The sequence below is a fragment of the Pleurodeles waltl genome, chromosome 4_2 (genome assembly GCF_031143425.1).
Source record: "Pleurodeles waltl isolate 20211129_DDA chromosome 4_2, aPleWal1.hap1.20221129, whole genome shotgun sequence".
Lineage (NCBI taxonomy): Eukaryota > Metazoa > Chordata > Amphibia > Caudata > Salamandridae > Pleurodeles > Pleurodeles waltl.
Window position 1 is genome coordinate 322,671,691 of NC_090443.1, and position 72,089 is coordinate 322,743,779.

General features: G+C 46.3%; 1 protein-coding gene and 2 non-coding genes across 3 annotated transcripts; all 3 read left to right on the forward strand.

The window, feature by feature from the left end:
- The first annotated feature begins 21,969 nt into the window (after nucleotides 1-21,969).
- Nucleotides 21,970-37,597, forward strand: RPL3 (ribosomal protein L3). The gene is made up of 10 exons (XM_069231299.1): nucleotides 21,970-22,140; nucleotides 23,795-23,987; nucleotides 26,765-26,933; nucleotides 33,348-33,483; nucleotides 34,042-34,228; nucleotides 34,850-35,010; nucleotides 36,190-36,291; nucleotides 36,847-36,942; nucleotides 37,062-37,181; nucleotides 37,486-37,597. The coding sequence occupies exons 1-10, from the start codon at nucleotides 21,985-21,987 to the stop codon at nucleotides 37,528-37,530; spliced, it is 1,365 nt and encodes a 454-aa protein (XP_069087400.1). The 5' UTR covers nucleotides 21,970-21,984; the 3' UTR covers nucleotides 37,531-37,597.
- On the forward strand, nucleotides 34,259-34,351 carry LOC138294416 (small nucleolar RNA U83B). Its single transcript, XR_011203425.1, has one exon. It is a non-coding gene; the product is annotated as a small nucleolar RNA U83B (small nucleolar RNA).
- LOC138294417 (small nucleolar RNA U83B) lies at nucleotides 36,615-36,708 on the forward strand. Its single transcript, XR_011203426.1, has one exon. It is a non-coding gene; the product is annotated as a small nucleolar RNA U83B (small nucleolar RNA).
- Nucleotides 37,598-72,089: the final 34,492 nt, after the last annotated feature.

A 72,089-nucleotide genomic window follows, 5' to 3' on the forward strand; every position in this document is an offset into this window, starting at 1 on the left:
TAGGAGCAACAGTTGTAGTGCTCAGGGGTTCCGTTCCAGTGGCTGCAGCAAGGGCCCACCGTCCCCAAGTTGGTCAGAAGAAAAGTTGGACCCAGAACCACCACTTGTGTTGCAAATCCTTTCGATGTCCATGGGACAGCAAAATCCAGAAGCCAGTCGTTGTTGTCTTAAGGTGCCTGCGGATGCAGGGCAGTGACTCCATCACTCCAAGGGAGATTCCTTCTTGCTTCTTGGTGCAAACAGAGTCCTTGTGCCCCTGGAGGATGCACAGCCATGGATGTTGCAGAAATCTTGCAGGAACTTGAGAAACAAAGTTGCATTAGGAGCCCTCCAAACTGGATAGTCTTGTTGCAGTTCCAAAAGCAGACCAGCTGCAGTTCCGGAGGCCAGGAGCAGAAGATGTCTTGCAGAGAGTTCCTTGTAGAGTCTTGCTCGATGAATCTGAGGGTCTACCCACGGAGGAGCCCTTAAGTGACCCTAAAAGGAGGTTGGTCACTATCTGCAATTACCTACCTATCAGAGGGGGTCAAGGACGTCATCTACCTGGCCTAACCAGTCAGATGCTCCCAGGGGCCTCTGAACATCTTATTTCCAAGATGGCAGAATCAACTGGCCACCTAGCAGAGCTCTATGCACCTCACTAGGGGAGGAGCTGGACAGGGTGGTGGTCAATCCCCTTTCCTTTGTGTGGTTTTGCACAAAGCGGGAACCGGGAGTTCCTGATCTGGTGCAAATCAGTTTATGCAAGGAGGGCATCAAATGTGCCCTTCAAAGCAGTCTGGTGGACCTGGGAGGCCATCCCACCCCAGAAGCACCTAGTTCTAAAGGAGAGGAGGTCACAACTCCCTACTATAGGAAACCCTTTGTTCTGCTTTCCCCTGCTCATGTTAGACTGAGCAGCAGAACAGTTTCTATGGGTCTGCAGCAGCGCAGGCTTGCAGGCAGACCCTGCAAGGCTGTACGGCAGATCTGGGGATCCTTTAAGGAACCCCCAGAGTATATGGTATCATGCAACTGACACTGGAATCAGTGTAGTTGCATTATTCCAACATGTTTGACACCAAACATGCCTAGTTTCGGAGAAGGTATTTTGTAGTTGGACTACTCATGTTGACCAGTGTCCACTGCATATCTTAAAATAGCTTCCCCACACTTACAAAGCCCCAGTAATATAGTCTGGGGTTTGTAGGGGCACCTCTGCTCATGCAGGGGTGCCCTCACACTGAGTACCATGCATCCTATCCTTGGGCTCAAGGGCATACCATATGGGTGACATACAGTGTTCAGGTGCATTGACTGCGATATAAGGCAAACCTTCTATCTAGAGTGAAAGGTGCCTGCACCATTTGATGCAGGCTGTATTGGCAGGCCTGCAGACACAGTGTGCATGGGCTTCCATGGGTGTCATGATACATGCTGCAGCCCATGGAAGACCCATGGTGTACCCATGCCCTGGGTACCTTAGTACCATATCTTAGGGACTTACATGGGTGCACCAGTATGCCACTTGTGGGGTGTAAATGTTATCAAACGGACAAATTTAGAGGAGAGAGCACAGACACGGGGGTCCTGGTTAGCAGGATCCCAGTGTACTACAGTCTAAACACACTGACAGCAGACAAAAAGTGGGGGTAACTATGCCAGAAAGGTGCTACTTTCGTACACTACACCCCACAGTAGATGCTGTATCTTAACAAATAGTTTAATGACAATGTCTTTCATGAAAAAAGTATTTTCAGCGAGTTTCTGGAACCACTCAGAGCTGTCCAAGTTAGGAGATCCATGTAATGAAAACGTTTTTCTCAACCTAAGGCGAGGTGTAGGGAATGAACATCCCTCACCCTCACCCTCACCCTCATAAGACATGTCTTCTCAAATGGAACAAAACTCACCTGTTCTGAATCCCTTGCTCGCCATCTGCTCTGAGACAGAAACGAGTTTTGAAATACTTTTTAACTAGCTGCACGCTTCTAAGCTTTCTCGCTGTTGTCTGTGCCTGTACGCTCCAAAGTGATGGTTTTGGGCATTAAAGAGAGGCATGGCAAAGCACAGCAGTGGTTGAGAAGTCAAGGCTGCCTCGCCTGTGTCTTTCGGACGACTGCGGGGGCTCAACAATAGGTCCCTCCTGCAGCCGCCAAACAATAAGGCAATGGGGGCCAGAATCACACGGGTTGCAGCCTATCCGGTGGTACTCTGTTATTTATTATTTAAGTTTCACTTTCACCACTTAAGTCAAGGTTTGCCTATTAGACTCAGAGGTCACGACCTGTGACTCAAACACTGAGGCCGCCAGCACTGTCATTAATGTTGATTTGTGTCTGAGTGAGACAATGCATTTTTCATTTTTCAAAGGCATCAGGCTGCAGAGCAAGCCTATTTTGTTCAATTTTAGCCATGGAAGTCTGTTTTGGTATTAATGCAGCTGAGTTCTGGTGTTAGGGTGACTCCTCGCGGGTGGTCCCATGGGTCCTGTGATGCGTGACTAATACATTTTAGTGCGCTGATGCGCACAACATTAATAAATTGCATTAGTCTAGCCCCTGATGCGTGGTACTTGGCAGGGATGTAGTCCTGTTATTCCCATTATAAAAACTACTATACTGGTCCCAGAATTCTAAGAAAATACCTGGCATGGATAAGTTACTCACGCTTGGAACTGGAGAACTTGAAAGCTCAGTCTAATGTGGTACCATATTTTCGCTACAGAAAAGCCCAATGATTGTTTTGTCAATGCATGTTCTTCTTTTTTGTTTCAGACAGCAGAGAGAAATGCCTTATAATGAAATAAAAAGCAAGCAATGAACCAATTGATTTCTTAAAACCACGCCATTTCTCTTTTTGTGATCGTTCCAAGAGAACCATTATCCCAACTGTTGTGTTATTCACTCATGGGTTAGAAACACTCACAGACTGCAAATGTAGAATCCTTGTTCATTTAGTTTGGGTAATTCAGGAAATATATCTGCATGTTTATATTCCTCTGAATTTTTCATTCATACTGTGTTTAACGAAAGACCTCTGCATAGTTCTTCCAGTTACCTTGAAATAATCCACGGATTAATATTCAGTGATCACTTTATCTTTGTAAGTCCATCCATACTTCGTTTGAATGTTCAAGATAATGATGGACCAGCAGATAACCGTAAACAAGTTATCAACAGGGTGCTTGCCAATAGTGTGATTCAGCTAATTCTATGTCAGGACCAGAGGGACAGATTACGCTTTTCTTTCTGTGCTTTAATTTTCACAGCAGCCAATCAAAACAAAAGTTTGAAAACACTACATATCCCATGAACATGCTAACATCACATGACCAACCATAGAGCCCAGCCCTATATACAATGGGAGAGATATAGGCCCTCATTACAACCTCGGTGTCTTTCCGAAAGACCACCGAGGCTGCGGACGCCAGAATACCGCCATTGCTGGCGGTATGTCTGGCTCTCTATTACGACTTTTCCACTGGGCCCGCGGACGGTAACAGTTTTACCGTCTGCTGGCCCAGCGGAAAAGTCACATCACCATTGCTGCCGGCTCAGTAGCCCGAAATTCGGGCAGTGAAATGCGCAATGGGGCTATACCTGGGAGACCCTGCACTGCCCATGCCAAGAGCATGGGCAGTGCAGGGGCCCCCAGGGGCACCCTGAGTCCCCTTACCACCAGCCTTTCCATGGCCATGGACAGGGTGGTGGATTACGACCGCCAGGACCGCCATGGCGGTATACCGCCGGTCCCGGTGGTGTGACCGCGGCAGAACCACCATGGTCAAAATAAGGTGACTAGTACCGCCAGCCTATTGGCGGTACTAACGCCACTATAGCCCTGTTGGTCACCGACTGCCAGGGTTATAAGGGAAACGCCGTGAACGACGACTCCATAACAACGAAGTCGTGGACAACGAAAGTGGAACAACGCTTTCCTTAACCACAACTTTGTTGTTTTGTGCCTTAACCACACATGTGCTGAACAACGCACATACGTGGTTAAGGCACAGAACAAGGGAGTCAGCTGAGGAAGATGACGCAATGAGTCAGGTAAGTGGGGCGGGGGTGGGGCGTTAGGGTTTTAGTTTTAGGGGTGGGGGTGGGGGTATTTTTAGTTTTGGGCCGGGGGTTGGAGTTTTAGTTTTAGGGGCAGGGGTTGGGGGTCGGGGTATTTTTTGTTTTAGGGGCGGGGTGGGGGTGGGGGGTTAGGGTTTTAGTTTTAGGGGCAGGGTGGGGGTCAGGTATTTTTAGTTTTAGGGGTGGGGTGGGGGTTGGGGTTTTAGTTTTAGGGGCGGGGTGGGAGTGGGGGGGTCTGGTATTTTTAGTAGTGGGGTGAGGTGGGGGTTGGGTTTTAGCTTTAGGGGAGGAGCGTTGGGTGGTTTAGGTTTAGGGTGGGGAAGGGAGAGGAGGGGTATTTTTAGTTTTAGGGGCGATGGTAGGGGGGGTCAGGGTATTTTTAGTTTTAGGGGTGGGGGTTGGGGGGTTTAGGTTTGGGGAGGGTTACTTTTAGTTTAGGGGCGGGGTGGGGGGTCGGGTATTTTTAGTATTTGGAGGTAGGTGGTCAGGGTGGTTTAGGTTTTTAGGGGTGGGGGATTGGGGTGGTTTAGGTTTTAGGGGTGGGGGTTGGGGTGGTTTTAGGGGCGGGTGAGGGGTTGCAGTAATTTTAGGGGTGGGGGTTGGGGTGGTTTTAGGTTTTAGGGGTGGGTTAGGGGGTCGGGTAATTTTAGGAGCGCGGTGGGGGGGTTGGAGGCGGGGTGGGGTGGGGTTTTCGGGGTACTTTTAGGGGTGGGGTGTTGGGGTGGTTTTATGTTTTAGGGGTGGAGTTTGGGTAGTTTAGGTTTTAGGGATGGGGTGGGGGTTGGGGTTGTTTTAGAGGTGGGGGTTGGAGTGGTTTTAGGGGAGGGTTGGGGGTCAGGTAATTTTAGGGGTGGGGTGGGGCGGTTGGGGGGGTTTAGATTTTAGGGGTGGGGTGGGGGGCTCGGGTAGTTTTAGGGGAAGGGGTGGTTTTAGGTTTAAGGGGTGGGGGTTGGGGTACTTTAGGGTTCAGGTATGTGGTGGGGGTTAGGGTTGTTTTAGGGGCAGGGTGGGGGTCGTGGTAATTTTAGGGATGAGGTTGGGGTAGTTTTAGGGGCAAGGGTGGGGGGTTGGCGCGGTTTTAAGGGAGGGGGTGGAGGGGTCGCGGTAATTTTTAGGGGTGAGGGGCCAGGAGGGACGCATGCTGGAACCATGCATGCCTATCACTAATGCCTTTACCAGGAATGCCTTTACAACGAAAAATCGTTGTTAAGGCATTCGTGGTAAAGGCATTAGTGGTAACAACGCGGTCCTTGTTCCGACCTTGTTGTTCAGGCATGCGTTGTTCCAGCATGCGTTGTTCCGACATACATTCAGGTTATAATGAGGGCCATAGTGCCTCCTCTTTCTTTGCTGCTCCACAGCCAGTTGAGTGACATTTCTCCAGTAATGATTTATTATAATGTTGTTTGTGTAGATGCTTACTTTGCAATGCCTCCTTGATCACATAACTGATTACGTTTTTGCGGTGTATTAAAGTGTGTTACCGCTTCTTTTTTCCCAGTTGTGTCTAATGTTGAAGGTGTGGTATATTCACTCTGTTCTCACGCTTGGTGAACCGTGCGTCTCCTTGTGAGTATCGGGAGCATGTTATTCTCACTGCAAGGCACTCACCCGCCCCACGTGTTAAACTTGTTGAGAGGGAGTTGTGGAGTGAGGCAGCATGGTGCGTAGTCGCGCTGTCCTCTTTCTTTTGCCACCGATTGGAGCTTCACACGCATGCGCATTTTATGTCAAGAACGGAGGCTCGTATTATGCTTCTCTATCTTGCCTTATTTTTAACAGCAGCAGTCAAGAAACTACAACTCCCATGGGGCTTGAAAACAGGAAAGCCAATGGGAGGTCAATAAGTAAAACTATGCACCAATCACAATGTCAGGGCATACGTGACCACTAAGCTTGACTGTGACCAGCCCTCTTTCTTGCTGCACGCAGTCAAGATAAGTGGCGTTATTTATATCTCTCTTGTTTTGCTAATATTTACTTAATGTTTTATGTAATTGTTTTGCGCTAACTATACCGCTAGCCTGGTGTTTCTTTCCTTATGCGGACTAAAAGTGTTGTGTCTATCGAGAACGCTCCATCGCGTTGCTTTCACCCCCCGGGGATCAGGAACACCGCTTGCTTCCCTGAGCCCGCACGCCGCCTGAGGCAACTTCTGCCTTCCTCCCCAATGTACTAACGGCGGCACTTCTCACTGTTTCTTTTCCTCGCGCGTGTTCGCTGCTCAGGCGATCTCGGTTTATTGTTATAAGCCGCGTCGCATCGCTACCTCGTTCCTCTGCCTCCTCAAATTCCTGTCTATCGGGCGGACACGCCTTGTGGGCGTGTACTTAAAATCCTCCACAGCATTTCCTTGTTTGCCTAACCCCTTCAGTAAGGGGATTTAGCTAGCTTTGCACTGTTTTTTGCTTCCTTTTGCCTGTTCTGTGCAAAATAATGGATCGTCAGGATTCTTCTTCTTTACCTGATGCCAACGAATTTGGAGCCTTCATTAATGAGGCTGTGGCCAAGGCTGTTTTAGCCTCTATGACTAAGATGTCAACGAATTTTAAGACCACTGTCCAGAACATGGTCTACAAATCCTTCCTGGCCCATTCTGCAGGGGATAGCAGAAAAAGAAAATTAAAGGATTTGTATATACAAAAAACGTCCAATGGCGCTTTTCTGACTGGTGAAGCTTCTTCACCCATGGCTGAGGACGAGTTTCCTCCCAGGCCTCCTTCTCAGGAGGGGAATTCCAAAGTTTTTTCTGGTAAATGTAAATCCAAGACAAAACATTCTGTCTCTGCGCCAAAACAGATTGTGATTTCTCACATTTCAGATACCGATGATGATATCGGCGATGCAGATGAGGCGGATGACGTCTCGGATATTTGGGGTTCGCAATCTCAGGCTTCCCCTACAAAAATGCCTAAATTGGACGTTTGGGGTCAGTTTTTTGCCCAAACTGTCCTCGATGCGGATGGTAACCCCATGTTTGATCCTTCACTCCTTCACCACCCTAATTCCACAGAGTGGTCCCCATCATCCCACGTGGGCAAATACATTGCTTCCAGATTGAGGGTTCCTCTGACGAGAGCCAAATTGAGGTCGGAGTGTCCCAGACCGTAACTTTTTTCTCATATCACAGCAACTCCATCCATTGATGAATCACTTCTGACCTTTTTCTCCAAATTTGGCAAAGACCCTCGTAAGGGGGTAGACAAGGCCTGGTCAAATTGCCAGGATAAACTCCTGGATTTAGTGGGGCCCTTGGCCCGTATCTTAGACTTGGCAGAATCTGTGAAAATGGATGAGGCAGAAATTGATCCTGCAGAACTTTCTTTATAGACTCAGGGAGCCTTTTGTCTTCTAGGCAATGCGAATGCCTCCATTATTCATGAAAGGAGAAAAGGATTGCTCCTAAAGCTAGACCCCAAATTGTCGAATCTGGCAACCATGGACCCCGGTATTAAGGCTGATGGTCGCCTTTTCGGCAATTCTTTCATTAAAGACCTAGGAAAATTTGTTTCCACGTTTGCCTCTATTGACAAGGCGCAACAAAACATTAAAAAGGTCTTCAACCAGTGTGTTTTTGCCAGGGCCGGTACAGGCAGGAGCCGCTCTACCGGCTGGTCCTTCCAGGGAAACAGAGGCTCCTCTTACGCCTCACACTCCGCCTATGGAACTCAATCATACAAACCCCAGTTCTATCCCCAACGAGGCAGAGGCTACAGGGGCCGTGGTCAACGTGGATTCCGGTCCCACAACAACCAAGGTAAGCCCTGTTTCTGGCCTTCCTCCAATCGGGGGTCGACTTCGTTATTTCACCCAAAAGTGGCGCACCCTAACTTCAGATCCTTGGGTTCTCGACACAATTCTTGGTTATCAAAAAGAATTCTATTCAAATCCTTCCAAAATTTACCTTCCCCCTCCTCCACTTTTCTCCATGGAGATGTCTACCCTCATTTCAGAAGAAGTAGCATCTCTTCTTTCAAATCGAGCCATTCAAAAATCTCCCCTAGATCCCTCCGGCTTTCTCAGTTCTCTCTTTCTGGTTCAGAAGAAAAACAAAAAGTTCAGACCCATTATAAATCTCAGAGAATTCAACCAGTTTGTTGTTTACCGACATTTGAAAATGGAGACCATTATACATCTAAGGGACATTCTTCTTCCCTTCGATTTCATGGTTCGTCTGGACCTTCAAGATGCTTATCTGTCAGTCCCCATTTATCCAAATCACAGAAAGTATCTTCAGTTCCAATGGCTAGGTCAGACGTATCAGTTCTCTTCCCTTGCATTCGGCCTGTCTTCAGCACCTTTGTGTTTCACCAAGTTAATGAAACCGGTCACGGCTCATCTCAGATCTTTGGGCATCAGACTGTTAATTTATCTGGACGACATTCTCATATTACATCAAGATCGTTCTACTCTTCTATTGCAGTTACAAATAACTTGTTCCCTTCTTTCCCAACTAGGTTTTCTTCTCAACGAAGCAAAGTCAAATACTCTCCCATCTCAAAGGATAGACTTCTTAGGGTTCGAGATAGATTCCTCTTCCTCTACTCTCCATCTCTCAACAAAAGGTGCATACCATAAAGACGGAAATTCAAAAAACTCTCAGCAGATCTCATGTTTCTCTCAGAGCTCTGGCCAGGGTAGTGGGTCTTCTGTCTGCTTCGATCCAAGCCATTTTTCCCAGCCCGCTACATTACCGGGCTCTTCAGCGGCTAAAAATCCGTCATCTCAGAAGAGGACTTTCCTATTCGGAAATGGTTGCTCTCGATCACAAATCTCGTCTAGAACTCCAATGGTGGATAGACCATTTAGATGCCTGGAACGGCGGGCTATTTTTCCATCAGCCCCCGATCTTGTGTTAGAGTTCGATGCAAGCCTGACGGGTTGGGGCTCCCGCTGTGGTACAATCTCGACTCGGGGTACATGGTCACTAGAGGAGTCCACATTGCACATCAATTATTTAGAGATGCTTGCGGGGTCCTTTGCAATCAAAAGTCTGGCAAAGGACAGGGTGCAGTGTATCATCCTCCTCCGCATGGACAATGTTTCGGCTGTCCGTTACATATACCATCTAGGAGGAGCCAGATCGAAACCATTAGCAGACCTCGCAAAAAGCCTATGGGAGTTCTGCCTTCTCAACGAGATATCCCTTTCAGCAGAATATCTTCCAGGGTCTCTCAACCAAACGGCGGACTGGCACTCGCGCTTCCTCAAAGATTACAGCGATTGGAAGCTTCATCCCTCAGTTTTCCGTTCTATTCTTCACAAATGGGGTCCTTTGGTTATAGACCTTTTCGCTTCCTGACTCAATTCTCAGTTACCCCTCTTTTTCAGTTGGTGTCCAGACCCCTCAGCATTAGCCTTGAACGCTTTTCTTCAGGACTGGTCCAAAACGATCAACTATGCATTTCCTCCTTTCATAATGATCACCAGGGTCTTGGCCCAGATCAGACGCCAGGGGGCAACAGCTGGGCTGGTGGTCCCCTTCTGGCAATCACAAATTTGGTTTCCCTCTCTCTTAGAATTGACAATCGACTTCCCCTTTCTTCTCCCCTTGTTCCCTTCTCTTCTTCTGGACCCTCTAGGGAACCCTCATCCCCTTATCATCAACAAATCTCTCCAGCTTTCTGCGTGGAAGGTGTTGGGACTTCCCGACCTCCCATCCCCATTTCGGAAGAAGCTGCGGACATCATCAGCAAGGCCTGGGCCCCAGGTACCAGGAAGGCATATAGTTCCGCCTGGTCTCTTTGGTCTAGCTGGTGTGTGGGAAGGGACCTCGATCCAGTTTCAACAGATATAAACTATGTTATTAATTTCCTGGCCGCACAGGCTGGTACAGGTAAGTCATACAGGACGATCAACCTATATAGGTCAGCAATTTCCATGCACCATGCTTACATCAATGGGAAACCCGTGGGGGAAAACCCTCTACTCTGCCGCTTGTTAAAGGGAGTAAAATGTTCTTGTCCTCCTTTACCCAAATACTCAAAACTATGGGATGTCAATGTAGTGTTAAAGTTGTTTTTATCTTGGCAAGATAATTCTGAGTTGTCTTTGAAAATGCTTTCTGCCAAACTCACTATGTTACTTTGTTTAGTTTCCATCAAACGGTTATCTGACGTTAAAGCTCTGGATGTTTCCTCTAGACAGTTCGCCCCTACGGAGGTCTTATTCTCTATTAACAAACGTACCAAAACTAATTTGCATACAGTTTTTTATCCATATTTCCCCAATAAACCTAAGTTATGCATTGGACAATGTCTTAAATGTTACGAAGAACGCACGGCCAATCTCAGAACGTCTTCCTTTTCCCAGTTACTTATTTCTTTCCGCAAACCCCATAAGCCTGTTTCTTCGGCAACTCTTGCCAGATGGGTTCGCTGGGTAATGTCATTGGCGGGTATAGATACCTCTGTTTTTGGGGCTCATTCCACTAGAGGTGCTATGGCCTTTAAAGCTTTCTGGGTTGGTTCCAGTTTGGAAGACATTCTGAGATCGGCCGATTGGTCTAATGATAATGTTTTCAGAACATTCTATTGTAAACCTGTACATACTGCAACTTCTGTGGTGATTAATATGCTTTAAAAAAGCATAATACGAGCCTCCGTTCTTGACATAACATGCAGATTTTCCTAGTAAGTTATGACGGAAAGTCTTAATTTTATTAAAGGCACCGAGGCGAGTATTATCCCGCCTCAAGTAGGACAATCTCCTGATTTTGTCTTCTTTTCTCTCCCTCACAGCAACACCTACAACATCTCAACCATCTACCTGATCGGACCTTAGTTCTGCCGATTCCAGATGCTCCTTCTGGATATCCAGCTTCGTTCCAGCGGAGTCTCCCGACCATTCTTCGGCTTTCTCCTCGTTTCCTCTTTTGCCTGAACTTTATCCAAGAGCTTTGTTCATTAATTTTGTCAGTTGTAATTGTTCTCACAATTTTTCCGTTGTTTTCGCACGTTGATTAACTTCTCGCATCAAGAAAGAGGGCTGGTCGCAGTCAAGCTTAGTGGTGACGTATACCTGACATTGTGATTGGTGCATTAGTTTTACTTATTGACCTCCCATTGGCTTTCCTGTTTTCAAGCCCCATGGGAGTTGTAGTTTCTTGACTGCTGCTGTTAAAAATAAAGCAAGATAGAGAAGCATAATACTCACCTCCGTGGCTTTAATAAAATTAAGACTTTCCGTCATAACTTACTAGGAAAATCTACATTATACATGCTTTCTGCACGATTTTAGGTAGTGCTGCAGAATACGTCGGCGACGCATGCGTCGTCTCAGCCCAGAGCTGCTCACCCCGTCTACACCCTGTTTCCAGTACTTTCAGGAGTATACTAATTTTACCAAGGCTTTGCCTTTCTTTGTGGGCAAATCTCCATCCATGTTTTACTGAATTTAGTTGCTTGCCCTGGGGGATTTTGGTAGTAGTTCCTCCCTCTTCCCTTGGAAGTGTTAATCTGCTTGCTGCCGTGTTATTCCCACCTAGTACTCCCAGATTTGATACCTCTGTATCCTTTCCTCTTCAATCATAGCTGAATGTGAGGATGAATCAGGGGAAGGTTACTATTTGAACAAGTTTTTGTCTATGCAGTAGACGCTAGGGTACGCCACACTGTAAATGTTGCCTTGGCCAAGGCAACACAAACAATTAAACAACACCTGTTTGGTTTTGCTGAACAACAGGGCTAGATTCCTGCCTCAACACCTCACAGTGAGGAATCTTCCACCCCTCAGGACCCTTCAGATTCTAACACTGATACAGATCCTCATGTGGCTCTTTTGAAAAATTGGTGCGATCCCTTACTAAAGAGCATGACTATAATGCACCTCCTCCTAACCCCAAAAGCAGTACGCGAGGGGATTCTGATTCTTCCTCCTCCTAGGAGCCAGCTTAAGACGAGGATCATGTCCCTCGCAAACGCCAGAAGAAATCTCACTATATTCAGGTGATCCCCCAACTTCCTAAAGTCCTCACATTCGATCCTGAGGATATTATTTATCCTACGCCAACCCTATAGACCTCTCCAACTGAGGTGTCAGAAAAGGTCCAAGCCCATACACGACAGGGCTTTGAAAAAGAAGGTAGATCTTGGCTATTGTCTGAATGCCCCAGGCTGGATTTCCCTACTAAGGTCATGGAGACCCCTGAGATTTACCCTACACTGGTCACCTCCACTAAAAACAATTCTAAAGACCCTAAGAACGGCATTGATTGTACTTGGCAGGGATGCCAGGATAATCTATTGGACGTCTCTGATCCTCTCACAAAAATACTGTAGCTGAGCTTCCAGGCCAAGGAATCTGAGGCCCCCATCGATCCCAACATCCTAGTGGATTGGGCCCAACACTCTTTGTATTTCTTGGGAAACACTAACTATGCTATTTCCAGTGAAAGACGATGTTCTATCCTCATTAATATGGACCTCAAGCTGACCGATCTTGCCACTTCAGAGTCGGGCCCCATGGCGCAAGGTCTACTGTTTAGTACTTCCTTCCTTAAGTAACTGTCCACATTTGCAGCAACATATATGAATCTAGATAAAGCTCAGGGCTCCATCAGGAAGGTTCTTCGCCCAATTTTTGGCAGGGTCGAATGCTTTTGAGGACATGCCTTCAGCCGCACCTTTCACAAACGTCCTCAAAGAGGATACTATCAACAGTATAGAAGAGATTATCAGAATTTCTCCTCTTCCTCCATCTTCTACCCTTCTCAAGCAAGGGCAGGCCGCAACCGATTCTGGAGAGGAAAACCTAGAGGCTCCCAAATCTCTTATCAGGACTCCAGTACTACAGGTGAGCCTAATTCCTATATCAGATGTGATTTTGGGGGGAAGAACCAAATTGTCCCCACAAGATGTATTTTTCCCTACAAGATCAGGAATTAATCTCTCCAGAGGTGGCCCATCACCTGGTCAAAGGTGCCATAGAATAAACTCATCCTCATCCTCGCAGATTCCTCAGCCCTATTTTCCTAGTGGAGAAGAAAGGTGGTGGATCCCATTTGGTCCCCAATCTGAATGACTTAAACTGATGGATCACCTACTGCCATTTCAAGATAGAGGGCATCCATTTGTTACTGGACATCTTACGAGAAAAGGACTAAATGGTCCGAATAGATCCAAAAGATACCAATTTGACCATTCCTATATTTCCTCCTCATCGATGTTTTCTGCAATTTCTTCGGCAGGATGTTGCTTCGAGTACAAGGTCCTGCCCTTCGGCCTATCATCGCCCCTTGGTGCTTCATGGAAGTGATGTGCCCAATAGCAGAGTCTCTTCCGGCCAGAGGTGTTCACCTGACTATTTATCTTGACAATATCATCATAATGGCGCAGTTCTCCCTACTGCTCCTTAATCACTTGGAATGGGCAATCTCGCTCCTTCAGGAATTGGGATTCATTGTGAACAGTCAGAAGTCCATGCTAGCTCCTTCCCAACAAATCGAGTTTCTGAGTTTTCAGGTGGATTACGTCTTGACCCAATTAATTCTTCCTCCTCTCAAGATCTGCAACATCAAAAAGGAAATAAGATTGATGTTGCGCAAACAGACTGTATCTTTGAGATGAATAGCCCGCGTGGTGGGCATGCTTTCTTCCTCGATACAGGCCATCCTCCTGGGGCCTCTTCATTATTGGTCCCTTCAACGTCTAAAGATCTCACATCTCCAGGAGGACCTCAGTTATTCAGACCTGATTCCCCATCTACAGAATCAAGCACACAGATCCACTGGTGGTTGGAGCATATGGATGCCTGGAATGGCAGAGCGATCTTTGGATCATCTCCTGAGATCGTGATCTAGTCTGGTGCCAGCCGCTGGTGCTTGGGAGCCTGATGTTGCCACATATCCACGGGAGGACAATAGTCCAGAGCAGAGCTGGACCTTCATATCAATTGCTTGGAACTTTTGGCAGGCTCCTTTGCAATACGGAGCCTCTCCCCAGAAAAGACAGATTGTGGCATCCTCCTTCGGATGGACAACATCTCCTCAGTGAGTTATCTCAACAGGCTGGGCGGAACGAGATCCCGCATTCTGGTGGAGATTGCCAAAGATTTCCCTCTTCAGCGGTTTGTTCTCTGATTCTCCATTTTTTGGCCTCCCTGGCTTCTTCTAGCATGGGCGATAGATCAGTGAATAATTTCAGGTCGGCCATATCGGCTGGTCATTTATCTATTGAAGGTAAGCCTGTGGGCGTGCTCCCTATTGTGTGCAGGCTCTTAAGAGGTATACGCTTGAATAATCCCCTGCTCACAAAATGTTCTTCCCTATAGGTCGACAATATAGTTTTATGTTTTTTGGAATCTTGACCTGTGAATAAATATTTTTCTAGGAAACAGCTTTCGGCAAAACTTCCCATGCATCCGTGTCTAGTCTCTTGTAATCGGTCTTCCGATGTATGGCTCTAGACTTGGGAGGAGGGAGAGTATTTTCTCCTGAAGGAGTCACTTTTTACATCTCTTGTTGCATCAAAGGTCATTCTAGGATGGTTTTGTACCTTAGTTTTCTGGAAAAATGCAAACTATGTGTGGTTCAGTGTTTAAAAGTGTTGTTCTGACATGGGTGGTCAGTTGTTGATTTTGTTGCAAAAACCTTTTTGTCCAGTCTCATCAGCTACTCTGGCTAAATTGATGCAATGGCTTCTGAATGAAGCAGGTGTTGATACTTCCAGATTTGATGCTCACTCTGCCGGGGCGCCATGGCATCTAAATCATTTTCATTGGGTTCTCCTCTTGAGGACATTTTTAATAGCGACTGATTGGTCATCTGAATCCACATTTAGTTATTTATCATAAACCTGTTGTGGATATTGCATCAGTTGTGGTGGCTGGGCTTAAACTAGCATAATCTGAGCCTCCGGTCCTGATGTAGAATAAACGATTTTCAAGCATTTGTGTAATCAAGTTTTCTGTTCTATTAAGGACATGGAGGTGAGGATTACCCCACCCTGTTATCCGTTATTTCTTTCATTCATTAATAGTGATTGCTCTGATTCTTTAGTCAATAGTTTCTGTTGGGAATTATGCAATATGTGATGTTTATTCACTTTGTTGATGTCATAAATGAGTGTTTCCTTTACTTCCCTCCCTAATGTTTATGTGGATGTTTTGACACGTTACCAGATCAGTGTTTACTGCTTTGGTATTATATCTTCCTTAGGAAATGATAACAAGTGAACCTGTTTTTTTCCTTCTGGTGTGATCTGAGGATCCTCGTCCTTTACCTCATCGTACGTCTCTGAGTTGGTCCAGCCTGTGTTGGTGTTCTGGCTCTATGCTGCGTTCCTGTTGGGGTTTGAGTTTTGTCCTTCTGGTTTGGTTCTGTTGTTACAGGATTTAAAGACTATTTAACTGTTTTAAGACTTATGCAAAGAAAGAGGAGGCATTATGTCTCTCCCAGATTATATAGTCTGGGCTTTACGTTTGGTCATGTGATGTTAACATGTTCATGGGATATGTTGTGTTTTCAAATTTTTCTTTTGATTGGCTGCTCTGAAAATGAAAGAATAGAAAGGGAAGCATAATCCTTGCCTCCGTGTCCGAAATAGAATTAAAAATTATTGGTGCAAATGTTAGAAAATGTTTCACTCGTCGCCACATTGTTGTGTTAATCACTCCTGGGATAGAAACTTACACACACTGCAAAAGTAGTATTCCTTGTTTATTTAGTCCGGGTTACGCAGGAAACATGTGCACTCAGCGCTGCTGCCTCAGCCTCTCTCTGCTCTAATGCCAGGCAGTAGAACTATACTATGTGTTATGTGTGTGTTCACAGCGCGTTCCTGCGAACGCTAGTGTCTGAACATTCGGGAGTTGACAGTTTAACCTGGTCTCTCCGGAGTGGCTGGACGCTAGGTCGCGCTGGTAATAAAGTTGTGGTTCAAGCTTGTCTATGCCTGGACTTCGTAGCTTTCATTCACCACAGTTTGGCGACGAGAGTTTTGCGCGACCTAGGTCAGCCCTGGATTCTATTTCTGCTGTTCTTTTTGTTCCGGTTGTTGGTAGCGGCTGGTCGTGAGGATCCTGTTTTGCCCGGCGGCGAATTTCAGCAGCGGTGTCTCAACGAAGCAACTTGAAGTTGGGAGAACACGGATTTGGGGCTATTCTGGCCATACTTTCGACTGTTTCTGGTTGCTGATTACTGTGAGTGGGCTGGTTACTGCGCTCCTACTGCAATTCTTATTTATTGGCTGGCAAGTGTGTCAGCGTCTCCTAGGCAACCAGGAGCGCTTCGCACATCGACCAGCAGCCTTTCAGAGTGTGTTTGTATCTCCGTGGCAAATTTTAGACGCTCTGCATATTGGCCGGTGATGCGACAGCGACGTGAAATCTGAGACGTTCTTTACTATGTTGAGCCTTAGCGTCAACTTGGCAACAAACAGGGAAATCCTTTGATTTATTCAGGAACACGGGTTGGAGGAAAGGAGCTTGCACTACAGAGGAAGTGACTTAATATACTGTGCATTTGGAGGGCTCTATTGTAACTATTTGGTGTTAATTTTTTTTTACAGGACCCATGGCTACCCAGGCTAATATTTCTCCGCCACCATTATTTATTCCACTTCCAGGTGTTCCAACTCTTCCTTGGGAAGATTGGATAGAAATGTTGGAGAATTATATTATAGCGTTGGATGGACAAGGTTTTTCTTCTCTAAGGAAGAAAGCTATTCTTTTAAGTACTTTGGGATGTGAGGGTCAAAGGATTTTTAAATATCTCCCTCCTTCCATGGGACCAAATGGACAGCCTATGGATGACGTTTTTAAAGAAGCCATTAAACGGTTGGAGAATAGGTTTGCTGAGGAAACCAATTTGGTACTAGCTAGGTATAAATTTTATACGCAACCCCAGGATTTTCATGAGTCTATTGACGATTTTGTGTCCAGGCTGAGGGAATTATCAGTCAAATGTAGGTTTGGTACTATGACAGATGAACTGATACGTGATCAACTTATCGTTCAGTGCCGTGATAAAAAAATTCAGGAGAGGTTGTGGGCGGCAAAGGATCCTACCTTGCAAGAAGCAATTGACCTTGCGAAAGTTATTGAAGAATCGAGGCGTTGTATAAAAGAAATGGAAAGGAAAGAGAAAACTGGAGAAGTTATGGTTTTATCAAGCGAGTCTACTGGATCTCAACAGGAACTTGGAACTGTACCAAAGAAAGGGGGGGGTACTAAAAGCAAAGGAAAGGAGTGTTTTCGGTGTGGCAGTACTTTACACTTGGGGGATTCCAAGAAATGTTTTGCTATCAATAAGGAATGTCGCAAATGTGGTCGCAGGGGGCATTATGCTCGTGTGTGCAGGGAAGGTAACCGATTTGTTAAGGAGTTGAAACCGAGCATAAATATTGTGGAAGACTGCTGTGAATCAATTTGTGAGGACAGGATATTAGCAATTGAGGATGGAAGGATTCCGAGTGTGTGTGTGAGTGACCGTAGATGCTCTAGACCAATGGCTCAATTCTATATTGAGGGTGTCCAGGTGAATCTCATGGTGGATTCTGGTTCTTTGTACACCATAATTCCTGAGAGTCTCTTTAGACGTTGGTGGGCGAAGGAAGAATTGTTGCCAAAAGATATATCCCCTGGTGGGTATCAAGGTGTGGAAATTCAACTGCTGGGATATATGTTAAAAGTAATTCAATTCAAGGATAGAAAGGTTATTGGGAAAATCTATGTGGCAGTTGAAGGTCCACCCATCCTAGGTTGGATGCATCAATTTGATCTCAACATAGTTATCAGTCCCAGGACATCCAATCAGGTTTTGTTGATAGATAACATACAGTTGGATGATATTTTTAAGGGGGCTGGTAATGTTTTTAAGAAATAGTTGGGATGTTTAAAAGGTTATGTACATAAGATTGTGTTGAAGGATGATGCTTACCCAATTCAACACAAGGTTCGTAAAATACCATTTGTTGTCAGGGATGAATTCAAGAAAGTAATAAGCAACATGTTGGAAGAGGGTATCATCGAACCAGTGGAGGTTTCTCCATGGGTTTCTCCAGTTGTTATTACACGGAAGTCAGATGGCAAAGTGAGGTTGTGTGTGGATTTGAGGTCGGTCAACCAGAATATTGTGGTGGATGTCTATCCTTTGCCAAATATTAATGAGCTGTTAACCTCGGTTAAGGATGGTAGGTTTTTCTCAAAATTAGATTTGAGAAGTGCCTATCATCAGATTAGGCTTCATTCTGAATCCAAACATATTACTGCGTTTATCACTCCAGAAGGTACTTTTCAATTTACCCGCATGCCTTTTGGTTTGGCATCTGCGGCAAGTGTGTTTCAACGAATGATGGCTAAATTGTTTGGGGATGTTAAAGGAGTATTATTTTTCCAGGATGATGTGCTAGTGATGGGTGAAACAGTTGGTGAACACAACATTACACTCCGAAAAGTTGTCAAGATTATTGATGAGGCTGGTCTGAGCTTGAATAAAGAAAAGTGCACCTTTCTGGTAGAAGAAATTGACTACCTAGGGTACTCGATTTCGAATGGGAGTATCAAGCCAAAGAAAAGCTTATTAGAAGCTATTAAGTTGGCACCAGCTCCGACTGATAAGGAACAGTTGAGGTCCTTTTTGGGTCTTGTGGAATATTACTCTAAATTTGTGGATAAGTTTGCAAGCAAAACTGAGGATCTTCGGAAATTGTTGAGGAAGGGAAGTAAGTTTTGTTGGTCTGATGAGCAGGCGTTGTGTTTTAATGGGATTAAAGAAGAAATTTGTGGAGCTGGTATCTTTACAGCTTTTGATATTAATATGCGCTCTATTTTGACTGTGGATGCCAGTAGCACAGGGTTGGGAGCAGTGTTGTCACAAATGCATGGTAAGTGCGAAAAAACTGTGGCGTTTGCGTCTCGAACTTTGACCCTGACAGAACGTAACTATTCTGTTATTGAACGTGAGGCCTTGGCGGCTGTCTGGGGAACGGAGTACTTTAGAACATATTTGTGGGGATTGGAGTTTACTCTAAGGAGTGATCACAAACCACTGTTAAGGATACTGTCTGCTGGTGGTGTGGGAAAAGGGTCAGCGAGGTTGGCCAGACTTTCTGCTAGGTTACAAGAATATTTGTATCGTGTGGAGTATGTCCAAGGTTGGAAAAATGTGCAGGCGGATTGCCTGTCTAGGTTGTCTATTGATTGGGAGAGAGTTGATTCTCAATCGATAAGGTGTTGTGATACTGATGATGCTGTGGCCTCCATTGGTGATGTGGTAGAGTGGGGTTTAAGTACATTCACATTGGAAGAATGGAAGCATGAGATGGCTGAGGATGATTGTCTGAAATGTGTTTTTAAGTTAGTTTCTTTAGGGGCTAGAAGAGGGAGTTCTCTTCCATTGTCTGTGAGGCCATTTTTGGATGTGTTAGACGAATTGTCGTGTTGTGGGGAGAGTGTGTTGATGCGGGGTGAGCGTTTTATTCCACCAGTTGGGTTGAGGTTTAAATTATTTGCCCTGGCTCATGAGGGTCACTTGGGTCAGGGAATGACAAGTAGGAGATTGAAGGAGTTTTTTTGGTGGCCAGGCTTAGATGGTCAGGTTAAGTGTTGGGTGGAGCACTGTAGGCTGTGTAAGGAGAGTGAAAAAAGATTGAAAGTTGGTGTGGGCAGGGTGGAAGGGCATATTGAAGATCCAGGGAAACCTTGGCACACAATTTGTTTGGATTTTATTGGTCCACTATTGGAACTTCCGCTTCAAATGCGTTTCGCAGTGGTGGTGATAGATGTGCACTCAAGGTGGTTAGTGGTTAAATTTGTACGTGATATCACCACGACCACAACCATAAAGGTTTTGGAGGATATTTTTATGGAGGAAGGTATTCCCACGGTTCTTATCACAGACAATGGCACTCAATTGACTTCAATTGAGATGTGTTTATTTTTGAAGAATTGTGGAGTGCGTCATACCAGGACGTCCCTATATTATCCACAGGGTAATGGAATAGTTGAAAGAATCAACAGGTTAATCAAGGGTACCATACAACTAGCTCTGGCTAATCATTGTTGTGTGCGGAAAATGATAATTGATGTTGTACGAGCTTATCGTTCCACGATTCATAAGGCTACTGGTAGCTCTCCTTTTCGAGTGATGAGGGGACGATCGGTGGGGACTAAATTGATTCCTTCTTGGCTTCAAGAGTGGGTTGCATCTGGTGGATGCGAGACTTGTGTACCCCCTCAGCTCGAGCATGGATTGAGGGTTGGAGATTGGGTCAAAGTCAAGTCTGGTAGACTGAAGGGGGGTGTTTCTAAATTTAGGGGCCCGTTTTGTGTGAGGAAGGTGGGAAAATTTCATGTTGAGATCGAAGGAGGAGAGAAGTGGAATGTGAGGAATGTGGCCCTGTATCAGAGGGGTGGTGAGTGTGATACAAGTCGGGTGGAGGAGGAATGTTCTAGCTCTTTCTTCTGGGGAGGAGAGGGAGTGTCTACTTCTGGTGTAAGGCATGGTTCTGGTCATGAAGCTGAGGAGTGTGAGTCACAAGGTACCAGTGCAAATCAAGAGAGGGAGAATCAAACAAATGTTGCTGTTCGTGAACAACCGATGAGGACTCGGAAATGTCCTAATTATTTGAAGGACTATATAATGATGTAACAACTGGTTTGCCTTAGATGTTCTCTGTTTTCTTATGTGTTCTCTTTTTATGATTATAATATAAGTATTCTTTGCATCCTTTATTAGTTATTTAATGTGAAGGGAAGAGGATAATGTTATGTGTGTGTTCACAGCGCGTTCCTGCGAACGCTAGTGTCTGAACATTCGGGAGTTGACAGTTTAACCTGGTCTCTCCAGAGTGGCTGGACGCTAGGTTGCTCTGGTAATAAAGTTGTGGTTCAAGCTTGTCTATGCCTGGACTTCGTAGCTTTCATTCACCACACTATGTCATGATCCCTGGCATTCCATGCCACCTGTATACGCTTAGTAAAATACAACACGTGTATAACACAACAACATAAAGAAAATGCCAAAGACATCACAGTTTAACACAATTTCTACTGAACGAAAAACACTTTATTTTGGGGTAAAATATGAAAGGGTTAATATTTGAAGACTACTAAGAGATATCTCCAGCAGCAAAGGGTTTCGTTCCAGTATGTAGGCTAGCGGCAGCGCTACAGTACCATATTCTCCTTGCTTACTTCTCCCTATGAAAAAGACACGCATTTGCAAGGAAAAAAAAAATCCAAGATGGACTCCATTTGATGTCCTTTTTATGAGCAAGCGCAAAGCGCTGTGATCCCTGCAGTAATCTCTCTTTGGGCTTCTAACCAGTCCATGTCACCTGAGTCACTTTCATTGGTTTGTGGGCTTGCCTTTTAAAATCCACTTGCTTTCATTTGCGAAAGGCATGCATATGTTATGCCTTTTCTGGTGTCTAGCCCACCTAAACAGTACTGGTAAACTACTAAAAACATTGGAGGCTCCATGTTTTCAGCATGATTTTCGGACTACTTTATCCTTTTATTTTCTATGCAGCGAGATCACGCTGGGGTTTACATAGGTCATAAAGCTCTGTTTTTCCGTTTTCAATTTCAGCGCGATCGCGTTGCATTTTACATAGCGCGATCGAGCTTCATTTTTTTCTTTTAATTTGTGTGGCAAGAAACGTCGGTTATGAGTTTACAACGCTAATAGCTCTAACTCGAGCAAACGCAAGACCCGTTGCATTGCAAATTGTTAGTCTTTTCTCCGTTTCTATATATGCATAACGCAGCTCCAGTAGTTGCACCCATTTTACAGTGCTACCATTCAAGATGATTTACATAAAAAATTTTTTTTTTTTTTTTTTACAAGAGTGCCATTCAAGCAGATACTTCATTTATATTTCACGGCAGTAAACCGCGCACTTTTTAAGCAAACGGACAATGTTCACCGAAAGCTGCCGCTGCCCCCATAAACGTTTCTGTATTTTCTATTATTAGACAGTTTATGCGTGTCAAGCCTCGTTCTCGCCACAGCCTGCTACTTTCTACATTTGATAGGCCAGGAGCTGACCGTGTGCCACGCCTTTACGTCGGCTATATAAATATCTCGCCAGTTACGTTGCTTCCTTCTTTTCACGCAGTAGGCCCGTTGTTCAATATGGTGAGTTTCGATGTAGGCTTGTACGGGCCCATTGTCACCATCGTCTGTTTATCGGCACCATCCTGTTCGGAAGGGTTCTTCCCGTAGTACCCTGCGAGGCTGGTGGTTCTGCTGTGTTAATTGCTGCCTTTATTTTTCCCATGGAGGAACGTAGTCTGATAAAATGGCGTTTGCCATACCCCGCGGATTCTTAACGGCTGTTAATTTAGGATTCAGCCCACTGCTGAATTTAGTGATTGCCTTTTCTGCGTGTTTGTGTTCTTGTCCCGCGACGGACTTCTATTTGTTACTTATGTTGAAATGCCTAAAACACGCTTTTAGATTCGAAGCCTACGCCGTGTTTACTGCTCTGGTGCCTAACATTGGTGCTACATGCTCAGTATAGTGAATGATTTCGCAGCCGAATATATTATTTGTTACGCTGAGGCTTTTTTGTATGGTGCCACCGAACTTTATTGATAGACTTGCTAAACTAAAAGACTGGTGGCAAGAGACTTACTTTTAAATATGTAGGTTTTATCACTTACGTACGGTGTCCAGAAACGTAGGTCATTGATTGAAAAGCCGTTAAATAATGAGATCTAAAAGACAAATGTGTATTAGTGTTTCAGTGTTTGCTAGTTTAAGCAACCAAATAAATAGTGTGGTAATATATTCTTTAAAACACCCACATCGTAGTGGAAAGACATACTCCCTGTAGTCATTTATGAAAACCTATTGTTTTTAAGTGTTGTCGGTTTTTAGTTTGTTACGACCTAATCAAGTGTTCCTCATTAAATTCTGCGTTTGTTTTTTTCTGCTCTCCTGAAGCAAATTGTTCGGGTTAAGGGAGTAACTCGTATGGTGCATATTTAGTTTATTTTTTTGTTTGAGTCGTTTAAGCACAGGTTTTAAAACTAGCTCTGAAAAGATTAGTCGGCCTGTCTTCAATATGTCAATGTATGTATACTTCAAGTACTCGTTACGTACGCCAATTAACTTTATTTTTTCTCACAATAAAATAAGCTACTCCGTGTCTTCTCACGGGGGTGAAAATAGCAAAATAAGAGCTTTCTGGGTTGAATGCGTAAAAAGGTTAACAAAAATGAATGTGACAAGCTGCACATGATAAAGTATAATTTTTATTTGGGAAACTGTTTATCTTGCATTCAGCTAGAAGCACGTCCTCAAAATCTGGCGGCGATACTTGGTGGTACCAATATTTATCTAAACAAAAAGATGTTGGTGCAGGTGCATTTAAATCTGCATGTTTTTTACATTTTTGATGGGTTTTAATTATTACGCCCAATCAATATTGGTTGTGGGTTTTTTTTGGGAAAATGTCAAAACTTCTCACCAATGGCCCAGGGAAACACTTGGTCTTGGATTTTATAATTGTAGTTTCTGATCTAGTGTTCCAAGTGCATACATTAGACGGGAGTATTGGGCACATGAGGGTTGTGCATCAACTGCTGTGAGGGCAGGTAGCCCATTAATGTTGTCTGCTGCTTACATTTGGGGGCGAAAGAAGGTGTTCAAGTTTGCGGTTACTGCTTTTGGAGGGCGGCTTCTTTGGAGAGCTTATTTCCTTTATGAGATATTAGTCTGCTAATTAATGTAATGTGGGAATTATACTGTGTACGTTTTGGCATAGTTCTTTTCTTTCTGGTTGCAGTCTCATCGAAAGTTCTCCGCCCCCAGGCACGGGTCCCTGGGATTCCTGCCCCGCAAGCGCTGCAGGCGTCACCGTGGCAAGGTGAAGAGTTTCCCCAAGGATGACCCCAGCAAGCCAGTCCACCTGACTGCCTTCCTAGGCTACAAGGCTGGCATGACCCACATTGTACGTGAGGTGGACCGTCCAGGCTCAAGTGAGTATCATCTAAACATCTCCTGGCATTGGTGTGACTTAAACAGGAAATATGCCATATGCCTGCCCACATGCTTGACACCCAATTTGCCGGGTGACGGCATCTTTTTTTATTTTCCCTCCATTTTTAACTATTTGTACCAGTGGCCGAGCGAGCTGGGTAGAGGAATGACGTTTCCCAACTTCAATTGAGCAAAACTGTTGATGTAATTTTAATTAAAAAAAAATGCTGAACAATTAGGTTCCTGTGAGTTAAATGGGAGATGTTTTCTCTCGTGCGGTGACAGGCGGCAGCAGTCAGCTCCCACTCTACCTGATAGAAATATATATTTGAGCATTTTGTTTACCAGCAAATCCAAGAGCGGATTTGGATTCAGTTCAGACTTTAATTGATGGAATAAGATTTTTTGCACATTTAACTTGATCCCCATACATATTTGTTTAGTCTGACCCATATTCAGTGTATTTTCATCAGTGCTACTTAGCATTATGAATGCATATCACTATTAACTCCGTTCAAATCAGTGTCTGTCCGATTACACCCACAGACTGCTGAAGTGAACTCCTTAACCAACTGAGTTTTCCTACCCGTAAATAAAATTGCGCAAATTTAGTTTGAACTTTTCATTGTGTATTCTATATGCAGTTACCTACATGTGAAATGCCAACCAAAAAGCTGGAGCATATTTAGTTAATTTCAGCAATTACTAATTGTCCCTTCACTATCTGACCCCTACCTACACTGTTTTAAGTATCAGTTCCCATACTTTTCATTAATTAATTCATCCACTGAATTGGATTACTCTATATTGTTCAGGCCTCAAATCATAATGTTACTAGACCTGCAGGTTGATTAACTTAAATATCTACCTGACATAACTAATCTACTTTACCCATAAACTGTGATCCTAGGCAAATATTAGTTTAGTCTCCTTTCTCTATTCTTGCACAAGTGCGCCTTCAAATGTGAGCTCAGCATTTCTGCCGTACAAAGAAACGTGTTTGATTAAATAGACTATATGTGTAATCTGTCCCACATGTAGGGGACACATGATCAATGACTTATCTTAGTTTACTAATAGCATTGGGGCAGGAGTGCTTCAGGGTTTATTAAATGTCACTTATGAAATATATTACTAAATCATGATGTGGTAGCTGTCTTTGAATACAGAGCAAAATGTGAGAAGATGAGAACAAGATTTTAAAGGCTCTCTATTGCGCCTTCACTTGATGACTGAACAGAACACCAAGAGGCCAGTAGGTCCTAAAAATAGCTCACCCTGATGAAATGACTCCCTAGGTGTGTAGGTCTTTGTGGCTTGCCTGTTAAAATAAGACCTTTTTATGTCGAGCCTAGGTAGCGTGCAAGGAATATGGGGGTAAAACAGAAATCCTCAAAGCGCGTCTCCTGGCACAGTGGGATACCCATAACTCAGCCAGTGTGCTCCAACAATAGGACCACCACTAAACCGTTCAGCACTCTGTCTAGGTCGTCCAAAATAGTAACCTTCCGACCATGCAAAGTATCTTTAAGCACTCGTGGCTGGATCTTAATTTGGCTGCTGGGAGTAGTTTGTTCTTTAGGACCTTGTTTGTGATATTTCAGTATGTCTGAAAATGTGTAATGCACTTGCCTCTGTAGAGGCTAAATACATGGTTATACACTGCATTAAGTTCTGGCATTGTTTTCACATGGTTTTGTTCTTTAGGGGTGACTATGATTACAAAACCATGTTTATTAGTTATTTTTATAGTGGTGCCCTCTTGGGGCTGTTCAAAGCATTTGTTAAAGATACGATATTCGCGGCACTCTGAATTGCACCATAATGCTTTGATGGGGAATTCATTATACAACATTTTTTGCCTGTAACGCGCCACGATCTGCTTTCTGGGGTAAGTCCTCATTGGGTCTCCCCCACTAGGTTGGGGGTACCCCAAAAATGATATAAAGTATAGTGGCCATATTTTCATTTTTTCTCTGCAGATAGAGGAAAAGGGTAAATGGAAGCGATTTAGTTATATGCAGGGCAACTGGACTTCTGTGGCAGTGATGGCCAAATTATTCAGCAGTTGACCAATTTAAGTGCGAGAAGTTTTGTTTTACGGCGCCAATTTGTCTGAACTCCAGCAAATGCGAGACCTATTCCATTGCAAATGATTGTTCTCTTTAGCACGAGTTGCCTTCATTTGCTGCATGGTTGTCACTAAGGGGGTAATAACAAACGGCCCACAAGTCAAAAGGTCAAGGACCACGGTTCTACATGAAAACCTTTTACCTACCTCTCCCAAAAAAGAATTTACACGCAGTGTGCACACACTTTGTGTTGATGATGCGGGACGAACTTAATTTTGTGTAGTGTTAAGACTTGCTTTCTAATGTATAATCTTTAACAGGCTGTGATTTTTGCATATTTAGTTTTCCAAAAGATTCAGGCGTCCTTAGGCGGCATGATATTTTTTCTGACGCATGGAAATAGGCAGTGCCCACGTTATAGTCGCTAGGGTTGTAATTTTGGCAGCATTGAATGGCAGGGGTCCGGCGTGCACAGGTGACGGCTGAATGACGAGAACTCCGACGGGCGGTCAGAATGTCGCCTCTGGCGGTCGCTGCTGAATGTCGTGTTCTGACATCACCTAGAGGTCGGTGCACCCTTCACCAGAACTATTTGTGCGCTCTGGGGTCGGTGAAGGGGTAGCTGGCTGTCACCTAATCTGGTGCTGTGCTGCGACAGTGTACAGGATATTTCTTACCTAACATGACACTTTTTTTTTTCTTAGAGGTGAACAAGAAGGAAGTGGTGGAAGCAGTTACTGTAGTGGAGACACCACCCATGGTCATAGTTGGAATCGTTGGCTACGTCCAGACCCCACGAGGCCTACGCGCTCTAAAGACCGTCTTTGCCGAGCACATCAGCGATGAATGCAAGAGGCGCTTCTACAAGAACTGGTGAGATTCCATGCTAGATGGAGTGGTAATGTTAAACTGGATTGAGGGTGTTGATATAAAATGGGGTTTGTGCACTGTAGACGAGGAATAAGCTGTTTGCTGTGTAGAGGTACTTTTCATAAATGTTACTATAGGCATAGTTAGCATTTACTTGCCATAAGCTCTACAACCTCTCCCCGCCAACTATTCATTAGAAAATAGTATGTTCGATGGCATCTGTCGCTGTAGATACGCATGTTCTGCAATAGCTCGCCATCTGGTGTTGGGCCGGAGTGTTACAAGTTGTTTTTCTTCGAAGAAGTCTTTCGAGTCACGGGACCGAGTGACTCCTCCTTTTGTCTCCATTGCGCATGGGCGTCGACTCCATCCTCGATTGTTTTTTTTTTCCGCCATCGGGTTCGGACGTGTTCCTGTCGCTCCGAGTTTCGGAACAGAAAAAATAGTTAATTTCAGAAGATTTTCGTCGGTATTGTTGCGTTCGGGATCGGCATACTTACATTCAACACCGCATCGAAGATCGAAGAGCTCCGGTGCCCTTCGGGGTAATTTTTCGATCCTCCGTCGGGGCCTGGTCGGCCCGACCGCGTGCTGAAGAACGCCGATGGAACGGACCCCGTTCCGTTTCTGCCCCAAATGCCACAATAAATACCCCTACACAGACCAACACTTGGTCTGCAACCTGTGCCTGTCACCTGAGCACAGCGAAGACACCTGCGAGGCCTGTCGTGCGTTCCGGTCCCGAAAAACACTCCGAGACCGTCGAGCCAGAAGACTTCAAATGGCGTCCGCACCGACAGCCCGATGGGAGTTCGAGGAACAGGAAGAGGAAGGTACCTTCTCGATCCAAGACTCAGACTCCGAAGGATTCGACGATACACAAACCGTGAGTAAGACGTCGAAAACCACACAAAGAAACATTTACAAGGCCCAGGGGACGCCACTGCCACCAGGCCATGGCTCAACCCATAAAATCGGTGACCGACCGTCGGCACCGAAAAAGGCCCAAACAGTGCCGAGATCGTCCGACTCCGGTCGAGACACCGGCACGCAGCCTTCTCGGGACCGAGAAAGTGCTGGAGACAAGCCTCGACACCGAGATGCCGGTGTGGACACGGCTCGACGCAGAGACAGCGGCACCGAAACAGATCGACGCCGAGAGGTTTCGGCCCCGAAAAGGAAAAAAGTCACCTCGGAGCCAAAAAAACACGCAGACAAAGTTTCGACGCCGAAACAAACTGCAAGCGACCCAGCTTCAGGCTCTTATACAGAAGAGCACTCGCTAACCTCCCAAATGCAGAAGCATAGGTTTGAGGAAGAGCTACAAGCAACTGATGCGGACCATACGCAAAAGCGTATCTTCATTCAGCAGGGGACAGGAAAAATAAGCACCCTTCCCCCCATTAGGAGAAAGAGAAGGTTGGAGTTCCAGACGGAACAAGCACCACAACCAAAAGTGGTGAAAAGAGTTACACCACCACCCTCTCCTCCGCCCGTGATTAACGTTTCACCAGCACAAACGCCATCACACTCCCCAGCTCACACCACCATGAGCCAGGGTGACCAAGACCAGGACGCATGGGACCTATACGACGCCCCAGTGTCAGATAACAGCCCAGAGGCATACCCTACAAAACCATCTCCACCAGAAGACAGCACCGCGTGTACTCAGGTGGTGGCTAGAGCAGCACAATTTCACAACGTAAGCCTCCACTCAGAACAGGTCGAGGATGATTTCCTGTTCAACACACTCTCCTCCACCCACAGCTCCTACCAAAGCCTGCCTATGCTCCCTGGTATGCTCCGGCACGCAAAAGACATATTTAAGGACCCGGTCAAAAGTAGGGCAATCACACCAAGGGTGGAAAAAAAGTATAAGCCGCCTCCTACAGACCCGGCTTTCATCACAACACAGCTGCCACCAGACTCTGTTGTTGTAGGAGCAGCTAGGAAAAGGGCCAACTCTCACACATCTGGAGATGCACCACCCCCAGATAAAGAAAGCCGCAAGTTTGATGCAGCTGGTAAAAGAGTCGCAGCACAAGCTGCAAACCAGTGGCGCATCGCGAACTCCCAGGCACTACTTGCGCGCTATGACAGGGCCCACTGGGACGAGATGCAACATCTCATTGAACATCTGCCCAAAGACTTCCAAAATAGGGCAAAACAAGTGGTTGAGGAGGGACAGGCCATCTCCAACAACCAGATCCGCTCCTCCATGGACGCTGCAGATACAGCTGCACGGACAATTAATACATCTGTAACTATCAGAAGGCATGCATGGCTCCGAACGTCTGGATTTAAACCAGAGATTCAACAAGCAGTTCTCAATATGCCTTTTAATGAAAAAGAACTGTTCGGTCCAGAAGTGGACACAGCGATTGAGAAACTCAAAAAAGATACGGACACTGCCAAAGCCATGGGCGCACTCTACTCCCCGCAGAGCAGAGGGAATTACAGCTCATTCCGTAAAACGCCCTTTCGAGGGGGGTTTCGGGGTCAAAGCACACAAGCCAGCACCTCACAAGCCACACCGTCCAGTTACCAAGGACAGTATAGAGGAGGTTTTCGGGGACAATATAGAGGAGGGCAATTCCCTAGAAATAGAGGAAGATTCCAAAGCCCCAAAACCCCTACTACTAAACAGTGACTCACATGTCACTCACCCCCTCCACACAACACCAGTGGGGGGACGAATAGGTCATTATTACAGAGCATGGGAGAAAATCACTACAGACACTTGGGTTCTAGCAATTATCCAACATGGTTACTGCATAGAATTTCTACAGTTCCCTCCAAACATACCACCAAAAGCACAATTTAACAACACACCATTCCAATCTCCTAGAGATAGAAGTGCAGGCACTATTGCAAAAGAATGCAATCGAATTAGTGCCAAACACACAAATAAACACAGGAGTTTACTCACTGTACTTTCTGATACCAAAGAAGGACAAAACACTGAGACCAATCCTAGACCTCAGAGTAGTCAACACTTTCATCAAATCAGACCACTTCCACATGGTCACACTACAAGAAGTATTGCCATTGCTAAAGCTGCACGACTACATGGCAACCTTAGACCTCAAGGATGCTTATTTCCATATACCAATTCACCCATCGCACAGGAAATACATAAGGTTTGTATTCAAAGGAATACATTACCAATTCAAGGTACTGCCTTTCGGATTAACAACCGCACCAAGAGTCTTTACCAAATGTCTAGCGGTAGTCGCTGCACACATCAGAAGGCAGCAAATACATGTGTTCCCATATCTAGACGACTGGCTAATCAAGGCCTATTCGTTAATACAGTGCTCAAATCACACAAATCATATCATACAAACCCTCTTCAAACTAGGGTTCACCGTCAATTTCACAAAATCCAAGATTCGGCCACGCAAGGTACAACAATACCTGGGAGCCATAATAGACACATCAAAAGGAGTAGCCACTCCAAGTCCACAAAGAATTCAAAATTTCAACACCATCATACAACGCATGTATCCAACACAAAGGATACAAGCAAAGATGGTATTACAACTCCTAGGCATGATGTCATCATGCATAGCCATTGTCCCAAACGCAAGACTGCACATGAGGCCCTTACAACAATGCCTAGCATCACAGTGGTCTCAAGCACAGGGTCACCTTCTAGATCTGGTGTTAATAGACCGCCAAACTTACCTCTCGCTTCTGTGGTGGAACAACATAAATTTAAACAAGGGGCGGCCTTTTCAAGACCCAGTGCCACAATACGTAATAACAACAGATGCTTCCATGACAGGGTGGGGAGCACACCTCGATCAACACAGCATACAAGGACAATGGAACGTACATCAAACAAAACTGCATATCAATCACCTAGAACTTCTTGCAGTTTTTCAAGCACTAAAAGCTTTCCAACCAATAATATTTCACAAATACATTCTCGTCAAAACAGACAACATGACGACAATGTATTATCTAAACAAGCAGGGAGGGACGCACTCCACGCAGTTAAGCATGTTAGCACAAAAAATTTGGCATTGGGCAATTCACAACCAAATTCGCCTAATTGCACAGTTTATACCAGGGATACAAAATCAACTCGCAGACAATCTCTCTCGAGATCACCAACAGGTCCACGAATGGGAAATTCACCCCCAAATACTGAACACTTATTTCAAACTCTGGGGAACACCTCAGATAGACTTGTTTGCGACAAGGGAGAACGCAAAATGCCAAAACTTCGCATCCAGATACCCACACAAACAATCCCAAGGCAATGCCCTATGGATGAACTGGTCAGGGATATTTGCTTACGCTTTTCCTCCTCTCCCTCTCCTTCCTTACCTGGTAAACAAACTCAGTCAAAGCAAACTCAAACTCATATTGATAGCACCAACTTGGGCAAGGCAACCCTGGTACACAACGCTGCTAGACCTATCAGTGGTACCCTGCATCAAATTGCCCAACAGGCCAGATCTGTTGACACAGCACAACCAAAAGATCAGACACCCAGATCCAGCATCGCTGAATCTAGCAATCTGGCTCCTGAAATCCTAGAATTCGGGCACTTACAACTTACCCAAGAATGTATGGAAGTCATAAAACAAGCAAGAAGGCCATCCACCAGGCACTGCTATGCAAGTAAATGGAAGAGGTTTGTTTGCTACTGCCATATTAATCAAATACAACCATTACACACAACTCCAGAACATGTAGTGGGTTACTTGCTTCACTTACAAAAATCTAACCTAGCTTTCTCTTCCATTAAGATTCACCTTGCAGCAATATCTGCATACCTGCAAACTACCTATTCAACTTCCCTATATAAAATACCAGTCATTAAAGCATTCATGGAGGGCCTTAGGAGAATTATACCACCAAGAACACTACCTGTTCCTTCATGGAACCTAAATGTTGTCCTAACTAGACTTATGGGTCCACCTTTTGAACCCATGCACTCCTGCGACATACAGTTCCTAACCTGGAAGGTGGCATTTCTCATCGCCATTACTTCCCTGAGAAGAGTAAGCGAGATTCAGGCGTTTACTATACAGGAACCTTTTATACAACTACACAAAAATAAAGTCGTCCTAAGGACCAATCCTAAATTTTTGCCAAAGGTTATTTCACCGTTCCATCTAAATCAAACAGTGGAACTTCCGGTGTTCTTTCCACAGCCAGATACCGTAGCTGAAAGGGCACTACATACATTAGATGTCAAAAGAGCATTAATGTATTACATTGACAGAACAAAGAACATCAGAAAGACTAAACAACTCTTTATTGCATTTCAAAAACCTCATGCAGGAAACCCAATTTCAAAACAAGGTATAGCCAGATGGATAGTTAAATGCATCCAAATCTGCTACCTTAAAGCTAAACGACAGCTGCCCATTACACCAAAAGCACACTCAACCAGAAAGAAAGGTGCTACCATGGCCTTTCTAGGAAACATCCCAATGCAAGAAATATGTAAGGCAGCCACATGGTCTACGCCTCACACATTCACCAAGCACTACTGTGTAGACGTGTTATCCGCACAACAAGCCACAGTAGGTCAAGCTGTATTAAGGACATTATTTCAGACTACTTCCACTCCTACAGGCTGATCCACCGCTTTTGGGGAAATAACTGCTTACTAGTCTATTGCAGAACATGCGTATCTACAGCGACAGATGCCATCGAACTGAAAATGTCACTTACCCAGTGTACATCTGTTCGTGGCATCAGTCGCAGTAGATTCGCATGTGCCCACCCGCCTCCCCGGGAGCCTGTAGCAGTTTGGAAGTTACCTTCAATTATTTATATATGTATCATCTCAACCTTAAATAAGTGCATACTTAGTCACTCCATTGCATGGGCACTATTACTACAATTCAACTCCTACCTCACCCTCTGCGGGGAAAAACAATCGAGGATGGAGTCGACGCCCATGCGCAATGGAGACAAAAGGAGGAGTCACTCGGTCCCGTGACTCGAAAGACTTCTTCGAAGAAAAACAACTTGTAACACTCCGGCCCAACACCAGATGGCGAGCTATTGCAGAACATGCGAATCTACTGCGACTGATGCCACGAACAGATGTACACTGGGTAAGTGACATTTTCATTCCTTACCGTTTAGACCAAGTGGTGGCATTTTAGCCGACGACCGTTACTTATCCCTTGCCATGTTCCACACTAGGACGTAGGGTGGGTTGATGTTGCCATTGGTTTGATTGCACTTGATTTATGTCTCTGGAATTATGGCAGCTCCGCTCAGCGCTGGCCGCCATGGTCTGTGCCTGATGAGCTCCGAGCTCCGCTTGCCAGCGGAAAAGTTCCTTGGAAGCTGGTAATGAGCCGAAGCCCTAAGCTGGCAGACAACTCCTTCCGCTCGCTGTTGCGATGAAGGGTTGTGCCAATACTGTTGCTCTGCTCCCAAAAGGTACAAGTCCAAGAAGAAGGCGTTTACCAAGTACTGCAAGAAGTGGCAGGACGATGAGGGCAAGAAGCAGCTGGAAAAGGACTTCACCAGCATGAAGAAGTACTGCCAGGTCATCCGGGTGCTCGCCCACACACAGGTAAGTTGTGCCCGCTGCCCAGTTTGAACTAGCATCACATTGTTTCTGTTGACTTAAAGCTCTGCCACCCTGCTTTTAAATAACGGGACTGGATTCGCATATCATAGTCCTTTTGCGCTCATAAATAGCGAGGCAGGCCTCCCTATCCTATTACCTTGACGCTCCGTTCTAATACTTCGGAGTATTTGCCTACTATAGGATTAATCCTGCTCAGTTTCTACCGCTAGCGAGGCGGAGATGTGAACATCAGCGCGATAGGTAACCGATTTAGAATGATGAGAAAATATCGACGGGCGGACATAAGACCTCGCCTCTGGCGGTCGTTGCTGAATGTCGATTGCTGACTGTTTGGTTACCTCTCACAAAGAAACGTTTTCTCTTAATTGTTTTTTCTTTATTACAAACTTCAATAAGATAACGTCTGCTGAAGATCTGAGGAGTAGTTTGCTGCCTTTTGAGGACATTAGTGATTGGATGTGGGTTTATACCCTTGGAGTTAGGCAAGAGAAAGCATGATCCGACAAACCTGTTGACCTTTATCCTATATCTTTTCCACAGATGCGCCTGCTCCCTCTGCGCCAGAAGAAGTCTCACCTCATGGAAATCCAGGTGAACGGTGGCACTGTCCCCGAGAAGGTGGACTGGGCCCGGGAAAAGCTGGAGCAGCAGGTGGCCGTGGGTGGAGTCTTCGGACAGGATGAGATGATTGACGTCATCGGAGTCACTAAGGGCCATGGTTACAAAGGTGAGACTGGTTCAGAGCCGCATCCCATGGGGCGTTCTGTGATGAAGCCATGGAATACACGCTGGGCACAGCGTCCGACTCTGATGAGGAACTGTTCCATGCTGCCTTCCTTCTGAGAACACCCTTGGCTTGCACAGACTACTCCCAATGAACGGCCCAAATGCTGAATGCGCTTTGACAGCTGCCTGGGCAGACAACTAGTTTTCTTATTGAGAGGGTAGTAGCTGGGAGTGTCCATACCTTTGTAACTACAGCTTTGACGCAAATGTGGGTGGTGCGCCTTCTCGGTCTGGTTGCTTTGTGCAGTGAAGTAGATGCTGTTTGGTGGCAGTGTTGTACAGTGGGTCTCCCTTGAAGACTAGGACTCTTATTGTAAGGGAGTTGGGTGCAATGTTGGGATTGGGGTTACTACTTTGAAATGCAGTGATATATTTGAATATGTACGTTGTGCAGTTCTATTGCCGCTGGTTGGATCTAGCCGAGGAGTAAACCTTAACTTTTTTTTGTCTAGAACCAACTCCCGACTGTAGCGTTGAGGGACCCCAGGGGTAAAGCAGGACATGTCGGTCGTTCTCTTGGGGAAATTAACTTGTCTTGTTTACTTTTTGCTTATGATCTCAGGTGTTACCAGCAGATGGCACACCAAGAAGCTGCCCCGCAAGACCCACAGAGGTCTGCGAAAGGTAGCCTGTATCGGAGCCTGGCATCCAGCCCGTGTGGCTTTCTCTGTGGCACGTGCTGGTCAGAAAGGCTATCATCATCGCACAGAAGTCAACAAGAAGGTATGTATTACTCCCGAGGTACCTGTGTGTACCAGTTTCCTTAGGAGTTAACTCTAAGGGGTAGCGAAAGCATAACAATACTCCACTCCAGTGGCATTGAGAGAAGCACCACTAAGTCCATCCGGGCGTTCAGCCTTTCATCGCACTATCAGTATTTTGACCGATTCATGTGTCGATACCCAGCCATCCTTTCGCTTCTGGAAATCCGTCCTTTCACTGATAAGTCCACCCTTATCCTAAACCTCTCCTGCTAGACCTATTTACTTTCACTTTGCCACGTTTCTTGATTCTCTACTGCTTTAGAATATCTTGGTCCACTGTTCTCCAGCACTCGGACCTGCCTGGTATTCATCAACAGCGTTATTTTTTTTACCGGTGAGCGCAAAGCACTCAGTTCCCGTGTTATCTCTTTGGGCTTCAAATCACGTCCATGTCACGTCAGTCTTTCATTGGTTCGTGGACTTGCCTTTTAAACTCATTAGTGGAAGGCATGCATACGTAGTTCCTTTTCTTGTGGTTAGCCCTCGAGCGCAGCGACCAAGCACTGAACCTAGAGGTTCGCTGTTTTCCGTCTGGTTACTGGGCTACTCACTGCAGATGGGCGAGCGTTTTGCATGACATCGAACCTGTTACATAGTTAGTTGCACTTTTCCGATAGTTTTCACTACCAGTGAACTTTTATTTCCCGGTCTGCTTTGCACTGATGGCTGCTGTCAGCTCGCTTATGGGAAACTTTTACTTTTCAGTTTATATGGCAAGTAGAGTCCCGTTGTGTGAAACTGTTTTTCATTTTCAATTTGTGGCAAGAAAAGTCCGGCTAGGAGTCTACAGTTCTAATTGCACGAGCTCAAGCGAACGCGAGACCGTTTGCATTGCAAATGCTTGTTTTTTAGTTTCTTTCTATAGAAATATCCCCACTGTAGCCCCTGAAAGGGAGACTAGGCGTTCACATTTCAACTGGAATATGCCACTCCCCAGTGTTAAGGATGAAGTGTTGCTTCTGCTGGTCTCTTCTCTAGAAGGCCGTTTTTTCTTTTCCTTAACAGCCACATGAAGATGGGGTGTGATTCCTTTTTGCCAAAGTTATTATATTCTTGTGGTGGCCTTCTTGCTGTATACCAGAGTGGGGCATCTTCATTTGTTAAAATGCTGTTGACCTTGCTCTCACCTTTCTTTCAGATCTACAAGATTGGTCAGGGCTACCACACCAAGGATGGCAAAGTGATCAAGAACAACGCGTCTACCGACTACGACCTGTCAGACAAGAGCATCAACCCCCTGGTGAGTGAGCACAAAACAGCTTGGTGATTACCCGTTTTCTTAGGCCTTGCATACCTCGGTGTCTTAATGTGCGCCCCCCCCCCCCCCCCCGGTGTTACCGTGTAAAGGCCCAATCCTGGCGGTGCTGTGAAACTGAAGTAATGGCCAAATTCGTTTGAACATGCCTGCTCGGAATATGTAGCAGGTGTCTTCATTCCTTTCTCCTTTGTGATGGGGCCCAGCTTCACCCACTTGGCAGTTAGCCAGGCATGACTGCAGAAAGAAATTTAACTCCGCAATGATACATAGCCCCGTTGTCTTGGTGGCATTTCTGTGCCTAACCATGCCTTCTGTGATGAAGCAGTGGAACGCGCACTGGGCACAGTGCCTGATCTCACATGATGAGAGCTTCCATGCTGCCTTCCTTCTGAGAAGAATCCCACCCCAATGCTGTCAGATTCACCATGTGTCGTGTCCTTGGTACCGATTGGGCTTTAGCTGGTGTTTGCTGGAGTGCTGTGATGTGCTTAGTGGTGGTTCTTACAAAACACGGATTGTCTTGCTATCTCCACACAGGGTGGCTTCGTGCACTACGGAGAGGTGACAAATGACTTTGTTATGCTGAAAGGCTGTGTTATTGGGACCAAAAAGCGAGTGTTAACACTGCGAAAGGTGAGTACAGTTTTTTTGGGGGGGAGTGAACCAGGGAAATAAGCTGCCGCTTACTGTCTTTAAGCCATCAATACTTTTTTTTTCTGCTTTGCACTACTAACTTTCTTGTCCACCCGCAGTCCCTCCTGGTACAGAGCAGCCGGCGTGCCTTGGAGAAGATCGATCTCAAGTTCATCGACACCACCTCCAAGTTTGGTCATGGTCGTTTCCAGACTGTGGAGGAAAAGAAAGCTTTTATGGTAAGGAACTGGTATTTGTGATACAATTCAGAAAGGCTGGGCAGCAGAGAAGTGACTAGGCGTTTAACATTTGTTCTCAGAAGTTAGGGGTCCGAAGAAGGTGGTTGGGTGCCTTCAGTCTAAACTAGTTAAAAATACAGGGTGCAAAGTTTTGCCATTCAGTTGCCCAAGGCTGTTTGACAATGAAGCGGTGGCTTTTGCTTCATGGTTTAGGATGAAGTAAGCAATTTGTTCCAATACGTTTGCTTCTCTGGCAGGCCTGGGGCCTTACCCTTCACATTGTAATCCAATGTCTTCTTTACAGGGACCACTGAAGAAGGACCGCATCGCCAAAGAGGAGACTGCATAAGTCGGACATTCTGGACCAGCAGTTGTAGCTCTGCAATATGGCTGTTAATAAAACATATATATTTTGACTATTGTAGTTGAGTTATTGGTGTGTTTGACTCTAAAGTACACTGTTAATCAGATGAGTTATCTGTTGGATTTGTCATTGCCTTTATCACACAGCCTTGTTCAGTGTTGGCATTTTCCACAAGGCAGTTAATGACATCCACTGTACCTAGCTGCCAAGGTCTGAAATCTGATTAGGATTTTGTATAAAGCTTTAGTTTGCTTCATGCTTGAGAAAGGAAGGTCTAGGCTTGCTGTGACTGCACCAGGTGTTGCACTGAGCTGTGATTGTGCTGTTTTCGGGTTGCATGTATTCTGCTTGTGCCACAGAGAATTTGCGTCAGTGCAAGAGTGGAGGAGGGGGAACCAAAGGAGAGGACCAAGCATACTTCTGTGTGGTATAACCTTAAGCAGAGTGTAAGGAAATGCAGTTTTTTTTTTTCGATTGTCATCCCTAGGTCTTTTACTGATTCTCCTGTTTTTTGACGGTGCAACAGGTCTGCTAACCAGAGTGCCCTAAGCATGTATGCTAAACTGGCATAGGCCAACTTCACTGAGTCAGTTCTATATGGTATCTAAGGCATGTTGGCTGTCATCCCAGGTAAAAGTGGCCCCCCAGTCTGCTATTGTAGACTGGAAGAGCAGTTAAAAACTGCTAGCCTTGCTTTGCCAGTTGAACTAATGGCAAAGCCAGACATCACGTGTGCAAGTCACCTCTATGGCAGGCCACCACTCAAAGGTGGGGTGCAACACCTTTCATGAGCAGAACATGTATTTATATACTGGCAGTAAATATGTGATCCTTTTTAAAATGTGAAAGGATGTGGTGTTCATTTGCAAGTACATAGTTACACAGACACCCCCCCCCAAATCTGTGTTAATTCTGGAGTGGTGCAACCAAAGTTGTCACTCCAGGGTATACAACATCTTAACACATTAAGCTGGACTTGTTAAGTCCAATAACGTAACCTGTTGTGTGCAGCTTTTGTGCCCTCCAGTTTCTCAAGGAGCCTATGCCAGAGAAGTTGGCGCCTCTCCACAGGAGGGCGGAAACCAGGCAAGGAGACAATACAGGCCTTAACTGGGTAGGTGTTGCCCTTCAGGAAGCTGCACAGGTGTTGTCCCCAAAGGTGAGCTTCAAAGGAGAAGCTGCTTCTGGAGGGCAAACTATTAGCACTTGAGAGATGAGATGCTCCATTGTCTAGATGGGCAGGTATTGGGGGGGGAAACCAGTTGTGCCAAACAGGTTTTCCAGGGGCATGTTGCTGCATGGTAGCCACACCTGCTGGATTGTGCTAGGGAACTCTGGGCCACTGGAGTGATGCCCCTTTTGGAGGGGGCAAAATGGTGAATTCTAGCATTGCAGTCACATTCCAGAAACAGGTTATCCTGTTAGCCCATTCGCTACAAACCTCATCCTTCCCCTGGTATAGAGTTGACTAACTAGGAACAGGACTACCCTGCTGCACCAGCATGGACTGCACCTACTGAACCTGGTGGCTAGCAAACATATGACTATGCCTGCTGTGTCCTGACAAGCACAGGGTGAAAGGTTGAAAAGCATAGCGAGACAAGCTGCTTAAAGTTGCACCAGAGTTAGCTGTGCCAGTCAGAGTGCAGCTTGGTCGCCCAGAGGCAGTTAACACCAAGGGAAGGGTTTATCCGTGACCACAATACATGGCAATTGGTAGCCCAGTGGGAACTGGACGTCTGCAGGGCACTGAGGAACAGGAGGTCAACCCTGTGACCAGTACTGCCTCATCCCCCTAGTGGACTGAATATTGGCTACAGGAAGACCCTGCTGAATATCATCCACAGCATTCTCTTATGTTTCCCTTGCATTAGGATCACTAGGAATCTATTGCGGCTGGGATCAAGTACCTGGAGACACCTTCACCACAATATAACTAGCACAGCTTGTTGGGGGGGGGAAATGTGTAATTTAATTTGCCAATGCCTGTCTGCAGTTAAGTGCTTTGTTTTACTATATCTTGTAAATCATCTCGAACCCTCAGGTTGATCTTTATCAATGTGGTGTATGGATAGCTTTTTGGTAATTTGCCATTTCGAGAGTTGTCAGTCTTCAGTTTTGGCACGGTTTAAGCACTTTACACTTCATGTAAGCTTTGCTAAGAGCTACAGCTACCCAGTGTTAAGCTGACTTTGGCAAAAAAAAACACTACCCCAACTAAGATTCACAGGTAAATATCTTGATCTTAGGCCAAGCCTAGTCCACAATATCTTGCTTTGGAGCTTTCTTTAAAGGTTGTTCCCAACCATCCTTAAGAGCAAGGGGACCCCTAACAGGGTGACCAAGTAAAGGAGTGCAAAGGGTCTGTAGTCTACTTCTTAGAGTACCACCCTGTAGGCGAAAAGGAGTCATGGCAAGAGGACGTCCCATCTACTGAGTTTATCAGTCTCATGATCATACCTTTTAGAGTTTCATTAAACCTCTCAACCAAGCCATTAGTTTGTGGACAGGCTGGTGAACTTTTAGGTAACACCACACTACTTCCTCATTGCTTTGAGGTATGCAGACATGAAGTTACTATCTGTCTGACACCACTTCCTTCGGGAAACCCACCCTGGAAAAGATTCCCACAAGGGCTTTTGCCACTGCACGTGCTGTAGTGGTCCTGAAGGGGATAGCTTGTGGCATGGTCCTCCACAAGGATAAACCTTATTCAGCCCCGAAAGAGACTGTCAATGACTGACCCTCTGGTTTGGCACTGAAAAAAGGCCACACCTCTGACAAATTTATCAAGGGCTCCATTTCAGACTCCAGCAAAAAAATAATAATTTCGGAGTTGAAAATTAGACTGTTTCGGAGCCGAGACCATCCTCATTGTTTTCAATACCGAAAAACATCAAACTTCCGAACCGAAAGACAGGTCTTACAGAGGAGTAAGTCTTTCAAAAAGACTACGAGAGCCATAAAACCTCTGAGGAAGAGTCTGAAATTGAACCAGTCCTGCAAATTATGGATGAGACCAATCTAGGATACACGTCCATAAAGAAACAGGGAGAATTACAGCACCTCCTCTAAAGACAAAGCAAAAGCTGGCATTCCAAGGGGAATTGGACACTGCACAGCCACCAGCTAAAGTGCCAGAGCAAAAAGAGAAGCCAGCACCTCCTCCGGCTTCTAATTCTTTGGGCACACCCACCTCTCACACCAGCGCATTCTCCAACACATTCTTTTGATTCTCCACAAGACACTGTTGATCCATGGGACCTTTATGACCCTGATCACATCCCAGACACCTACCCCTTTAACCCATCTCCATCTGAATATACTACACTATCCAATCGGTTTATAGCCAGGGCTGCAGCATATCATGGGGTAACAATGCACACAGAACCATTGGAGGAAGACTTTGTTTAATACGTTATCATCAACACATTCAAGGTACCAATGCTACCAGGCATGGTAAAGTACGCAGACCAAATTTTTAATGAGCCTGTGAAAGCCAGGATAATCACACCGAGAATAGGAAAAATTTATAAGCCTGCACCTTCTGATCCCGATTACATCACCCATCAGGTGCCTCCTGATTCAGTAGTGGTTAGTGCTGCACGAAAAAGGGCAAATAGCCAGGCTTCAGGCGATGCACCCCCTCCTGATGATGAGAGCAGAAAATTTGACACTGCAGGAAAGAGTTGCGTCCCAAGCAGCAAACCAATGGAAGATAGCTAATTCCCAAGCACTACTAGCCCGTTACGATAGAGCCCATTGGGATGAGAGGCAGGACATCATACAGCACTTTCCAAAAGAGGGCACTACAGGTAGTAGAGGAAGGACAAGCTATCAGTAACGAACAGATAAGGTCTGCCCTTGATATGGCTGGACACAATAGAAAAATTATGAAAAGACTCAGATACAGCCAAAGCAATGGGTGCTCTCTATTCTACACCATATAGGGAGTCATTTTGTAAGCCTCGGTTTCGAGGAGGTTTTAGACCACAATCCTCAGGCATCAACCTCCCAAGCAAAACCAACTTATCAAACCCAGTACCAGCGAGGTAGGTTTAGAGGCACATATAGAGGACCATACTCTAGAAATCAAGGTAAATTCCCAAACCTCTAAACAACCAGCAAGACGGTGACTTTACTCACTTTTCCACGCCACACATCTGTGGGGGGGAAGACTACAACAGTTCCACACACATTGGGAAAATATCACCACAGACAACTTATCAGTTATCCACAATGGCTATTGCCTAGAATTGATGAACACTCCAACTATTCCACCAAGGTATCACAAATTAACCCCAGAACATACAGTTCTGTTACAAGAGGTTCAATCTCTACTACTCAAACAAGCAATAGAATTAGTTACACAGTCTCAACTAGGAACAGTAGTTTACTCCGTGTACTTTCTAATTCCCAAAAAAGATGGCACCCTCAGGCCAATATTGCCATGTGCAATGGAACCAAGAGGAGGAGTCACTCAATCCCGTGACTCTAAAAGACTTCTTTGAAGACAAACAACTTGTAACATTCTGAACTCAACACTAGATGTCGGAATCGATATGCCTGGCATGTGAACCTGCAGCACAACATGCCACGAACAGATGTACACTGGGTAAGTGACATTTTCCATATATATGTTCAATGGCATGTGTAGCTGCAGATACACATGCTATGCATATCCCTTCCGAAATCTAGTGTTGGGTTCAGAGTGTTCCAAGTTTTTCTTCGAAGTCTTTTCAGAGTCATGGGATCGAGTGGCTCCTCTCTGTTCAATTGCACAAGAGCATTGACTCCATTGTTAGATTTTCTTTCCGCGGTTGGGTTCGGACGTGTTTCCTCTCGCTCCGAGATTTCGATTCGGGAAAACATTTTTATTCGTGGGTATTGTTTCGATCACGATTTCCATCTAGCTTTGAACCTGTAGTACCATCGGAACCTTCTTTTTTGCCCTTCTGGGTGTGTGCACACAACTCGGGCCTACCGCGTGGAAAGCATGATGATCTGACTCCATTCTGATTCTGCCCTCTGTGCCACGCGAAGTACCCCTATACAGACCAGCAATTGCTTTGAAATTTTGCCTTTCTCCAGACCATCTGGAGGAAAATTGTGAGGCCTGTCGATCATTTCGTTCAAAGAAGACCCTCAGATACTCGAAATGGCGTCAAAAAGCAGTGAACATCTTGACGTCGCTTAGGAAGAGCAGGCACAAACAGCAGTCTCCATCTGAGACACACTCCGAACAGGAATCTAAGGACGACAGACCCATCACAGCTGCAAAAAAGACATTTAAAGGCCTTGGGTACACCACTGCCGGAAGGCCATGGTTCGGCCGGAAAAAAAAGTCTGCGCCAAAAAAGCCACTCCTCCGTCTACTTCAGAGTCGAGTAAATCTGTCAAAGGCTCCGTTTCAGACTCCAGTTAAAAAAAAAAAAAGCACATTTTTCAGAATCGAAAATTTGGCAGTTTGCTTCGGAGCCAAGACCTTCCACTACCTTTTCGGGCCCAGAAAAACAACGAACTTCGGAGCCGGAAAAAAACTCCTATTCATAGGAACAAGGACTTAAAAAAAAAAAAAATGGAGAGAATCACAGAAAACCTCTGAGAAAGAGGCTGACATTGAGCCCATTTCATATCTCATGGATGAGAGACAATCCATAATACACATCCATAAAGAGACAGGAGGAATTGCCACTGCGCCTCCTTTAAAAAACGAAAGCTAAGCTGGATTTCCAAGAGGAACTGGACTGTACAGCCAGCAGCAAAGGTGCAAAAACAAAAGGAGAAGCCAATACCTCTTCATACTTTTCCTCCTCATTCTCAACAATTATCTGTCTCACTACACAACCGCCCACCACCAATGCCTTCTCCAACACATTTGTTAAATTCACAGGGAGATACAGCAGACCCATGGGAACTTTATGACCCTGATCCCATCCCAGATAATGACCCAGATACTTACCCAGCAAAACCTTCTCCACCAGAAGATACCACTGCATACAACCAAGTCATATCCAGGGCAGCAGCTTACCATGGGGTAACCATGCATTCAGAGCTATTGGAAGATTTCTTGTTTAATACACTATCTTCTACACATTCCAAGTACCAGTGTCTTCCAATGTTACCAGGCATGGTTAAACATGCAGACCAAATTTTTAGCAAGCCTGTAAAATCTAGGATTATCACACCTAGAATCAATTTTATATATATACCCCCAGATTACATTACCCCCCTCCAGACTCAGTGGTAGTCAGTGCAGCAAGAAAGAGGGCAAATAGCCAGTCCTCAGGAGATGCACCTCCTCCTGATGAGAGCATACAATTTGACGCAGCAGGGAAGAGTTGCTACACAGGCAGCAAATCAGTGGACAATTGCAAATTCTCAGGCACGTCTAGCCCGCTATGATAGGGCCTATTGGGATGAAATGCAGGATATTATACAGCATCTCCCAAAAGAGCACCAGAAGAGGGCACAGAAAGTAGTAGAAGAGTGGCAAGCGATTAAATAAAATCAAATAAGATCTGCCCCTGATGCTGCTGATACCGCTGCAAGGAGCGTAAACACTGCCATCACAATCCGAAGACATGCATGGCTGCGCTCCTCTGGTTTTAAACTAGAAATTCAACAGGCTGTACTTAACATGCCTTTTGGTAAAAAACACCTCTTTGGTCCAGAAGTGGACACCACTATTGAAAAACTGAGAAGGACTCTGATACTGCGAAAGCAATGGGTGCTTTGTACACCACCCCTTATAGAGGTTCATTTCGCAGGCCACAGTTTTGAGGAGGTTTTAAACCACAATCCTCAGAGGCTTCCACCTCCCAAACAAAGCAACCACAACAAACCCAGTATCAACGAGGTGGGTTTAGAGGATCCTATAGAGGTCAATACTTTAGAAATAGAGGTAAATTCCAAACCCCTAAACAAACAGCACAACCTAAACAGTGACTTCCTTCCATTCCACACATCTCCTGTGTGTGTGTGGGGGGGGGGGGGGGAGGAGACTAGAGCAGTTCCACTCTCACTGGCAAAATATCACCACAGACAACTGCATATTATCAATTATCCGCAATGGCTATTGCCTAAAATTGATATCAACCCCTCCAAACATTCTGCCAAGATTTCACAAGTTGTCCCCCGAACATACCATTCTGTTACAAGAGGTACAATCTCTACTGTTCAAACAACTTGCACATGGTAACTCTGCAAGATTTTATTCCACTACTACAAAAACAAGACTTTATGATTGCTCTAGACCTCAAGGATGCATATTTCCATATACCCATCCACCTCGCTCACAAAATACCTCAGGTGTGTCATAGCAGGAAAACACTACCAGTTCAAAGTGTTGCCATTTGGCATAACAGCTCCAAGGGTGTTCACAAAGTGTTTAGCAGTAGTAGCGGCATACTTGAGAAGACAACACATCCATGTCTTTCCATATCTAGACGATTGGCTAATAAAATCAAGCAATCTTACACAATGCTAAAACATACTTGTTATGTGATAGAAACTCTGCACACACTAGGGTTTTCTATAAAAAAAAAAAAGTCACACCTTCAACCGTACCTAGTTGCTATCCTAAATACTCAACTACCTCTAGCGTATCCAAATAACAAATGATACAAGCCTTCCAAAATGTAATACCACTCATACAGCCAAATCAACAATACCCTGTAAGATTTGCCATGAAAATGCTAGGAATGATGGCGTCTTGCATTGCAATAGTCCCACATGCAAGATTAAACATGAGGCCCTTACAACAGTGCCTTGCACAACAGTGGTGCCAAGCAAACGGTCAACTTCAAGATCTAGTGTTGATGGACCGCCAAACACAAATGTCCCTTCAATGGTGGAATCGCAGCAATTTAATGAAGTAGCAGTCGTTTCAAGGCCCTGTTCCTCAGTCCATAATTACAACAGATGCATCAATGATCGGTTGGGGGAGCTCACCTAAACAATCACGACATTCAAGGGCAATGGGATGTCAAACAGAAACAGCTACACATAAACCATGTAGAGTTATTAGCTGTGTTCCTTGCCCTCACAGCTTTCAACCACTTCTCAAACAGAAGAATGCTCTGATAAAAACAGACAACCATGTATTATCTCAACAAGCAGAGAGGGACACATTCATCTCAACTGTCCTTTCCAGCCCTAACAATTTGGAAATGTGCAATTCACAATCAAATTAATCTATTTACACAGTACATTCCAGGGATAGACAATCAGTTGGCAGATCTCCTCAGCAGAAATCGCCAACAGACACACAAATGGGAGATTCACCCTTAAGTACTTCAAAAATACTTTCAAAAGTAGGGGACACCAGACATAGATCTATTTGCAACAAGCAAATACAAAATGCCAAAACTTCGCGTCCAGACCCCCACATCCCCTATCCAAGGGCAATGCTCTATGGATCAATTGGTCAAGGATATTTGCTTAGGCTTTTCCCCCTCTCCCACTCCTTCCATTTCTGGTCAACAAGTTGCGTTAAACTTCGCTCAACATGATACTCATAGCACCAACGTGGGCACGTCAGCCATGGTACACAACACTACTAGATCTATCTGTGGTACCTCACTCCAAACTCCCATGCAGACCAGATTTGTTAACACAAAACAGAGGTCAAATCAGACATCCAGACCCCAGGACTCTCAATCTAGCGATTTGGTTCCTGAAGTCATAGAATTTGAATATTTAAAACACCCATCAGAGTGTATGGAAGTTATTAAAGAAGCACGTAAACCCACTACTAGACAATTCTACGCAAACAAATGGAAAAGATTTGTTTATTATTGTCAGTCTAAAACCATAGATCCTCTCAGCATCAATACAAGACATTGTTGCCCGTATTTATACTTTTTTAGCGCTGCATTTGCGTCGTTTTTTGACGCAAAAACGGCGCAAACTTGCAAAATACCATTGTATTTTGTAGGTTTGCGCCGTTTTGCGTCAAAAAGCGGCGCAAATGCGGCGCTAAAAAAAGTATAAATACGGGCTTGTATGTTATTTACTTCATTTGCAAAAATCAAATGTAGCTTTTTCCTCAGTAAAAATACACCTTACTGCAATATCTGCATATTTACAAACTATTCAACATAGCTCTTTATTTAGAGTTTCTGTTATTTAAGCTTTCATGGAAGGATTAAAACGCATCATTCCACCAAGAACACCACCAGTTCCAACATGGAATCTAAATATAGTACTTACCAGACTTATGGGACCACCTTTTGAACCTATGCACTCTTGCCAAATTAAATTTCTAACATGGAAGGTTGCCTTTCTTGTGGCAATTACTTCTTTACGAAGAGTAAGTGAAACACTGCATACATTTACTAAACACTACTTTGTAGATGTTTTCTCACAACAACAAGCCACATTAGGATAAGCTGTCCTAAAAACATTATTTCAGACAACTTCAACTCCTACAGGCTAGCCACCGCTTTTTGGGAGGACAAAATGCTTTGTAGTCTGCATAGCATGTGTATCTGCAGCTGCACATGCCATCGAACGGAAAATGTCACCTACCCAGTGTATATCTGTTCGTGGCATGTTGTGCTGCAGATTCACATGCACCCTCCCTCCTCCCCGGAAGCCTGTAGTCGTTTAAGTTAATACATTTGTACATATGTATATATTTTTACATTTGCATGAACATCTCTTTTCTCTTATATACTTTATCACTCCTTTCTTCACCCTCTGCGGGAAAACAATCTAACAATGGAGTTGATGCCTATGCACAATGGAACCGAGAGGAGTCACTCGATTCCATGACTCTGAAAAGACTTCTTCGAAGAAAAATAACTTGCAACACTCTGAGCCCAACACTAGACGTTGGAAGGGATATGCATAGCATGTGAATCTGCAGCACTACTTGCCACGAACAGATGTACACTGGGTTAGTGACATTTTCCATATATGTGTGTTATTCTATGCTTAATATGTTCATAGGTCATTGCATGGCTCCTAGATAAGGTGTTATATTAGTTACTTATGAATCCCTGCTCATTTTATATCACACTGATCAAATGTTTATTATCATAGGTGTTTGGCTATTCAAAAATTGAGTAAAGATAAATGAATGTTAGAAAAGTACACTTATTTATTAACTTCAAATATAACAAATCCTGAAAGTCTGTGTTTATACAATACTACTTTTCTTTTCATATTATACCCATTATTATATTCCTTGGACAAATATTCCCTTACTATGTATTTACATATATATTTATTACTCTAGTCCTACTGTACAAGAGAAAAAATAAAAATAAAATCTATAAATAAAATTCAAATTCTAAATCTGATTTTCTTTTATTAATAATATTAAAGAATGAATACATTAAATAAAATGAATTGATCAAAAATGTATATATATATTAATTATAAATAAAAAATATTATATTTGTACTCTCTTGTAAGCTTTACTTTGCCTACCCATCACCATATCCTGTCTCTATCAAGCTCTCCTCCATTCCCACTCTGACGTATCCCAATTCCATTCTATCACTTTCATCTCCTAAATAACCCTGCCTAAGCTCTTCCCTCCTCTTCCACATCTAACTCACCCAAACCTCAGTTCACTACCATGATCTCCCAAATAACCCTACTAAATTCTCCCTCATTTATCTCACCTTTAACTCATCCAAAACCCCTCCTGCTACTATGATCTCCCTAACTCTTACCAGAGACTCTACCCTCCTCCATCCTCCTTTTACTCATCCCAAGCCTAAATCCTATTACCTATTAACACTTCTGGATTCTTCCCTCTTCCACCCCTCCATTACTCCAGTCATTCCAACTAACAAACTCGCACATCCGCCGCTCAAATTAACTCCTAATACTAAACTGTACTCCTATTTCCCTTTACTAAACCACCACTAATTCCTTTTGGGTTCCGGAGTAGCGTGCTACTCGCCAAAAGGCGTTTCGACGCCTCGTCGGGGTAGTAAGCGCTATATAAATACTATTACAATACTGGTCATAAAGGGTTTGAGGTATATTATCTGGTGACATCGCACAACCACACCATCAACGCTATTCCCTCAACTTTGCTACAGCTCACATAGATCAGCAAGTTACAGCTCGTGCACAATAGCTCCTTAATTACAGCACACAATAGCAAATACAAAATACTTACAAGTCCCAAAGAATAGCTGCTGAGTTATAGCTCATGGAACTAAGTTGTAGATCACATAATACCCCAGATCAGCTAAACTGCTACTTTTCACAGTAGCAAACCTTTCTTATGTCTGACTCTGTAGTGCAGCTGTCATTAAGCCTTGTGACCACCTAAAACAGCTTTAAAAAGCAGTACTGTTTCGAAGTGGGAGAAACCTGCAATTATGTTCTCTATAAGTTTTTGATTTAGTTCCTGTGCTTCCACTTAGTGCTTGTTTTTCCTCATGGGAAAGTTTATCCTCAATACAGTAGGCCTGACCTGGTTGTGGTGACGAAGGCCTGTTGATCGGTAACTTGAGTGTAGATTTCTGTCCTCTGTTAAAACCTAAGAAAATAAAAATCATTGAAATGCGTACATATACAGGAGGGGGGGGGTCTCCAAACGCTTTCTGTAGTGAACTACTTCTGAGCAGTGAAAATCGAGCTACTGAAGGCTAAGCAGCTCATGCATAGTTACAAGATGCCCCATGCCCCAGTTTAATTGACCTTGAGTCTAATGTCCACAGAGCCAGATATTATGGTATATTTAACCCCTTGCCCCTCCCCCTTGGTTCCCACTACTACCAAAAGTGACATCTGCAGCCTGGGGTGAGTGGATAAGTCCCTCTTCTAACTTGGATTTCTTTACCCCCAACCAGGTGATCGGGGTTTGCTAGGCCCCTCTGCCAGCCTAAACTCTTGTGCTGTGCCTGATGTGGTCAGCTTCATACTGGCAGTATCCCATAGCACACAGTGCCCTTGATTGGAAATGCATATATCCATTGAATACACACCATCAGAAAAAGACAAAGCAACACCAGTTGTCAGTTAGGCTGCAGGTTTATTATTGCATTTGTAGGCCAAATTGGGTCAACTCGTGGGTGATCAAAGGGTGGTCTGGATGAGCAACCTAATGCCACCCCACCCTTCCCTGATTAGCCAACAAGCACCTGGACTACAGACCATTGAGCACTACTTTTTTGGAATTTACGACACTGTGGACCCCATTGAATAGAACTCGCAGAGCAGTACAAGGTAAGCCCCAGTTGCTCAGGTTTACAACTGCTTGTGGGACTAACAGGGTGCTAACGCTTTCATCCTGGGTTCTGCCATTAAGGCTCCTGGGGAGTTGGCTTGGAGAACCCCCATTATGCTCAATCTGTGATTGCTTTCAGCACCCAAATCCTTTGGATTGCCCTACAACTCCACCATGCCACAGAGGCAGCCTCTTTCTGCTCTAGACTTGCCCCTCAGTGATACCTTAATGATTTTTCTTGCCACCCATTTACCTGCATCCTCGTGCAAGTCTAAAAGGAAAATCTGTGCCCACTTCTGATAAGTTGACTCCATCCTCTGCAGAGCAGCCTTGGGGGAAAAAGGTGACCCAGGCTGCAAGCTCCTCTGAAGGTTTCTGAGCTGATGGTAGCTTGTGATCGACTGGTCGGAGACACCTGATAAAGGCTTTAGGTTAGCCCTATCGTTCCTTCAGGTTATGCCTCAGCCAAGGATATCTTACAGCCTTGACCGCTTTGGCTCTGGGAACTTCAAGACCAAAACCTCTTTTGGCACTGAACCCCTCCACACACCACTTATATTGGTTGAATTCTAGCTAAAGCTGTACTGCCGGTGCCTCAACTATCAAGGCGCCAGACATCTAGAGGTAGACGTGCCTGTGTCTCCCAAGGGGAAGAAAGATATTGACACAATTCTTTACAGCCGCCTCTTCCTGCATCTCCACCACCTTACTCTCTGGCTCCCCTATTCACCATGCCACTCCTGTAGTGATAAAGGAGGTCATCACACCACAGGGCTTCCCGCACTTGTACACTGGATTGGGTGGGGGGCTTTGATACATATCAGCAGCCCACATCCTTTCAACAGCTAGGATATTGATCCCCTGGGTGATACTGACCCTGATCTCTACCCAGCTAAACCCTCATCCCCTGATATTGCAACATCTTTCAGGTATTAATTGCTAGGGCAATAATGGATCACCAGGTCCTTTTGCACAAGGCCCCTAATGAAGATTCTCTCAACTTTCTTCACCAGTAGGGCATGTCAGTATCTTCCTATGTTGAAGGGAATGCTCTGATATTTGGATGACATTTTTAAAGACCTGGTGTGGGAATGCAGACTAGACCAGACTAACTGGTACTACCTACTGCCTATAAGAGGGCCAATTCCCAGACCAAATGATGCTCCTTCACCTGATGAGCCAAAACTCATTGCATCCAGGAAAAGGGTGGCAGTACAAGCTGCCAATCATTGACAAACTGCCAACAGCCCAGGGTTGTTGGCAATATATGATGGGCCCATTGTGATGAAATGGAGTAACTCCAACATTTCCCTGACTAATATAAAAAGAGGGGGTGAAGACATTGTACAGGAGGGAAAATTAATATCCACTCCATCCAATGTGCCCTTGGTGTGGCTGACACTGCTGTCAGGGGCATTAATACTAGTGTAGCCCTGCATAGCCATGCCTGTTTACACACTTCTGGCATTAAGCCAGAAGTGAAGCAAACACTATTGAATGTTCCATTCGACAAGCAATGTCTGTTTGTGCCCCAGGTGGATCAAGAATTGAAAAAGTACAGGTAGCAGTCTATGGGAGTGCTCCAAACCACCACTCCTCTTGGCTCTTTTCAGTGGCCTGTACACAAACAAGAAGCCAAAGCTATGTTCTTAGATGCCTCTACCTCTTTATACCAACAGCAACTTCAAATCTGCCCTTCAAGGGAATATTTCAGAGGCACATACAGGTGGAACAGTTCAAGGGTTGAGGGAAAGGTACTTCTGATCACAGTGCACCATCCACTTCCAAAAAGGGACTCTGTTCTTATTCCTTTGACCATCTAATACTGGTTGGGGGTGGGACGACTACATAATTTCTTCCCCACCTGGGAAAACATAACATAAAATCAGTGGGTGTTGGACATTACCCAACAGTTACTGCCTGGGGCTCATCACCACACCTCCAAATATCAAATCTGCAGACACAAGCTCTGAGGAACATTAAAACCTCCTCAGACAGGAAGTACAGGCTATGTTGCTCAGTGGAGCTTGTCTTTCCCAACAAGGCTCAGGAGTATACTCGCTATACTTTCTAATCCCCAAAAAAGATGGATTGCTGCAGCCCATATTGGACCGCAGACTCTTAAAGCATTGTTTTCTTTCAGAACACTTCCCCTCCATCAACTCTCTTCAAGATGTGATCAAACTGCTCCAAAAGGGTGACTGTCAGCACTAGACTTAGGACGCTTACTTTCACATACATCCAGCTCACCCTCTGGTTCCTTGTAGCAGGAAACTATTACCTGTTCAGGGCGGTCCCTTTCAGCCTCCACCGCACCATGAGTGTTCACCAAATACCTGGTAGTAGTAGCAACACATCAACCCAGGCAGAACTCGTGCCTCCTCATACCTGGAGCACTGGCTAATCAAAGCCTGTATGCTCCTGTTGTCAACAAAACACTCATACCACTCTATATCAACCAGGGTTTTCCATCAACATACAGAAGTGACACCTTCATCCTTCACAGACTGGGCCCTGTTTAGGGGCTATTCTCAGTGCACAACTGGGATTAGCATACCCAAATGTAACCAGAGTTCAGAACATCCATGCACTACTATAAGAGTTTTACCCCAACCAACTCATAAGAGTCAAAACTGTTATGCAACTTAAGTGTGATGGTATCTTGCATTGCAATAGTCCCACTTGCATGACTGGCTGTGCCTGCTGCAGGAATACCTGGCATGCTGACAGTCTCGGTCTCAGCTACAAGATATGCGTTGGTAGACAGCCGCACACATCACTGTAGTGGTGGAATTCTCAAAACCTAACAAAGGGGCTTTAGGAAAGTACCCTCGTTTTGGCATGGTTACCCCCCACTTTTTGCCTCATTTCAGTATATTGTGACTTTTTACTGGGATCCTGCTAACCAGGACCCCATTAACTGCTCTCTCACTCTGGATTTGGTTGTCCCTAACTTTTTACACCCTACAGTTGGTATACTAGTGCCCCATACAAGTCCCTAGTATATGGTACCCAGAGCATTGGGGCACCAGGAGTTCCTCTTGGGGTGCAGCATGTATTATGCCACCCATGGGAGCCAATGCAATGTGTCTGCAGGCCTGCCATTGCAGCCTGGGTGAAAAGGTGCATTCACCCTTTTCACTGCAGGTCACTGTCACCTCTATGGCAGGCCCTCCTAGCCTGGAGGGCAGGGTTCAAGTACCTGTGTGAGGGCACCCCTGCATGAGTAGAGGTGTCCCCACGAACTCCAGCTCCATTTTCCTGGACTTCGTGAGTGCGGGTAAGCCATTTTATCTGTGTACTGGATATAGGTCACTACCTATGTCCAGCTACATAATGGTATCGCCGAACCTAAGCATGTTTGGTATCAAACATGTTGGAATCATACCCCAATACTGTTGCCTGTATTGGTTGTATGATTCCAATCACTCTAGAGGGGGCTCCTTGAAGGACCCCGGCTTTGCTTCTACCAGCTTTCTGGGTTTTAGCGTGCAGCCCGCGCTGCTGCCATCCTACAGACAAGTTTCTGCCCTCCTGCTGCTTCAACAGCTCAAGCCCAGGAAGGCAGAACAAAGGATTTCCTTTGGGAGAGGGAGGCAACATCCTCTCCCTTTGGAAAAGGGTGCTACATGGCTTGGAAGGAGTAGCCTCCCAAAGCCACTGGTATGCTTTGAAGAGCACATTTGGTGCCCTCCTTGCATAAACCAGTTTGCACCTGTTCAGAGACCTCCAGTCCCTGCTCTGGGGTGAAACTGGACAATGGAAACGGAGTTACCACTCCCCGTCTCTCACCACCCTAGGGGTGGTGCCCAGAGCTCCTCCAGGTGGCCACTTGGTTCGGCCATCTCGAATCCAAGGAGGGCAGAGGTCTCTGGGAGCATCTGAGTGGCCAGGTCAGGCAGGTGACGTCACAGCCCCCTCCTGATAGGTGGTCACCTTGCTAGCTGGCCTATCCCCTGCCATGGCTATTTAGGGTCTCCCTCTTGGGTGTGGGTCCTCGGATTCAGTGCACAAGATTCTAGCAGGACTGCTGTGCAAAACACTTTGACTTCTGACCACTGGAACTGCGACTGGACTTCACAGGAACTCTCAATCTGTAGCTCCAGTGACGACTTTGCTCTGCAACATTATTTCTCCGGCTCCTTCCAGCAACTGCAACATTTCCCCGGCTGTGCATGCTCTAAAGGTGACACATCTACAGTCGGCACCAAAAAGGAATCTCCCTTGGACTGAAGCAGTCACTCCCCTACATCTGCAGGCACCAAATGCAATGACTGGCTGCGTCGGTCCTCCTGAAACTCTGCATGGATGCTGCAACACAGGTGGTCTTGAGTGGTCCCCTCTACTAGCTGTCCAACTTTGGAGGTGGTGAGTCTTTACCTCTCCTTGCAGGAATGTACTCCTGTGCACCCTGACTCTTGCAGCTACCAAGGTTTGTTGGATCTCCTTCCAAGGAATCTTCAGGCTCTGTGTAGCCCCGGCCTCCAGCACTCTTCCCTGCAACGCGTGATCTCCTGCCTGCTGCTCTAGCAATGTGGGACTCCTTTCCAGGTGTGCTGAGTGGGCCTCACTGCGACCCCTGTGCCTGTTGCCTGTGGGGGCTTTATACATGACTTCCTGTTCTCCTGACTGCTGGGGGACACCTGTGGCTCCCCTCCTTGGTTGAGTCCTGTGAGACCTTCCTGGTCCCCAGCAGCTATGCAACTTCTCTTCTACAACTCTTGCCTTTGCCAAGGCTTGTTGGTGGTTTTTCCACACCACTGACTGACAAAACTTCTTCTGACGTGGGGCATTGTCGGCATCATTTCCTTAACTCTTCCTCTGCTCCTGTGCTGCATAGCAGACTCCTGGTCTTCCTCATTGACGTGGTCCTGCATCTCCAGAAGGGTGGTTAGTGGCTCCTGCTCCAACCGGATGCTCCAACTGGAACTGGACTCTGTCCCCTTCATTTGCAGGTCCTCTTCTGTCTGGATACATCTTCTGTTTTTAGCAGTTTTGCTTGGGTCCTGTACAGTCCTTTCACAAAGTTTCTGTGGGTTTGGGGAAGAACTAGGAACTTACCACTTCTGGTCAGCTCTCTGGTACTTACCTTTCGGGGTTCCTAGTTCCTCCAGTTCTCCTCTACAGATTCCACTTACCTGGGTGGGGGTCCATCATTTGCATTCTATTTATTTAGTGTATGGTTTGGGCTCCCACTAGGGTCACTATTGTCATTGCACTGTTTTCTATTACTTTTTATGTTCATTCTTGACAACTAAGGTGTATATAATAGTGTTTACTCACCTGCTGGTAAAGTATTGCCTATATAGTGTTTTAGTATTTGTGTCACTAAAATAAAGTACTTTTTTTTTTTGTAACACTGTTTTTTACATGTGTGTAAGTGCTGTGTGACTACAAGTGGTATTGCATGAGTTTTGCATTTCTCCTAGATGAGCCTTGGCTGCTCATCCACAGCTACCTCTAGAGAGCCAAGCTTCCTAGACACTGCCTACAACCTCCCGGGGTGGTGATGGACAGGGGAGTGGTCACTCCCCTTTCCGTTGTCCTGTTTCACGCCAAAGCAGGGACTGAAGAGGGTTGGTTTTTGCACAGAGGGCACCAAATATGCCCTTTAAAGCATATCTACCTCTCCCAAAAAAAATCCTTTGTTCTGCCTTCCTGGGCTTGATCAGATCAAGCAGAAGGAGTGCAGAAACCTGTCTGAGGGGTGGCAGCAGCTTGGGCTGCCTGGAAGACTGGTGGTAGCAATGGTAGGGATCCTCTAAGTAGCACCAGAGTGCATGGAATCATACTTCCAATACTGGCAACAGTATTGGGGTATGATTCCAACATGTTTGATACCAAACATGCCTAGGTTCGGAGTTACTATTATATTGCTGGACATAGGTAGTGACCTATGTCCAATACACTCATAAAATGGCGTCCCCGCGCTCACGAAGTCCAGGAAAATGGAGCTTAAGTTTGCGGGGGCACCTCTGCTAGTGTAGGGGTGCCCTCACACACAAGCACTTGCTCCCTGTCCTCTGGGCTGGGAGGGCTTGCCATAGGGGTGGCATGCAGTGACCTGTAGTGAAAAGGGTGCATGCACCCTTTTATGCAGGCTGCAATGGCAGGCCTGCAGAAAAGTTTGTATGTGCTCCCTATGGGTGATATAATACATGCTGCAGCCTATGGGGATCCCCTGGTATCCAAATTCCCTGGGTACCATATACTAGGGACTTACATGGGGGCACAAGTGTGCCAAATGTGAGGTGTAAAATCCAGGTTAGAAGGGAGAGCATAATCACTGGGGTCCTGGTTAGCGGGATCCCAGTGAACACAGTCAAACACACTGACAACAGGCAGAAAATAGGGGTAACCATGCAGAGAAAGAGGGTACTTTCCTACATGTGATGATAGGAAACTGAAGACTGGGAGAAATCCCAGCACAAGTCTGCTTCTGGGCCTGCTCCTCCGGGATGATCAAGACCATGCTGGTAGCCAGGAGGAGGAAGAAGTGGAATCTGACCCCCTAGTGCTAAATAGAGTAGAATTAGACACTGGAGTGGGTCAGGAAGTACTCAGGGAGGATCAGAGAAGTCCTTGGAACATTCAGTCATACTAGGAGCACTACTGGGAGACGAAAGGAGTGGGCACACAAGAAGGTCCACCTTTGTCCCTAGAGGTCTAGTTGAGAGGGTTTCCAAGAATAGGAACAGATTCTCCTCTGCCCACTCTCATGTTGCCTCAGTTTCTGAAGGGATCCGCTGCTCAACTTCAGGTGAAGTTTCCCGAGACATGGAATTCAGGCAACTGAGACTGGAGGAGGCCATGCTGAGGCTGCAGCAGCAACAGCTGGCCCTAGATAGGGAGGCCGTTGCAGTGGAGAGGGAATGGCAGGGATTGGGGTTAGTGGCCCATGGTGGCAGCAGTTCTATATTCAGGGGCACCAGGATCAGGTAGGATCCTTTTGACTCTTTGAACCTGAACAAGATAGTCCCACCTTACAAGGTGAGTGACATCAGTAAGTGGTTCACTGCTCTGGAGAGGACCTGTAAGGTAGAGAGTGTCCTTCGGAGGCAGCGGGCAGCTATATTGTGACTCTCCTCTGACAAGGGTAGAGATAGACTCCTAACTGTCAGAGAAGAGGATGCAGACAATTATACAATTTTGAAATCAGCACTGTTAAATGGGTTTGGTCTGACTACTGAACAGTATAGGATCAAGTTCAGAGACCAGGAAAGAGCCCTCCCAATATTGGGTTAATTTTGTGGACTGCTCTATGAAAACTCTGGAAGGCTGGTTGCATGGGAGCAAAGTTAGTGACTACTAGGGCTTGTATAAGCTAATTCTGAGAGAACACATTTTGAATAACTGTATCTGATCAGCTGCATCAGTACCTGGTGGACTCTGATCTGACATCTCCCCAAGAATTGGGAAAGAAGGCAGACAAGTGGGTCCGCACTAGGGTGAGTAGGAAGGCTCATACAGGGGGTGACCACAAGAAGGAAGCAGGTAAGTCTCAAGACAAGGGTGGGAACAAGGATAAACACAAAGGGTCTGATTACAACTTTGGTGGAGGGGGTTAATCCGTCCCAAATGTGACGGATAGCCCGCCGGCCGTATTACAAGTCCATTATATCCTATGGAACTCGTAATACAGCAGGCAGGATTAACCCCCTCCGCCAAAGTTGTAATCAGGCCCAAAGTCTTCATCAGGCCCACAAAACTCCTCTGGAGGTGGGAACAAATCCTTCTCTTCCAACTTCAAAAAGCCTTGGTGCTATGTTTGCAAAAACTAAGGCCATAGGGCAGGGGGATAGCCACTGCCCTAAGAAAGACACCAAGCCTTCCACCACTACCAACCCCACTTCTACTCCTTGTGCCCCTAGCAATAGCAGTAGTTGTGGGACTACTAACGGTAGTCAGTCCAAGAGTGTTGCTGGGCTCACCTTAGAGACTGTAGTGGGGTCTGGGTTTGTTACAGACCACTGAGGCTGTCTTGGTCTCTGTTGGGGGCATTGACGTTGCCACCCTTACTTCCTGTCCATTTAATATGGGTAAGTACAGGCAGCATCCCCTAATTAATGGTGTTGAGGCTGAGGCCTACAGGGACACAGGTGCTAGTGTCACTATGGTGACTGAGAAACTGGGGTCTCCTGAGCAACACCTACTTGGTCACACGTACCAAGTGACTGATTCTCACAATAACACCTTGTGCCACCCCATGGCAGTTATTGATTAGTGCTAGGGGGAGGGTGGGGGTTACTGGTCCTAAAAACGAAAAAGTAGTGGTTTCCTCAGACCTACCTGTAGAATGCTTACTAGAGAACGACTTGGAGACCTCAGCTTGGGCTGAGGTGCAATTGGAGGCTCATGCAGCAATGCTGGGCATTCCAGGGTATATATTTGTCCTAAGAGAAGCACATGCCAAAAACCAGAAAGAGCAAGGTACCTTGGAGCCTGGAACAATCTCTCAAGAGCTTCCTAAAACCAAGAGCAGGAAGGGTAAGTACCCCCTGCTCCAGCGAGGATTCCACCCCTGAGGGGGAATCTACACCAGAAGAGCTACAAGATGACACAGCTGAGCTCTTGGGTGCAAGGTGGGGGGGGGGCACCAGGGAAGAATTCAGTAAGGAACAACAAGTTTGTCCTACACTGGAAAGCTTAAGGGAGCAAGCTGCAGCACATCAGGCAGGGGGTGTTAGTGGCACCCTTAAGGTGTACTGGGAAAACAGTCTCTCTACGCAGAGGCAAGGGATCCCAAGCCTTGTGCCACAAGGAGATTAGTGATCCCTCCGAAATTTAGGGAATTCCTGTTGACCTTGGCACATGACATTCCCCTGGCAGGTCACTTTGAGCAAAGCAAAACCTGGGACAGGCTTGTCCCACACTCACTGGCCCCACACGTCAGAAGACACAAATGAGTTTTGTCACTCCTGTGTCACCTGTCAAGCCAGTGGCAAGACAGGTGGCACCCAAAGCCCCCCTTAATCCCACTTCCTGTGATTGAGGTTCACTTTGAGAGGGTTGGGGTGGATATTGTTCACCCCCTGGACCTTCCAACAGCCTCTGGGAACAGGCTTATGCTGTGTGGTGGTAGTAGACCATGCCGGCAGGTACCCAGAGGCCATTCCTCTTAGGACCACTATAGCTTCTGCACTGCCAAAGCCCTTGGTATCTTCTCAAGAGTGGGCTTTCCTAAAGAGGTGGTATCAGACAGAGGTGCAAACTTCATGTCTTCTTACCTAAAAGCCATGTGGAAGGAATGTGGTGTGACATAACTTCACCACTCTTTACCACCCCCAAACAAATGGTTTACTAGAGCAATTTAGCAAAACTCTCAAGGGCATGATCAGGGGACTCTCTGAAAAACTCAGGAGATGGGATGTCCTACTGCCATGCCTCCTCTTTGCCTATAGGAAGGTCCCTCAGAAGGTTGTGGGCTACAACTCATTTGAACTTCTGTTTGAGCACCGCTAGGGGTCACTTGCTCTTGTTAGAGAAGGCTGGGAGCAACCTCTCAATCCTCCCAAACAAGACATAGTGGATTATGTGCTTGACCTCAGATCAAAGATGGCTGAGTACATGAAGAGGGCTAGTAAAAATCTTCAGGCCAGCCAGACGTTACAGAAACAATGGCATGACCAGAAGGTTGTCCTAACTGTGTCAGCCAGGACAGAAAGCGTGGGTCCTGGAGCATGTGGCTCCCAGGGCACTCCAAGACAAGTGGATTGGTCCCCACACGACTGTGGAGAACAATTGTGAGGTTACCTAATTGGTAGACCTTGACACTCCCAGAAGACCCCACAGGGTGCTTCATGTGAACTGCTTCAAACCCTATTATGACAGGTCAGATATGACTTTGCTCATGGCTACTGATGAGGGACAGGGAGAATAGTGACTCTCTCCCTGACGTCTTCTCCCACAGTGCAACTGATGGCTCAGTTGAGGAGATAGTCCTAGCCGACTGCCTCCGAGTCCTAAAAGGAGGACTATAGAAACCTCCAAGGGCAGTTCTCAGAACTGTTCTCCTTTACACCTGGTCAGACCACATGTTGTGAACACACCTTTGACACTAGGGACAGTGCCTGTTAAAAGCAAAATGTACAGGCAGTTTGACCATGTAAGGGAATGCCTCAAATCTGAAGTTCAGATGAGGCTTGACCTAGGACTCATTGTGCCCTGATAGCCCTTGGGCTAGCCCTGTAGTGTTTGTCTCAAAACGCCACTCCCAAGATGTCAAGAGAGAAATGAGGTTTTGTGTAGACTACAGAGGTCTTAACACTGTCACTATCCCTAGAGCAGATGAGCTTATAAATGCTCAGGCATCTGCCAAGTATCGGAGCACCTTTGACCTGACTACTGGCAGATCAGATTATCAAAGGATGCTAAGCCAGAACAGCATTTTCCACCCCTAATGGCCACTATCAATTTACTGTGATGCCCTTTGGGTTGACAAATGCACCTGCCACATTCTGGAGGCTGGTGAATAGTCTTCTAAGGGTTGTAAAGCTTCAGTGCAGCCTAACTGGACGACACTGTCTTTAGCTCCACCTGGGAGGATCACCTTGTCCACCCAGGGAATGTTTTAGAGGCTCTCAGAAGGGCAGGTCTCACTATCAAGACCTCTAAGTGCCAGATAGGGAAGGGGGAGGGGGGTGGTTTATTTGGGCCACGTGGTAGGTGGAGGCCAGATTCAGCCATAGGAATGGAAGATCCAAACCATTTTGGATTGGACTCCCCCTACTACCCAGATCCAGGATATAGCCTTTTTAGGCCTCACTGGGTACCACAGGAGGTTCATTAAGAACTATGGCTCCATTGTAGCCCCTCTTAATGACCTCACCTCAAAAACAGGCTGCCCAAGAAAGTTTTATGGACAGCTAGCTGCCAAAAACCTTTTGAGGATTTGAAACAGGCCATGTGCTCTGCACCTATTTTAGAAGCCATGACTACTCCAAGCAGTTCATAGTACACACACATGCTTCTGAGGTAGGGATTGGGTCAGTACTGTCACAACGTAATACAGAGGGCCAGGATCAACCTATAGCTTTTTTAAACAGGAGGTTGACCCCCAGGGAAAAGCGTTGGTCAGCCATAGAAAGTGAGGCTTTTGCTATGGTGTGGGCTTTGAAGAAGCTGAGAGCATACTTGTTTGGCAGTCACTTTCTTGTTTAAACCAACCAGAAGTCCCTTCTATGGTTAAAACAGATGAAGGGTGAAAATCCCAAATGTTTGAGGTGGTCCATATGTATATGGACAATACAGTGGAATGTAGACCTGGAAGTAGTAAACACTCCGATGCAGATGGACTCTCCAGATATTTCCACTTAGACAATGAAGACTTATCTGGACAAGGTTAGCCTCATTGTCCTTCGTTTCGGGGGCGTGGGTTATTTTTGAGTTAAGTACCCTTTTTTTTGGCATGCTTACTCCCACTTTTTGCCTGATATCAGTATTTTTTGACTGTTTACTGGGATCCTACTGACCAGGAACCTATTAACTGTGCTGTCTCCCTCTAGATTTGGCTGTCCCTAACTTTTTACACCCCACAATTGGCATACTGGTACCCCCATATAAGTCCCTAGTGTATGGTACCTAAGTACCCAGGGCATTGGGGCACCAGGGGTTCCCCATGGTCTGCAGCATGTATTATGCCACTTGTTGGAAGCTGGCCTGGTGTGTGGTTGAGAACCTATGGTACTTATACCTTATACCAGGTATCCCCTCTTAGTGAAGTGCAAGCAGTGTCTAGAAGCCAGGGTTATCTAGGAGACATGCAAAGCTCATGCAATACCACGGTAGTCACACAGCACTTACACACATGAAAGAAAACACTCAGTTGTACAAAAATAAAGGTACTTTATTTTTGGAACAAATCACCACAAAATACTAGACAGGTAACCCACCCATAGGAGGTAAGTAATAAACTAAATATATACACTAGTAATCAAACAGGTATAGAAAAGGTTAGAAAACAGTGCAGATAGCAATAACCAATAGTGACCCTAGGGGGAGCACAAACTATATAGGTAAAAAATGGAATGCGAAAAAGGGAACCCCACCTAGGTAAGTAAAATGTGTGGAGGGCGGCTGGGAGTATTAATAAACCACAGAGATAAGTGAAACAGTACCCACTAGTGACCAGGAATGCAGGAGTAAAACACAGGATTTTCCCCAAACCACCCAAAAGGAGGAAAAGAAGAAAAAGAAGACACCTAGACAAGAATGAAAGAAAACCAGCGGTGGATTCCTGAAGAAAGAAGACCTGTGGAGAGAGGGGACCAAGTCCAAGAGTCACAGTGGAGTCCAGGAGGAGTAGAAGCTACTACCCACCGAGCTGTGGATGCAGGAGTTGGTCGACGGTGATGGAGAACAGCTCAGCACTGCAGCCCTGGAGCCGGAGAAGAGTTCCTGATGGATGCAGATTAAGCCCCACGCTGGAAGGAAGACTGCAGACAGGTGGCGGTGCGGGAATTCCACCAACAAGCCTTGGCAAAGGCAAATTCGCGGTTAGTGGAAAAGAGGTGCTGCCGGGGACCAGCAACTCCCAGGAGGACTCAACCCAGGAGGGGGACCTGCAGCATCACAGAGAGTCCACAGGAGCAGAGGCAGCGCCCACAGGAGTCCCTCAGGATGGGGACACGGGAAACGCAGAAGAAGCCCACGCAGCACTACAAAGGAGGATCCCATGCCGCAGGAGAACCACGCAGGAGGCTGTGCTTTGCAGGATAGAATGTTGGGGGCTGGAGCTACACATCTCCTGAAGATCCCTTGGAGGAGATGAAAACAAGTCTTGGCAGCTGCAAGAGATGTCCTGCGTGGGAAGGCAAAGGCTTACCTCCACTAAAGTTACTCCGGACCACCACCCGTGATGCAGGATCTATGCAGCTCAAGATGAGAGGAGATCCACGCAGCCATGCGTCGCTTGTTGTAGATGCCAGTGGTTGCAGGGAAGTGACTCCTTCACTCCAAGGGAGATTTCTTCTTCATGTGCAGGCTGAAGAGTTGCAGTCTTCTGAGGATGCACGGCCGGGGAAATGTTGCAAAGCTGGCAGGAGATGTGGAAACAAAGATGCAGAAGAGTCTTTTTTGTTGTAGCAATGTTTTTCAGTTCCTGGAGGGTCCAGTCGCAGTTCCAGTGGCCAGAAAGCGAAGCAGAGGTTGCAGAGGAATCCTGCTGGAGTCTTGCACGCTGAATCTGAGGACCCACCCAAGAGCGAGACCCTAAATAGCCCTGAAAGGTGGATTGGTCACCTAACCAAGTAAGGCCCTATCGAAGGGGCTCTAACGTTACCTGACTGGCCTGGCCACTCAGATGGTCCCAGAGTTCCCTGTCAACCTTGGAAACAAGATGGCAGAACACAGGGACCCACTGAAAGAGCTCTGGGCACCATCCCTGGGGTGGTGATTGACAGGGGAGTGGCCACTCCCCTTTCCATTGTCCAGTTTCACACCAGAGCAGGGACCGGGGGCCCCTGAACCGGTGTGGACTGGTTTATGCATAGAGGGCACCAAATGTGCCCTTCAAAGCATACCAGTGGCTTTGGGAGGCTACCCCTCCCAAACCAAGTAACACCTATTTCCAAATGAAAAGGGTGTTACTCCCCTCTCCCAAAGGAAATCCTTTGTTCTGCCTTCCTGGGCTTGATCAGATCAAGCAGCAGGGGGGACAGAAACCTGTCTGAGGGGTGGCAGCAGCTGGGCTGCCCGGAAAACCCTGTAAGACTGGTGGTAGCAATGCTGGGGGTCCTCTAAGGAGCCCCCAGAGTGCATGGAATCATACTTCCTAAACTTGCACCAGTATTGGGGTATGATTCCAACATGTTTGATACCAAACATGCCTAGGTTCGGAGTTACCATTATGTAGCTGGACATAGGTAGTGACCTATGTCCAGTACACATGTAAAATGGCGTCCCCGCACTAACAAAGTCCAGGAAATGGATCTGGAGTTTGTGGGGGTACCACTGCTAACACAGGGGTACCCTCGCACACAGGTTCCTGCACCCTGCCCTCTGGGCTTAGAGGGCCTACCATAGGGTTACTTATAGTGACCTGGTGTAATGATCTGTAGTGAAAATAGGTGCATGCACCTGTTTCATGCAGGCTGCAATGGCAGGCCTGCAGAACCCTTTGCATGGGCTCTCTATAGGTGACAGAATAACTGCTGCAGCCCATAGGGATACCTTGGAACCCCAGTGCTCTGGGTAACTAGGTACCATATATTAGGGACTTACATGGAGGGACCAGTATGCCAATTGTGGGAATAAAAAGGTAAAATTTAGAGAAGAGAGCAACACTACTGGGGTCCTGGTTGGCAGGAACCCAGCAGACACAATCAACCATACTGACAACAGGCAAAAAATAGGGGAAACCATGCCAAGAAATAGGGTCCTTTCCTACACCCCCACCCTCCCTCCTCCCCTCCAAATGAAGGACAAGAAGGCAAACGTTGTTCAGATGAGTCTTCATTGTCTAAGAGGAAATATCTGGAGGGTCCATCTGCACTGGAGTGGTTACTCTCAGGTCTATGTTCCACTGTATAGTCCATTGCCTGTAGGGATAGGGACCACCTCAACAATTTGGGGTTTTCTCCCTTCATCAGTTTGAGCCATAGAAGGGGCTTGTGGTCTGTTTGAACAATGAAGTGAGTGCGAAACAGGTATGGAGTTAGCTTCTTCAAGGCCCTGACCACAGCAAAGGTCTGCCATTCTATAGCTGACCAACGCTTCTCTCTAGGGGTCAACCTTCTGCTGATAAAAGCAACTGGTTGATCCTGGCCCTCAGTGTTGAGCTGAGGAAGAACTGCCCCCACACCTACCTCTGAAGCATCAGTTGGGACAATGGATGTCTTGGAGTAGTCAGGGCTTTTTAACACTGGTGCAGAGCACATGGCTGTTTAAGGTCCTCAAAAGCTTTTTGACAGCTTGCGGTCCATAAAACATTTTTAGATGTGAGATCATTAAGAGGTACTACAATGATTCGTGATGAACCTCATGTAGTACCCAGTGAGGCCGTGGAAGGCTCTCACCTGGGTCTGTGTGGTAGGGGAAGTCCACTGTAAAATAGTCTGGATCTTCCCCTGCAATGGTTGAATCTGGCCTCCACCTACCAGGTGGCCCAAATATACAACCTTCCCCTGCCCTATCTTAGATACTTATACTTATAGGCCTTGATAGTGAGGCCTGCCTTTTGCAGAGCCTCCAAAACATTCCAGAGGTGGACCAGGTGGTCATCCCAGGTGGAGCTAAAGACAGCTATGTCATCAAGATAAGCTGCACTATAGGCTTCCAAACCTTGGAGGACTGGATTCACCAGCCTCTGAAAAGTGGCTGGTGCATTCTTCAAACCAAAGGGCATAACAGTAAATTGATAATGCCCTCCAATGGTTGAGAATGCAGTTTTGGGTTTTGCCTCCAGTGACAATTTGATCTGCCAATCTCCTGCACTCAAGTCAAAGGTGCTTAGATACTTGGCAGATGCCCGTGTATCTATTAGCTCATCTGCCCTAGTAATAGGGTGAACATCAATCTTGGTGACTGTGTTGAGCCCTCTGTAATCAACACAGAATCTCATCTCTCTTTTTCCATTCTGTGAGTGAGGTTTTGGTACCAGTACCACTGAGCTAGCCCAGGAACTGTCCTAGGTCTAGCATTGTTTGCACTTCTGCTTTGATGCAATCTCTAACATGATCAGGTTGTCTGTAGGTTTTACTTTTAACAAGCAAGCTGCCCCCTGTGTCAATGGTGTGTTCACACCGTGTTGTCTGACCAGGTGTCTGAGAAAACAGTTTAGAGAACTGGGGTAGGATGTCCCTGCAGTCCTCTTTCTGAGACTTAGAAAGGCAGTCTGCTAGGACACCTCCCTCCACTGAGCCATCAGCTGCAGTGATGGAGAAGAGATCAGGGAGAGGATCACGCTCTTCTTCCTGTTCCTCATCAGTTGCCATGAGCAGGGTCAGATCAGCCCTGTTGTAGTAGAGTTTAAGGCGGTTTACATAAAGCACCCTGAGGGGGCTTCTGGGAGCCAAGGTCCACCACATAGGTGACCTCACCCTTTTTCCCATTATACTGTGAGGACCACTCTATTTGTCTTGGAGTGCCCTGGGAGCCACAGTCTCCAGGACCCCCGCTTTCTGTCCTAGCTGGTACACCGTTAGGACAGCCTTCTGGTTATGCCACTGCTTTTGCAGTTCTTGGCTGGCCTGAAGGTTTTTACTGGCCTTTTTCATGTACTTAGCCATCCTGGATCTGAGGCCCAGTACATAATCCACAATGTATTTTTTAGGGGGCTTGAGAGGTTGCTCCCATCCTCCCCTTACAAGTGCAAGTGGACCCCTAATAGGGTGTCCAAACATAAGTTCGAAGGGGCTGTAGTCCACTCCCTTCTGAGGAACCTCCCTGTAGGCAAGAAGGAGGTATGGTAATAGGACATCACATCTCTTCCTGCGTTTTTCAGAGAGTCCCATAATCATGCCTTTGAGAGTCTTATTGAACCTCTCAACCAGACCACTGGTTTGGGGGTGGTAAGGGGTGGTGAATTTTTAGGATACACCACATTACTTCCACATGGCCTTAAGGTATGCAGACATGAAGTTTGTACCGCTGCCTGATACCACCTCTTTTGGAAAGCACCCCATGGAGAAGATTCCCAGGAGGGCCTTTGCCACTGCAGGAACTGTAGTGGTCCTTAGAGGTATAGCCTCTGGATACCTGGTGGCATGGTCCACAAGTATGAATCTGTTTCCAGAGGCAGTGGGCGGGTCTAGGCGCCCAACAATATCCACCCCAACCCTCAAAGGGAACGACAACCACTGGTAGTGGAATTAGGGGGGCTTTTGGGGTGTCACCTGTCTTGCCACTGGCTTGACAGGTGACACAGGAGCGACAAAACTCCTTTGTATCTTCAGACATATGGGGCCAGTGAAAGTGTGGGACAAGCCTGTTCCAAGTCATGCTTTGCCCCAAGTGACCTGCCAGGGCTATATGTCATGTGCAAGGATCAACACAAATTCTCAATACTGCAGAGATACTATCATCCTCCTGATGGCATCAGGTTTGGGTCCCCTTGCTTCTGAGTATAAGAGGTTGTCTTCCCAATGCACCTTGTGGGTGCCACTGACATCATCTGCTTCCTGAAGGACAGCTTGCTGTCTTAACCCTTCCAGTGTGGGACAGGTTTGCTGTGCCCTACTGAACTCCTCCATTGAAGGACCCTTGCACTTTGAAGTTCAGCTGTGTCAGCTTTCAACTCTTCGGTTATAGGTTCAACCAAGGGAGTGGATTCCTTCGCCTCAAAGGGGGAATCCTCACTGGAGGGTGGGATAGGCAGCAACTTTTTGCCCTTTCTACCCTTGGCTTTGGGAGCCTCTTGGGCCATTGTTCCAGGCTCCAAGATTACCTTTTCTTTTTGCTTCTTGGCCTGAGTCCTGGTCAAAGCAAAACTATGCCCTGTGATGCCCAGCTTTGCTGCATGAGCCCCCAACTCCACTTCAGCCCAAGCTGAAGTCTCCAAGTCATTCCCCAAGAAACACTCTACAGGTAAGCCTGTGGACACTACAACCTTCTTTGGGCCAGTAAACTCCCCCAGCTGAAATCAACAACTGCAATGAGGTGTCCTACAGTGTTGTTGTGGGGATCAGTCACTTGGTACTGATGACCAAGTAGGTGTTGCTCAGGGGACACCAGTTGTTCAGCCACCATAGTGACACTGGCACCTGTAGGCCTCTGCCTGAACACCATTTATCAAGGGCAGCTGCCTGTGCTTACCCATGTTAAGGGGACAGGCAGCAAGGGTGTCAAAATCAATGCCCTCACCTGAGACTAAAACAGCCTCAGTAGTTTCCCTAACTAAGCCAGCCCCCACCACACTTCCTAAAGTGAGCCCAGCTACACCCTTGAAATGGCTATTACTGCCTGACCCACCACTATTGTTACTAAGGGCACTAGTGATAGAGGTGGGGGTTGTAGTGGTGGGTGGTTTGGTGCTTTCCTTAGGGCAGGAGCTGTCTCCTGCTCTATGGCCATTGGTTCTACAGACATAGCACCAAGGCTTTTTGTTATGAGAAGAGGAGGATTTGGACCCACCCCCAGAGGAATTTTGTGGGCCTGATGAAGACTCTTTTGGTTTAGTTGTGTCCCCACCTTTGTCCTGAAACTTACCTGCTTTCTTTTTCTTGTGGTTGTCAACCCCTGTGTGAGCTTTTCTGCTCACCTATGATGTTCTGCCCCATTTGTCTGCCTCCTTTCCCAATTCTTGGAAAGAGGTCAGATCTGAGTCTACCAAGTACTGGTGCAACAAATCAGACGCACAATTATTGAGAATGTGCTCTCTCAGAATTAGATTCTACAAGCCTTCAAAGTCACTGACTTTGCTACCATGTAACCAGTTCTCCAAATCTTTCACAGAGCAGTCCACAAAATCAATCCAATCATGGGAGGGCTCTTGGTCACTCTGAACTTGATCCTATAATGTTCAGTAGTGAGACCAAATCCTTCTAGCAGAGCTGATTTCAAAACTGTGTAGTTATCAGCATCCTCCTCTCTGACAGTAAGGAGTCTATCTCTCCCCTTGTCAGAGAAGGAGAGCCAAAGAATAATAGCCCATTGTCTCCGGGGGACCTTCTGAGCTTTATAGAGGACTTCTGGATGTCATCCCCCACCTTGTGTGGGGGAACAACCTTGCTAAGTTTTCTAGAATCAAGAGTCCTCCCTGGACCTAGGTTCCCTGAAACCAGAGCTGCTGCCACCATGGGGCACTTACCCCAATCCCTGCCTCTCTCTACTGCCAAGGCCTCCCTGTCTAGGGTTAGCTGTTGCTGCTGCATCCTCAGCTTGGCCTCCTCCAGTCTCAGTTTCCTGAGTTCCCTATCTAAGGAGTCATCTTCTGGAGTGGAGCAGTTTGTCCCCTCAAACACTGAGGTGTCATGAGAGTAGCAGGATGAGGATCTGCCCCCAGGCTTACTAATCCTCTGAACTAGTCCTCTGGGTACAAAGGGGGGCCTACTAACATGGCACTACCTATAGTGCTCCCAGATACACTAGGGGGCTTACTAGAGACTCTGAGGGACCCTCTGGACCCTCCTCAGCATCCAGATCATCTCTAATACTGGGGGGTTAGAGTCTACCTCCTCCCCCCTCTCCTCCTGGCTACCAGCTTGATCCAGGAGGAGAAGTCCTAGGAGGAAACTCTTATTAGGGTTCCTCCCTGTCTTCAGTTTCCTACTCTTGCACACTTCTCTCAGTTCCTGAAAGATAGAGTCGTAATAGTGAGAGCCCATGTTCTGAGATGTGCTAGGTCCTAAAGGCATGTTAGAGTGGTTTAGGGTCTGCCTAACCTTCCTCACTTCTAATCTCTCTTCCAGAAGTTTGGAGTAAGGGCTATGCCTAGACCCCTCTCTTACCCAAACCCTAGTGTATATCCCTAGCTAGTAAGTGGTCTTTCCTGTGGGAAGTAGCAAGTGACAGACTGGTAAGACAATTGCAAGTGCTTATCCCACTGCTGCACCACCAATGTAGGAAGCTGGCCTGGTGTGTGGTGGGTACCTATGGTACTTACACCTTATACCAGGTCTGGGTATCTCCTCTTAGTGAAGTGTAGGCAGAGTCTAGAAGCCAGGCTCTCTAAAGGTAGCTGTGGATGAGCAGCCAAGGTTTATCTACGAGATGTGCAAAGCTCATGCAGTACCACTGCAGTCACACAGCACTTACACACATGAAAGAAAACACTCAGTTGTACAAAAATAAAGGTAGTTTATTTTTGGAACAAATCATCAGAAATACTAGAAGGTAACCCACCCTTAGGAGGTAAGTAATACACTAATTATATAGACTGATAATCAGGAGCAGGCATAGACAAGGTTAGAAAACAGTGCAGATAGCAATAACCAATAGTGACCCCAGGGGGAGCACAAACCATATACTAAAACAATGGAATGCGAACAAGGTACCCCCACCAAGGAAAGTGAAATGTGTAGAAAACCACAGAGGCAAGTAACACAGTATCACCCAGCGACCAGGAATGCAGGAGTAAAACATTGGATGTTGCCCAAACCACCCAAAAGGAGGAAAAGAAGAAAAAGAAGACACCCAGATAAGACTGCAAGAAAACCAGTGGTGGATTCCTGAAGAAAGAATACCTGTGGAGAGAGGGGAACCAAGTCTAAGAGTCTCTGTAGTAAAGGAGGAGGAGGAGCTACTACCCACCTAGCTGTGGATGCAGGAGTTGGTCGACGGTGATGAAGAACAGGTCAGCACTACAGCCCTGGAGCTGGAGAAGAGTTCCTGATGGATGCAGATGAAGCCCCACGCTGGAAGGAAGACTGCAGACAGGTGTTGGTGCAGGAATTCCACCAACAAGCTCTGGCAAAGGCAAACTCATGGTTAGTGGAAAAGAGGTGCTGCCGGGGACCTTCAAGGCCCAGAAGGACTCAACCCAGGAGTGGGGGGAGGTCACAGGGGACCTTCAGCATCGCAGAGTCCACAGGAACAGAAGCAGCACCCACAGGAGTCCCACAGGACAGGGAAAACAGGAGGCTCAGAAGAAGCCCACGCAGCACTACAAAAAGACTATCCCACGCCGCAGAAGAACCACACAGGAGGCTGTGCTTTGCAGGATGGAGTGCTCAGGGCTGGTGCTACACGTTGCATGAAGATCCCTTGGAGAAGATGCAAGCAAGTCTTGGCAGCTGCAAGAGACACTGTGCATGGGGGTACTGTCCTGCGTGGGAAGGCAAAGGCTTACGTCCACCAAAGTTGGACAGCTGGCAGAGAGGATCAAGAGGACTACTCTGGACCACCACCCGTGATGCAGGATCTATGCAGCTCAAGATGAGAGGAAATCCACACATCCGGTCGTCGCTTGCTGTAGGTGCCTGCGGTTGCATGAAAGTGACTCCTTTACTCCAAGGGAGATTACTTCTTCTTGTGCAGGCTGAAGAATAGCAGTCTTCCGAGGATGCACGGCTGGGGAAGTGTTGCAAAGCTGGCAGGCGATGTGGAGGGTCCAGTCGTGGTTCCAGTGGCCAGAAGGTGAAGCAGAGGTTGCGGAGGAGTCCTGCTGGAATCTTGCCAGCCGAATCCAAGGACTCACCCAGGAGAGAGACCCTAAATAGCCCTAAAAGGGAGATTGGTCAACTTACCAGGTAAGCACCTATCAGGAGGGAGCTCTGATGTCACCTGCCTGGTCTAGCCACTCAGATGCTCCCAGAGTTCCCTGCCAACCTTTGAAACAAGATGGCAGAACCCAGGTACCCTCTGGAGGAGCTCTGGGCACCACCCCTGGGGTAGTGATGGACAGGCAAGTGGTCCCTCCCCTTTCTGATCTCCTGTTTCATGTCAGAGCAGGGACTGGGGGTCCCTGAACCTATGTGAACTGATTTATTCACGGAGGACACCAAATGTGCCCTTCAAAGCAAACCAGTGGCTTGGAGAGGCTACCCCTCCCAAGCTAGTCACACCTATTTCCAAAGGGAGAGGGTGTTACCTCCCTCTCTCCAAGGATATCCTTTGTTCTGCCTTCCTGTGCTTGATCAGATCAAGCAGCAGGAGGGCATAAATCTGTCTGAGAGGTGGCAACAGCTGGGCTACCCGGAAACCCTGTAAGACTGGTAGTAGCAATGCTGGGGGTCCTCTAAGGAGCCCCCACAGTGCATGGAATCATACTTCCAAAGCGTGCAACAGTATTGGGGTATGATTCCAACATGTTTGATACCAAACATGCCCAGGTTCGGAGTTACCATTATGTAGCTGGACATAGTTAGTGACCTATGTCCAGTACACGAGTAAAATGGCATCCCCACACTCACAAAGTCCAGGAAAATGGATCTGGAGTTTGTGGGAGCACCTGTGCTAGTGCAGGGGTGCCCTCGCACACAGGTACCCTTACACTACCCTCTGGGCTGGGAGGGGCTACCATGGGGGGGGACTTATAGTGACCTGTAGTGAAAGCAGGTGCATGCACCTGTTTCACGCAGGCTGCAATGGCAGGCCTGCAGAACCCTTTGCATGGGCTCCCTGTGGGTGGCAGAATAACTGCTGCAGCCCATAGGGATCCTTGGAACCCCAATGCCCAGGGTACCCAGGTACCATATACCAGGGACTTACATGAGGGGACCAGTATGCCAATTGTGAAAAGAAAAGGTACAATTTAGAGGAGAGAGCAAAACTATTGGGGTCCTGGTTAACAGGAACCCAGTAGACGCAGTCAAACATACTGACAACAAGCAGAAAATGGCAGTAATGATGCCAAGAAAGAGGGTACTTTTCTACACCACCCATGGGAGCCCATGCAAAGTGTGTCTGCAAACCTGCCATTGCAGCCTGCGTGAAAGGGTGCATGCACCCTTTTCACTACAGGTCACTGTGT

Excerpts from the sequence above, each read along its gene's own strand:
- RPL3 (XM_069231299.1), top strand. The coding sequence starts at position 21,985 with ATGCGTGTCAAGCCTCGTTCTCGCCACAGCCTGCTACTTTCTACATTT. Across the intron at positions 22,141-23,794 it reads TAGGCCCGTTGTTCAATATG|TCTCATCGAAAGTTCTCCGC; the intron begins GTGAGTTTCGAT and ends TTCTGGTTGCAG. Across the intron at positions 23,988-26,764 it reads GGTGGACCGTCCAGGCTCAA|AGGTGAACAAGAAGGAAGTG; the intron begins GTGAGTATCATC and ends TTTTTTTCTTAG.